A 61,293-nucleotide genomic window follows, 5' to 3' on the forward strand; every position below is an offset into this window, starting at 1 on the left:
TAATCACATTAGCTATGCCATCAGGGGCTCGTTCACCTGTACACCTACCAATGTGATATATGCCATCATGTGCCAGCAATGCCCCTCTGCCATGTACATTGGCCAAACCAGACAGTCTCTATGCAAAAGAATAAATGGACACAAATCTGACATCAGGAATCATAACATTCAAAAACCAGTAGAAGAACACATGGGGGCGGGGGGCAGGGATAGCTCAGTGGTTTGAGCATTGGCCTGCTAAACCCAGGATTGTGAGTTCAATCCTTGAGGGGGCCATTTAGGGATCTGGGGCAAAAATTGGGGATTGGTCCTGCTTTGAGCAGGGGGTTGGACTAGATACCTCCTGAGGTCCCTTCCAACCCTGATATTCTATGATTCAACCTCTCTGGTCACTCAGTAACAGACTTAAAGGTGGCAATTCTGCAACAGAAAAGCTTCAAAAACAAACTCCAGTGAGAAACTGCTGAGCTTGAATTAATATGCAAACTAGATACCATTAACTCAGGCTTGAATAGAGACTGGGAGTGGCTGGGTTATTACACGTATTTAATCTATTTCCCTAAGTTAAGTATCCTCACACCTTCTTGTCAACTGTCTAAATGGGCCATCTTGATTATCACTGCAAAAGTTGTTTTTTCCCCTGCTGATAATAGCTCATCTTAATTAATTAGCCTCTTACAGTTGGTATGGCTACTTCCACCTTTTCATGTTCTATGTATGTATATATATATATATATCTTCTTACTATATGTTCCATTCTATGCATCCGATGAAGTGGGCTGTAGCCCAGGAAAGCTTATGCTCAAATAAATTTGTTAGTCTCTAAGGTGCCACAAGTACTCCTGTTCTTTATTCTCTTACTGTGTTAGCATACCCTATCTCCATTGTATCTCAGTTTCTCCATTGTAAAATGTGGATTGTAATATTTGCTTACCACACAGGGTGAGTTGGGAGGCTCCATAAAGTTCTTTGAGATTCTTGGATGGAAGGTGCTTGAGAAAGCAAATATTTTCACTATAATACCTTTCAAAGCACTTTAACAAAGCTTAATAAACAAAAGGATCACTCTCAGATTAACAATAGGTATTTTAAAAAATTCTTACCCATGCTATCAATTATATGTTCAATTAATTAATTGGAAAAAATTTGGAAAATCTTTTTTAGTTTTTACTCTTTATACTGTTTTTGGTGTTTGTTTTGTTTTTCATTTCATTCAAGTCCTGCAGACACTTATGTATGTGGGACAGCTTTAAAGAAATTATTTCCTTTTCATTGCCTGAAAAACATTTCTCTTACTTTTCAGTTTTATAAATGCTTGTTTCTACAAAAATCAAACTTTGGGACCTAATTTCAGCTGTCTGTGTTATTTATGAGCCTCAAAACATCCCTATGAAGGAGGTAAGTCTTATTATCCCCCATTTTATCTACGGGGGAAACCGAGGCACAGAGAAGCTACACAGTTTGCCCAAGGTTACACAGTGAATCAGTGTCAGAGGTCAGAGCAGAATCGTGTCTCCCCATTTGCCTGCTTTGTGTGTACTTACTGTGCTAGTTTAGCAAGCCTTTTGCACAACACCTTAAAGAAATTGCTTAAAGAAGGTATAACAAGGTCACTGCTTCTAAAATGTCTCTCTGCCTCAGGCCTAAAGCTGCACCTTCAAGGGATGAGCTGAAGAGGGAATATATTCGTTGTCACTTTACAATTGATCTGAAGGGAAACCTCCAGTGCAGCACACAAGAGATACTAGTTATTTCCTCTAATGACAATGAAGACTCAGCTACTAACACACTTTCTTCCAGTGTCTTAAATACAGTAGGAAAAGACTAGCTCACAATCAGACAGGAAGCTGCCAACACGTCAGTCTGAAGATGAAGATTAAAGCACCGGAAATGCAGCTCAGTGTCTGGCTGCAGGAGGAAACAGGAGCCTCTCTCATTTGCTGCAAGGTATGTCCTAGGGCTTTTAAAAAGTGGTTATAACCACAGCAACAGCTCACCAAAGAGGAACCTCGGCTGGGAAGTAAAATGGCAGCTCCTGCAGCGATGGCCCAAGGCTTCTGCAGGCCTCGAGTCTGGAATGTTCACACACAGAATTGGATGCCTGATGTGCACATGCAAAAGGATGCACGTGAAGTCTGTGTGTGTGTGTGTGTGTGTGTAAACGGCCAGTCGGCCTCCACCAGTTTCTGCTCACATGACCTTGTTTAGTGAATAGTTCGGGTAGGGGGACCTCCTTTGCTGGATGGAAATAAGGGAAATAGCATGAAAAATAAGCCACAGCCCTTCTTTTAAAGGACATGTTAGGGAAACACCATTCCCCTTAGCCTATCATATATTTTTCTCTCAAGTGGACATTTCTACTGCCCTCATGTATACAATGCAACTATCATAAGCGTCGATTTAATGTTTAAAATGGTCAAGGGATAGGCCTTAAAATAAGAGATGGTTGGTTGCCCTACGTTCGGGCACAGGCCTGTTGGCTGGAGCAGAAGCAAGGTAAAAGCCACAGAGCTGAGGATCAGAATCTCTAGCCCCAAACAGCCCGGAGGCCTGTGTAGCCAGGCCCTGCCTGCTCTGTTTAGCTAGCTTAGGGACATTTCTAGCCTCAATTCCCATAGGCTCTGAGTACCCCACCAGCTTAATGCATTTATCCTCAGAACTCCCTGGGAGGCAGGACAGGGCCGTTACCCCATTGTACAGGTGGGGAGGACGAGGCACAGAGAGATGAAGGTCAGATCTGCCTCTTTAGGCCCCACTGACATTCTCAAAACCACCTCTCAGCTGCCACCTAGCCCCACGGGTGCCTAAATCCCCTAGGTGCCTGGTGGGTCTTTCTTAAGCCACTGAAGCCCTGACACCACCCCACAGCCAATGGGCAGCTTGGCGCCCTCACTCAAGCCCCCACTCCAGAGGCCCCAAAGCAGGATTCTTCAGTTAAGGGGGGTGGGGGGGAATGCAGGTATCGCCAGCAGGGCCTGATCCTGTCAGCAGCGCTTGAATTGTGGGGGAGAAGTAGGGGGACCCTGAATGTCAAGTGGCTTTAATTTAAACCCCAGTGAGAAGTAAGGGGGCCATCAGGCAGAAAGGAGCTAGCCCCTAACAGTAGTAAGCCCCCCTCCCCCCACAATGCTCCCGCAGTTCAAGCGGTGCTTGTGGGTGTGCTCCGAGCACCCTAACCGCGGATACCCGTCAGACCCCATGGCAGGGGGGCTGGATCTAGCCCACCCCTAAGCGTGGGAACAGCTCAGCACCCCACAAGGGACAGCCGGGGCACAGGTTTGGGCTGCTAGGGCATGGCTAGGAGAGGGTTTGTGGCCCAGGATCCAGGGCAGGAGGAGGCCCATCGGCAGGTGCGCCAGGTCAGCCGCTTGGCATTGAAACCCTCTCCTTGGCATTGTATGCCAGGCTAACGTAGGCAGCTCCCTGCTCAGTTTGCCAGCTCCTGGAAACCCTTCCTTAGGTGCCTGGCTCCCGCAGGCCTCGTTTGGGGAGCCAGGGCCCTAGCATGGGGCTAGGGGATACGTTTGTCATCGCAGCACGCACGCACTCTGCCAGGAGAGCAGGGGACTGGACTCGGTGGCCTCTCAAGGTCCCTTCCAGTTCCATGATTCTGTGGTATGGGCCCAAGGCAGAGGTTCTCAAACTGTGCTCTGCGGACCGCGGGTGGTCTCAGATCGTTCCCTCTAAGGTGCACTCCTGGGCGGCCACGCACGAGAGAATGAAGGGCCACCCACCTAATCAGTGGAGCCGTGCAGGCGTGGCTCCACTGATTGCCTGCCTGGACCCTGGAGAAGACGCACATGTAAGGGGAGGTGGTGCCGTGGGGGAAATGGGGGGAGGTGGGAGGGGGCAGTGAGGTGAGAAGAGGGGGTGGGGGGAATTTGGGACGTGCGGGGCTGCGTTAGCCAGAGAAAGAGGCGACTTTCCCCAGCTCCAGGGCAGACAGTCTTGCTTTGACGACGTCAAGAGACAGAGAATCCCCCCCTTCCCTTGGTGGTTTGGTCCAACAATTAAACACCCTCACTAGTCAAAATGTGTGCCGTATTTCTAACTTCAGCTTCTCTGGCTTCAGTGTCCAGCCTTTCTCGGCTAGATTAGAGCCCTGTAGTACCTGGCACTCTCTCCCCAGGAATCACCTCTCAATCTTCTTCTTGGGGCGCTCACAGATAGAGCTCCTTGCGTCTCTCGCCGCGCGGGCTCTTCTCCAGCTCTCAGAGCCTGTTTGTGGCTCTTTTCTGCACTGTCCAATTTTAATATCTTTTAAAAAACGTGGACACCAAAACTGCATGCAGGGTTCCAGGGCCCATCTCAGCGATGTCGTATACGGAGGCAAATCACCCCCCTTATCTTACCCACTGTTCCCCTTTCTGCAGCCCAGGATGGCATTAGCCCGGGTGACCCCAGCGTTGCACTGGGAACTCATGTTCACTTGTTTCTCCGCTACGACCCCTCCATCTTTTCAGCGTCCCTCTGCTTCAGGGTGCAGGCCCCCATTCTGCAGTCCTTGCATTTGGCTGCCTTAAAACGTGTTTTCTGTGAATGGGCCCAGCTTAGTAAGTAGTCCAGATCGCTGTGGATCACGGCTCTGCCCTCGGCATTATTTACCACTTCTAATACCCTGCCGGGCAGGGCGCATGGGCCACGCCACCCAGCAAGGGCGTCCCTGTGGCTTGCTGCAGCACCCACAGTGCAGAGAGATGGCGCGTGATCATTCAGGAAAGCAGCCTCGCCGCAGGGACAGCGCGTGGCGCTGGGTATTTGTTCCCCTCTCTGCATGCCCACAGGAGACACCTGCAGCTTGGGAAGATCCAGGGGAGCCGAAGCCCCTCTCGGCCATGTTATCCTTCTGGCTACACTGCAGCGTGGCTAAGCTCAGCACTTCCAAGCACTGGAGCTGGCATTCATGTCCGTCAGAGCCATGGCGCTCCCTGAGAAGCAGACTTTCTAGTGCAACTTGCTGAGCCTAACCTGCCTCCCCACTCCCAACCTTCTACTGCTAAGCAAGCAGGGCTGCAGCCCTCCGTGCAGCATTGACTTGTCCAGGGCCCCTTTCCCTACAGACCTTTGGGAAACGAGGGATTGTGAATCTGTGCAGAAGCTGCACTGAAATCCTGGCCGGTCCCCATCAGGGCCAGGTGCTGCACAGGTGTTCCCAGGCCGCTGCAACTGCCTACCCCTCCTGCATTCGCACAGGCTCCATCCTGCCTCACGGGGCCTGGGCTGGGACACTGAGCGCTCAGCTCCCTCCTGGGCCTGAGCAAGGTGGCCTGGCACCAGGGCCCTGGGGCACAAGGCAGAGGAGGAGCTACCTAAAGTGCACACACAGAGACAGAGCAAGAAGCTCATGTGCAAATACATACACACCGAGCAAGAGGTTCACATGCAAACACACACACACAGATAATATCTCAGACACACTCGGCATGAGATTCATGAGCGAGCGAGCACGCACACACACGCACACGCACACAGTTACAGGCTCATGTACTGAGTATATTTATGGCAACCCATATTAATAATTACATCCACAAGAACTACGTTAAAGGAATGTTGCGGTTGCGAAGTTAAGCACTCATACGGTAGGAAATGCCAGAATTAAGGCTGCCTGTGGAACCTTAACTTGGCCCCCTTCTGCAGGTGCATTATGGGACAGGCTTTACTTACGTGATCCCATGGGCCAGCGGCAGGGTTTAGCACTTTAGAGCCACAGCAGAGACCTCGGCCACTTGAGCTAACAGAGTGACCTACAGCACAAGGGGGAGGGGATGGGACGGCGGGGGTGGGGGGCGTATAAAAATAAAGTCTTTGTCAGGAATGTGCAGTTGTTTGTATTTCAGGAGCGCCTCCAGCCACGATCTGGGCTCCTTGTGTTGAGTGCTGCACAGTCCCACAGCCAGAGAGGCTGAACCTGCCCACATCGCCGAAGCACCGGAGTGCACCACCGGCATGCAACGGACTTGCCGGTCAGGATTTGCGGAAGCGCTGCCTGGGGGGAGCTGAGCTCTTTTGAAAGCCAGGCCCATAAGCGCCGAGCCCAGGCCCGCCATTACACGTGCACCTGTACATCGGAGAGCCAGCCAGGTGCAGGGTTGCCAACTCTCCAGATTTTGTTGCAGGTGTCATGACAGTTGGTCTTTTACTTAAAGCCTCAGTGCCTGGAGAGGCTCCCCGTTCTTTGTGGAAAAGGACGCTTCTAGCTCTCACTGTCCTGGAGACAGTGTGACCCCAAAGTGTGACCCCCAAAGGCTCCAAAGATGGAAGGCGAAGGAACAGGGCCCACCTGACTCTTGGAACCCCATGACGGGGGAGGGGCTGGCACCTGATTGTCGAATGTTTGGGGTTGGCCTGGGTATGACACACTGAGTCGAGGGAGGGCAAGAGTTCACCCCAAGGCTGAGGGAACAAACCCCTGCGGCGAGCGAGCAGTAGCAGCCCCTATGGCAGAGCTGCCTCTGTGCCCAGCCCCACACGTGTCACTCGGAGCGGCTGGAAGGGCCCTGTTCTGCCACCCGGCATATGAGCCATGCCCGCGGTGACCTGTGGCATGATGCTGCAAGGGAGAGCAGGGCACCTTTGGGGAATGCCCAAGGCAAGTCTTCGTTTCCCCCCCAGCTCTCCCCGGCCCAACAGTGGTGGATTCCCAGCCACAGACATTGGCCTCGGGGACGGGACGCAGCAGAGGGCTCTGGCCATGCTGGCAGGTCGGGATGGAGTCACAGGTGGGGTTCATGGGAGGTCACCTAGGGTGGGGCTGGGAGGAATTGGGCACAGACCCAGGGCCCATGGCGACATGGTGCCCTGGGGTTCACCTGCCAACTGCCCTCACGGACCTTCCTCTGCGTGACGGGGCAGGGCCCCGAAGGACACGTGTCGGACTCAGTCATGCGACGCCCAAGACAAAACCAGCAGGAAAGCCCTGAGGTGCCACAGCAGAGCCGGGGGCCCAGGCCTGGAAAAGTAAGGCCTGCTGTGGGTCAGGCCGAGCTGGGTGACCAGGGGGTTGTGGGTCGGGATTGAGGGGCTTGGGGGGATCCCAGTGGCAGAATAGCAGAGTTGATGGTCGGGGGGAGCCCAGGGCTTGGATAGCCGGAAGGCTGCGGGTCGGAGCATGGATGGAGCTGGTGGGGGGTGGAGATTGCCCACACTGTACCTGTTGCTGGCCAGCACTGTTGCGCCCTCTCTGAATTAAGAGCTGTTCCCTGTTCGTAGCTCCTGTTACCCAGAACAGCCCCCCAGCTCAGGGGCCCTGGCCGGGGAGCGGAAGAGGTCAGTCCTTGCATCCAGGCTTTGCCTGGGGCTATACAAAGTGTCTGTGTATTCAATAGGTCACCTTGTTTGCACTCCAGGAGAGCAGGCTCTGTCTGTCTGAGCCAAGGCGCTGCTGGCAGGGCTGTCTGCATGTGATGTCACGCCGGTGCCATGAAAAGGAGCCGTAATCGCGACTGGGCCAGAGGCCGAGCTGTGGGCACAGAGGCCCCGTGTTCTCTCCGGGAACAAAAGAACTGACAGCTCGCTACAGTCTGGCAGCCTTGACGGGAGATACGGGGACAATTCACAGCAGAGCTTGAATGGGAAGGAGAAATCAGGGCAGGCTTTGTAGGCGGCATCCCTGCAGCACAGAGGGAGGGAGAGGGAGGCAACCCTGGTGCACAGACCAAGGTTCTGCTGCGGCAGGGGGCTCAGGGGTACAGGGGCTAGAGACACTGGAGTCAGTGCGTGCTGCGGGTGCTCAGTGCTTCTGAAAAGCAGCCGCGGAGTCTCAAGCTGGTCCCAAAACACAGTGGCCACTTTTGAAAGTTTGCCTGTAAGTGATTTTACCCAGGGGGCTCCAGCAGTGCTGGCAGAGAACCCAGAAGTCCTGACTCCCAGGTCCCTGCTCGAATTGCTATAGTCCACATTCCCCCAAGGGCCAGGCCTAGAACGCTAGACCCTTTCCCTAGCTCTTGTGGCTCCCAGGATTAGCCAACGTGTTTTGTGTCGCTCCATGTGCAATATTTTGATGCAAATTACTTAATGAGCTAATCTGCATATTTGTAAAGACTGTAGATATAACCATAAGCCTCAGCAGGAGGGACTGTGTTGCTGATAAAAGGCCTTGGTCTATATGGTCCCTGGGGAAAGGCTCCCCTGCCAGGAATGGCTGTGGCTTCCCCCTCAGAGCCAGGTGGGGGCCACAAGGAACCCAGGACTACAGTAGCGGGGAGAAATGACCAAGTGCGGGGCTAGAGAGTGATGCCAGGGAGCCAGCTGTGGCACCAAGCAGTGGACCCCAGACCGTCCCCCCAGGGTGGTTATTCACCCAGCCTCTGCTCAGCCCCTCTGAGCTGGCCTCTGTGCCATGACCCTGTCTGGGATTACATGATCACACAGTAGGTGTCAGAGAGCACCTAGGGCAGGCAGAGACACCCCGCGAGGTATCTTGGAGTCAGGAGTATAAAGTTATCTGTGAATCCAGTGCAGGTAGGAAGCAAAGTACAAGTGAGCAAGAGCAGGGGTGGGAAAAGATCAGAGGAAAGTTCTGTGAAACCAGCAGGGGAAGGAGGCGCAAACAAACCCAGGCCCCTCAGCAGAAAGAAGAACTATAAATGTCTAGATATAAATGCAAGACACATTCCGCAGGGAAACTCCCTCTTCTCAAAGTCCCCCCTCCTTGGTTGAGCCTGTGCCCAGGGACCATTTCGCTCCAAGGCTGTTTGCTACAGGGCCGAAGTGGGAAGTCCGTTTCCCCATCACCCAGCCAAGCAGCTCACAGGCAGCCCCAGGGGTGAGAGATGGGTGACAAATTTTAGCGTGAACATTTTTCCATCTAGAAATGCTGGTTTGCTATCGAAACATTTCTCGGGAAAGTGTTAACGTCAATTTTTTTCAATGGGAAAAGTGGGAAATGGAAAAAATCTTGGTGTTTTGATTCATTTCATTTTAACTTTGATATTGCATCGGAACATGAATTTTAATATTCTATTTAATAGAATCTACATCTTCCATCTATTATAGCAATAGTTCCTCTACGATCAAAGTCCAAATACAATGAAGCTGTTGAAATGAAATGAATCCATGGGCCCCATTAGACACTTGTTGGAATTTTCGTTTCACGGGAATGTTCCATTTTCTGTTCCAAATTGAAACAAACAAACAAAAATTCCCACTGTCGCCTTCCCCGTGCAGTGGAAACGCTGGGGCCTGCGATGGCTGGTTGTTTGGCAGTTGGACCCATTCAGCAATCCCAGGCCATGTGCTGTGGGGCCACGTGCTGAGCCTGTCTCGGGCCCTGACGCGCCAACGGCCACCTCAGAACTCCTCTGCCTGAATGCATGAGGGGTCCAGAGCAACCGCCATTCGCCACCAGCACCCCCACATCTGTCACAGCAGCACAGCCAGGGAGCAAAGAGGCAGCAACACCCAACAACGTGGAAACAGGGAACTTCAGCAGCCCACAGATAAACTAGTCGGAGTAGCACAATGGGACAATGGCCAGAGACGCTGTTTCTTGACACTCGACTCAATTGCTTCTTAGTGCAGCTAGTTCCAGCGAACACAAGAGGGAAGCTGCTCCTCACTTCCTCCTACCTAACGCTGAGGAGTTAACTCAAGAAGGAACAGGAGCTGAGCCACTCAGAGTCTGTCTACACTGCAATTGAAACCCTGTGGCTGGCCCGTGCCCGCTGACTCGGACTAAAGGCCTTGGGCTAATGGCTGTTTAACTGCAGTGCAGCCGTTCAGGCTCAGGCTGGCAAGGAGGGTCCTAGAGCCTGGGCTCCAGCCGGCGTCCAAATGGCTACACCACAATTAAATGGACCAGTAGCCCCCAGTCAGCTGGCCCAGGCCAGCCACGGGTGTCTAATCGCAGCGTGGACATTGCCTGTATAATGGTGACCACGGTATAACTACATTCCACATTCTAGCGAGAGGTGAAGTACCGAAAATGGACAGTGATGGGGAAAGGGCGATTCCAGTACAGCAGGGAGCTAGTCAGAAAGGCCACAAAGCAAAAGAAAAGGAAATAAATACCTGAGACGTGGCATGAATGGTCCCTAAGGAAGCAGAGCAGAGTTCCAGGAGGCTGGCAAACCTCAGGGCACAAAGGGAACCGGGAAGGCAAGGAGGGAGCCAGTCTGGCTAACTAGCAAGGTGGGGAGCCGTCACAATGTGAAGGAGGTCTTGTGGCACCTTAGCAACTAGCCAATTTATTTGAGCATAAGCTTTCGTGAGGAATGCAGCCGATGAAGTGAGCTGTAGCTCACGAAAGCTTGTGCTCAAATAAATGTGTTAGTCTCTAAGGTGCCACGAGTCCTCCTGTTCTTTTTGCGGATACAGACTAACACGGCTGCTACTCTGAAACCTTCACAATGTGAAACTGTAACCCCAGGGAAGGAGACGAACGAGCAGAAATGACAGCAGGTGACATGCAAGAGGGAAATTGGGAGAGCCCAGGTGGATTTCAAAGCGCTAAAGTACAGTACCACAGTTAGTAATTCTGCAACCCAATTTCATATTTAAGGTCCTTTAGGATTCTTACGTGAATGCCAGCTGGTCCTGGTGACTTATGACTGTTTAGTTTATCAATTTGTTCCAAAACCTCCTCTAATGACACCTCAACCTGGAGCAGGTCCTCGGATTGGTCACCTAAAAAGAATGGCTCAGGTTTGGGAATCTCCCTCACCTCCTCTGCAGTGAAAACCAACACAAAGAGTTCATTCAGTTTCTCCACAATGGCCTTGTCGTCCCTGAGTGCTTCTGTAGCATCTCCATCGTCCGGTGGCCCCATGGATTGTTTGGCCGGCTTCCTGCTTCTGATGTGCTTACAGTTTGTTCGGCTGTTCATTTTTGTGTCTTTTCTTAGTCACCTTAACATTCTTTTTTGGCCTCCTTATCCTTTCACACTTGACTTGCCGAAGTTTTTGCTCCTTTCTATTTTCATCAGGTGGATTTGACTTCCAGGTTTTAAAGGGTGCCAGTTTGCCTCTAACTGCCTCTTTCACTCTGCTGTTCAGCCACGGTGGCATTTTTTTGGTCCTCCTACTCCTTTTTTTTTTTTTTGGGGGGGGGGGGGATATACATTTACTTTCAGCCTCTATTATGGTGTTTTAAAATAGTTTCCATGCAGCTTCCAGGCATTTCACTCTTGTGACTGTTCCTTTACATTTCCACTTAACTAGCTTCCTCATGTTTGTGTAGTTCCCCTTTTTGAAGTTAAATGCTACGGTGGTGGGTTCCTTTGGCATTTCCCCCCATATAACGATGTTGAATTTAATTTCATTCTGGTCACTATTACCAAGCGGTCCAGCTCTATTCCCCTCTTGGACCAGATCCTGCGCTCCACTCAAGACTAAATCTAGAATTGCCTCTCCTCTTGTGGGTTCCAGGACTAGCTGCTCCAAGACGCAGACATTAATGGGGTCTGGAGATTTTCTCTCTGTATCCTATCCTGAGGTGACATGTACCCAGTCAACATGGGGATGGTTGAAATCCCCCATTATTATTGGGTTTTCTGTTTTTGTAGCCTCTGTAATCTCCCTGAGCATTTAAGAGTCACCATCACCATCCTGGTCCGGTGGCGGAGAGGATATTCCTACTGCTGTACTCTTATTATTCAGGCAGGAATTTCTGTCCAGAGAGATTCTATGGCACAGTTTGATTCATTTATGATTTTTGCTATATTTGACTCTAGGCTTTCACACGGAGTGCCACTCGCCCAGCAGCCCAAGCTACTCTGTCATTCCTGTAGATTTTGTATCCTGGTGTTACCGTGTCCCATTGGTTACCATTGTTCCACCAAGTGTCTGTGAGGCCTATTCTAGCAATACCCTCATTTGATATCAGGCAACAAGGTCACCCGTCTTAGTATTTAGACTTCTAGCATTTGGATACAAGCACGTATAAAACCTGTCACTGTTTAGCTGCCTGTCTTCAGACTGTGTAATTGAACAAGGCTCTTTTTCGTTTCTCTTCAGCTCCTATCTGTACGTTATCAGCTTCTGTTGTCTTCTCTTCACTAGGATGTAGATTTGCTCTTTCACAACCCTCCCCTAAGGGATGTCTCCGTCCAAACCACGTGCTCCTCCACAGCTGTCCGCTTTCCCCCAGCCCTTAGTGCAAAACCTGCTCTACGACCTTTTTAATTTTACAGGCCAGGAACCGGGGTTCTGTTTTGGTTTGGTGGAGCCCACCATTCCTGGACAGGCTCCCCCTTTCCCAAAGGTACCCCAGTTCCTAATAATCCCAAATCCCTCCTTCCAACTCCATCGTCCCATCCCCAGCTCTGCCGGTCTAGCTGGCCCTGCGTGTGGAACTGGGAGCATTTCAGGGAATGCCATCATGGAGGTCCTGGACTTTAATTTCTTACCTAGCAGCCTAGATTTGGCCTCCAAGACCTCTCTCCTGTCCTTCCCTATGTCACTGGTACCTACATGTACCATGACCACCGGCTCCTCCTCCGCACTGCACGTAGGTCTGTCTAGGTGTCCCAAGAAGTCTGCAACCTTCACACCCAGCAGGCAACTCACCATGAGGTTCTCTGGGCATTGCAAACCCAGCAATCGATATTTCTAATAGTTGAATCCCCCATGACTGTGACCTGTCTCTTCCTAATAACTGGGGTCTCCTCCCCCGGAGGATATCCTCAGTGCGAGAGGACACCATGATGTCATCTGGAAGGAGGGTCCCAACTATGGGATCTTTTCCCTCCACTCCAGCTGATGTTCTTCTTCCCCAAGGCTTTCATCCTCCTCAATAGCACAGAGGCTCCTCTCTGCTGTGTTCCAGAAAGTCTTGTCTATGGACCTGTCTGCCTCCCTGAGCTCCTCCAGCTCAGCCACTCTGGTCTCCAGAGCCCGGACTCGGTCTCTGAGGGCCAGGCGCTGCTTGCACCGAATGCACCCATATGTCACCGGCCACACGGTGCATGCTGCTTTCTGTGCAATAAACTGGGAAGCCCCCAGTTCGGCTGCTGGACTCTGCCTGTGGGGAGGGGGGGTCGTTTGCTTGTTCTTTGGGGGGTTTGTGTGGGGAAGGGTTGTTAGAGCATGTGTGTTAGGCGGTGGGTATAGTAGGCTAGAAGAGGCTAAGCCTCCCCCGGTGCAGCTGCCACATCCCGCCCCCCGCCCCCGGACGCCTGGGCCGTGATGGTCCTGCCTGCGCTCTGCCTCTTCCCATCCCTGCTCTGCCCTTCCCCGAGGCCCCCGCCACCCAACGCTGCCCAGTGAGACCCTCCTCGCTCCTCTCTTCCCCTCCCCCAGGAGCCCCCCCGCTTGCCGCTCACCGTGTCCCCGTGAGCGGTGGGGGCCTCGCAGGGATGGGGGTGGAGGAGAGGAGAGATGCGGTGAGTGGCGGCAGGGGGGCCAGTTGGGGAGGGACCCAAGTGGGGGCGGGGCCTGGGGTGGAGCGGGGGGGGGGACCGAGGGCGGAAGAGGCAGGACAGGGAATTAGCCTCCCCCAGGGGAAGCTTCACCCCCTGCCCATGTGTGTTGGGTGTCTCTGGCTCTCACACTTCCTCTGGAAACCTCCTCGCAAAACTCCCCGGGTCGCGTCGCAGCCGCTCGAAGCCCCTGCTCTCCCCGGGTTAGCCCTGGCCCCCTTGCCCCCCCAGGGAGTAGGGATCGAAGGTGGCAGGCTGGAGCCTTGTTGGCAATCCCTCGGCCGTGCCTAGCAGGCCGCACACAGTCCTACACTTACTGCATCCGCCGAGGAAAGAGCCTGGGCCCGTGGCGGACCGTGCAATGGAGACGCCGGCTTGGTTAAAACAGCACCCGACGTAGGGCGGCCTGAGGAATGGGATGGTGGCTAACGCAGAGCAGAGGTGGGCAAACCACGGCCCACGGGACCGTCCTGCCCGGCCCTTGAGCCCCCGGCCCCGCAGCCTCAGCGCGGCGGGAGGGGGCTGCACGGCGGGGGCAGGGGGCAGGGAGGGAGGCTCCCCTGCAGCCTCCGGGGAGCAGGCGGGCGGCGTGGGCGGCGGGAGCGCGGCGACGGCCGGAGAGAAGCGGTGCTTTGGAGGAGAAACAGCTGCGTCTCTCCGGCTGCGCGGCCGCCCCTGCCCCTCCCGAGTCCTCCGCCCGTGGTCGCAGGGCTGCGTTCTGAAAGGGGCTTTGGGTGGGGGGGGTCCCAGGGGGCCTGTCAGGGGGCGGGGGTGTGGATAGGGGGCGGGGCAGTCAGGGAGCGGGGGGTTGGATGGGGGTAGGGTCCCGGGGGGGGCGTTTAGGGGCAGGGGACCCCAGGAGGGGGCGGTCAGGGGACAAGGAGTAGGGGGGCTTGGATGGGTCGGGAGTTCTGAGGGGGTCAGTCAGGGGCGGGAAGTGGGAGGGGGCAGATAGGGTTAGGGGTTGGGGAGGCACAGCCTTCCCTACCCGGCCCTCCATACAGTTTCGCAACCCCGATATGGGCCTCGGGCCAAAAAGTTTGCCCACCCCGACATAGAGTCTAGCCTAAAGCCCTTGCACATATCACTGGTGCAGCCTCACCTGGATACTGTGTGCAGTACTGGGCACTCCATTGCCAAAGCCTATTGCAGAATTAGTGGGGTTCAGAGAAGGCTGCTGAGAATGATTAGGGGCCTGGAAAACCTTTTGTAGGAGGAGAGAAAGAATATTACAGAGAAAGGCGCTCGGGAGCCTCTGTTCTCCCTCTCCCATCATAGTACATGAACAAGGGGACATATTCAAAAGTGATTCAAGGAAATATTTTTCACACTACATGTAATTAGCCTGTGGAACTCACTGCCACAAGAAGTCATTGAGGCCAAGAACTTAACAAGACTCAAATAGGGGTGGGCCATGTACATGGATACAAGACTATCCAGAGTTAATGTACCAAAAAGGGTTTTGGAAGGGAAAAAGCCTCATGCTTCAGACTTTAAATCAACAGAATGAGACCTATTGTGGAGGGCAGATTAACCCCTGGCTGCTAACTGTGGGATTCTTGCACCTTCCTCTGAAGTGTCCGCTGTTGGTGACTGTCAGAGACGGGCACGGAGGTAGATGGGCCACAGGGCTGAAATCTTATGTTCTTAGGGCAGGATTTAGAACCCAGGGCCACAGCACAGACCTCATCCATTGGAGCTAAAGGAGCAATAACTAGTCATTTCCAGTGCTTCACCACCCTCCTAGTGAAAAAGTTTTTCCTAATATCCAACCTAAACCTCCCCCACTGCAACTTGTGACCATTACTCCTTGTTCTGTCAACAATGTCTTGTTCACACCTTTCCCCTGCCAAAGAATAGCTGCTTAAGCCGGTGATAGCCCATTTACAGTGGCTGCCAGTGTGTCTTTGTCTCTGCAACTGTTCGGAGCCTGCTTTTCTAACTTGGAATATGTTAAAGCAAAGTTATACAGTAAAATCTCATAACTTTGCTTATAATGTTGGTACCCACAATTTACCAGGACAAGAATGTTCAGCAGGTTATGAGTTTTCAAATGACGCCTCACAAGACATACTTTGTATAAAAGTTGTCATAATTCCGTACAAGTGGTGAACATAATGGTATAGAAAAGGAGTACTTGTGGCACCTGTCTTTTTGCGAATACAGACTAACACGGCTGCTACTCTGAACCCTGTCATACTGGTATAGACTGTCACACCTGCTTTGAACTGTGCATAGCAGTTTGATGAGAAATTAATAGGTCCAGGAAGAAGAAGAAGGGTTCAAAACTGCTCCCTCTTTGGACCCCTCCTAGAAGAAATCTCAAATGCCCATGGACCTGCCCTTCAGCCACAATGCTGCCCCCTCATGGGCTGACCCCTGGAATATCAGTTAGACACAGGAGTGTTTGTCTCTTGGGCATCTCCCTGTGTGGCGGGAGGGATAGTGCAGTGGTTTGAGCATTGGCCTGCTAAACCCAGGGTTGTGAGTTCAATCCTTAAGGGGGCTATTTGGGGTTCAGGGCAAAAATTGGGGATTGGTCCTGCTTTGAGCGGGGGTTGGACTAGATGACCTGCTGAGGTTCTTTCTAACCCTGATATTCTATGATCACCGCATACTTGTATACTCCTCCACTGCACTCATTTATGCACTGCACACACCCCATTATGCACCCCCAGTGCACACAACTACACCCCCCACTGCACTCTACACATCGCCCACTTCACATACCTACACCCCGCCACAATACACCCTGGACTCACGCACGCACTCATCTACACACACCCCACTGCATACACCTACACCCCACCACTATATACCCTGCAATCATCTATACCTCCCCCACTGCACACATCTACACCCTCTACACTGCACATACCACCCTGCACACTCCTATATCCCCCACTGCACTGATCTACACACCTACACCCCCGCACTGTACACCCTCACGTCATCCACCACACTTCCCACATTGTGTTCATCTGCATGCCAGCCACTGCACAACCTGACACGCCCACTATGCTCTCCACTGCACTCATCTGCACACTGCACCCCCCCACTATAACCCCTCACTGCACACTCCTACATCTCCCACTATATATCCCACTGCACATACCCACACCCCCACTATACCCCCCACACTTTGCTCATCTACCCACCACCCATGACACCCCCCGGTTATACCCCTTCTGCACTCATCTATACACTGCCTACTGCACACACCCCACTCCCCCCCCCTCAGAATACCCCCCCTCACTGCACACTCCTACACCCCCCCACTGAAATCACCCACACACCCCACTATGCCCTTCACAATGCGCTCATCTACATGTTGCCCACGGCACACAACACCTGCATACCTCTAGCTACACACACACACCTCATTGCACATCCTCCCCACTGCACATCTACCTTACCCCAGCCCCCCCCCCCGACGGCACACATAGAATCATAGAATATCAGGGTTGGAAGAGACCTCAGGGGGTCATCTAGTCCAACCCCTTGCTCAAAGCAGAACCAATCCCCAATTAAATCATCCCTGCCAGGGCTTTGTCAAGCCTGACCTTAAAAACCTCTAAGGATGGAGATTCCACCACCTCCCTAGGTAATGCATTCCAGTGCTTCACCACCCTCCTAATGAAATAGTGTTTCCTAATATCCCACCTAGACCTCCCCCACTTTGCTAAAGTCAAGATATATCACATCCACTGCTTTCCCCGTATCCACAGAGCCAGTTATCTCATCATAGAAGGCAATCAGGTTGGTTAGGCATGTCTTGCCCTTGGTGAATCCATGTTGACTGTTCCTGATCATCTGATCACCTTCCTCTCCTCCAAATGCTTCAGAATTGATTCCTTGAGGACCTGCTCCATGATTTTTCCAGGGACTGAGGTGAGGCTGACGGGCCTGTAGTTCCCTGGATCCTCCTTCTTCCCTTTTTTAAAGATGGGCACTACATTAGCTTTTTTCCAGTGGTCCGGGACTTCCCCCGATCGCCATGAGTTTTCAAAAATAATGGCCAATGGCTCTGCAATCACATCCGCCAACTCCTTTAGCACTCTCGGATGCAGCGCATCCCGCCCCATGGACTTGTGCTCGTCCAGCTTTTCTAAATAGTCCCGAACCACTTCTTTCTCCACGGAGGGCTGGTCCCCTCCTCGCCATGCTGTGCTGCCCAGTGCAGCAGTCTCGGAGCAGACCTTGTTCGTGAAGATAGAGGCAAAAAAAGCATTGAGTACATTAGCTTTTTCCACATCCTCTGTCACTAGGTTGCCTCCCTCATTCAGTCAGGGGCCCACACTTTCCTTGACTTTCTTCTTGTTGCTAACATACCTGTAGAAACCCTTCTTGTTACCCTTCACATCCCTTGCTAATTGCAACTCCAATTGTGTGTTGGCCTTCCTGATTACAACCCTGCATGCCTGAGCAATATTTTTATACTCCTCCCTAGTCATTTGTCCAATCTTCCACTTCTTGTAAGCTTCCTTTTTGAGTTTAAGCTCACTCAAGATTTCTCTGTTAAGCCAAGCTGGTCGCCTGCCATATTTGTTATTCTTTCTGCACATCAGGATGGTTTGTTCCTGCGCCCTCAATAAGGCTTCTTTAAAATACAGCCAGCTCTCCTGGACTCCTTTCCCCCTCATGTTATTCTCTCAGGGGTTCCTGCCCATCAGTTTCCTGAGGGAGTCAAAATCTGCTTTTCTGAAGTCCAGGGTCCGTATTCTGCTGCTCTCCTTTCTTCCCTGTGTCAGGATCTTGAACTCGACCATCTCATGGCACTGCCTCCCAGGTTGCCACCCACTTCTGCTTCTCCTCATCCCACACCCACATCCTCCCCACCACACATACCTACACCACTGCACACCTACATACCTCCATCTGCATAAACACCCCACAGCACCTGCCTCACACACACACACTCACTGCATCCACCCAAGCACCCCACTGCATCCATCTCACTGCAGACACTCATGCTGCATGCCCCCCCACTGCACATCCCCACCCACACACCTGCATACACTTATCCACACTGCCCCAACACATTCCACTGCACACACCTACGTACTCCTATCTGCACACACCCCCATTGCACCTACCCCACTGCACACACATGCACACACCTAGCCACCCCCCACTGCACGCACAACTACTGTGCACACTTCACAGTGTACATACACACACACAGTACGTGAACATGGTACAGGCAGAGATGCACACACGCATGCCAAAGTTCGTCACACACGCTGTACACGTCGGTACACCCTCCCCCCCACACAAACCACTCACACCGCACTATGCGTGTGCACACAAGCCAAGCAGAGAGAGACACACACAGACTGCACAGATACACACACGTCACACTGAGACGCTCCTTGCCATACACACTGAGGTTCCAGAGACACACAAACACGCACACATGCTGTTCACACCTCTCCCTGCCCCCATGCATAACCACACCTGCTGGAGCAAGAGTTTCCGAGGGAGCCATTTGCCACTGAAAAATGCTGATTTGGCAGAATCGAAACTTTCTGTGGGAACCTGTCGATTCGGTCGGAATTCTTGAGGGGGGGCAGACAAGCAGGCGGGCTGGACCGGCCCCCCACAGCCTCCTCAGCCCGCCAGGGAAGGCTGTTAGGCGCCAGGACTCACACAGTGTCTCGGCTCCTTGGCTGTGGTCTGGCGAGCTGCCAAGGAGCCGGGGTAGGTGGGACCGGAAATGTTTCACAGATTCCATTTTGGTTCTTCTGAAACAGAATTTATTTTGGCAATTGCCCCCCACGCCCCATGGAAGACTTTTTTTCAGAAATGCAACATTTTCTCTGGGCAGGAAATGCCGGTTCTTGTGCATCTCCAACCCCTCCACACACATGCGCACACACACACACACAGGGGCACGTGCCCCTCATGGACACACACAGCCAGATCTTGTTCCCACTCCTGCTGGCCAATGCTTTTAATAGCAACATCTGGGAGGCAAATCTCAGCCCTCACTGTAGGCCTACAAGGACTGACCGCTCCAAGTGTACCCAGGCCTGACTGCTAGCAGGTCCAGCGTGGTTTGCAGCCAAACGGTCAAAGAAGTCTGAGGCCCCAGTGAGCCCTGCCCCACAGCCCCTTTGCAGTGCTCTCTTGGCACCCAGGGGCCGTGACGCTGGCTCAGCTTGGCAGATCTGATTCCCCACATGCCCACTTGCCAGGCCCAGCTTAGAGGACATAGCTGGAGTGCCTCTGTCATAGAATCATAGAATCATAGAATATCAGGGTTGGAAGGGACCCCAGAAGGTCATCTAGTCCAACCCCCTGCTCGAAGCAGGACCAATTCCCAGTTAAATCATCCCAGCCAGGGCTTTGTCAAGCCTGACCTTAAAAACCTCTAAGGAAGGAGATTCTACCACCTCCCTAGGTAACGCATTCCAGTGTTTCACCACCCTCTTAGTGAAAAAGTTTTTCCTAATATCCAATCTAAACCTCCCCCATTGCAACTTGAGACCATTACTCCTCGTTCTGTCATCTGCTATCATTGAGAACAGTCTAGAGCCATCCTCTTTGGAACCCCCTTTCAGGTAGTTGAAAGCAGCTATCAAATCCCCCCTCATTCTTCTCTTCCACAGACTAAACAATCCCAGTTCCCTCAGCCTCTCCTCATAAGTCATGTGTTCCAGTCCCCTAATCATTTTTGTTGCCCTCAACTGGATGCTTTCCAATTTTTCCACATACTTCTTGTAGCGTGGGGCCCAAAACTGGACACAGTACTCCAGATGAGGCCTCACCAGTGTCGAATAGAGGGGAACGATCACGTCCCTCGATCTGCTCGCTATGCCCCTACTTATACATCCCAAAATGCCATTGGCCTTCTTGGCAACAAGGGCACACTGTTGACTCATATCCAGCTTCTCGTCCACTGTCACCCCTAGGTCCTTTTCTGCAGAACTGCTGCCTAGCCATTCGGTCCCTAGTCTGTAGCGGTGCATTGGATTCTTCCATCCTAAGTGCAGGACCCTGCACTTATCCTTATTGAACCTCATCAGATTTCTTTTGGCCCAATCCTCCAATTTGTCTAGGTCCTTCTGTATCCTATCCCTCCCCTCCAGCGTATCTACCACTCCTCCCAGTTTAGTATCATCCGCAAATTTGCTGAGAGTGCAATCCACACCATCCTCCAGATCTTCCTGTGGAGCCCCCCCTTTGAAGCCATAAGCAGCCAGGTGTAGGTTAGAGCTACCCTGAGGTTGCTCTATTTTATGCCAGTGGTGGAATTGGCTCCCAGAAACCCCCAGAATCAGGGATCCACAAAGGCAGCAGAAAGCCACTTTTGTTCCTCCCTCACTTGTGGTGAGTGACCCCCCCTCACTGCTTGCTGGGGGAGGGTTACCAGCTGGCTGGTGTTTGACCAGTCTGGCTGATGTTTTTATGGCTTTGCCAGTTGTCAGTTATCAGAAAAATAATGTAATCTGCTGAGTTTTTTTTACATGGATCTAAAAACTTGCTTTATTATCACACAACACGGGGCTAGCGAATGGTAAAAGTGTCTGTGGCCAGCTAAAGATGCTGCAGTGTTCCTGCTGCTGCAGTTTAAGTAAGAAAATGATGTTATCAATCGTATCTACGTGTGGTCTCTCTCTAGCTACTAGAAGAGGCTGTTGAAGGGGGGGGTGCAGCATTGCCTTGTGGTTGGGGAGCTGGATTTGTGGCGGGCTTGCTTTGTTGCCGGGGGAGGAGGGGTTTGCATTTCAAAGGTGGGTGTTTACAATGCCAGCACGCAAGGATCAGGCTGCGGGGGGTTTATCTGAGCTGGGCCCTGTCCGTGGCAGCGGATGGTGTCACTGTGATTGAGCCCATGGAGTTGCCCAGGGCTTCTCTCAGCGCCTCCCGGGTCGTTCCTGGACAAAGCAAGGGCCTGTGGGGACAGCAATTGCCAAAGTCTAGCGGCCTGCTTGCTGGGCGAATCAGCCAATCCCAGCTTCCTCTGCAGCCTATTCGGTGATGCCCTGGTGGGCAGAGTCTCCATGGAGCCAATCAGAACTCCAGCTCTCCCACGCCACCATGGAACCAATCAGACCTGCGGCTCTCCCACCCCCAAGCTTTGCTCCCGCCATGTTAATTACTCTCAGTGCATCACATCTGGTGCTGAGTCTTGTTGTGGTTTTTTCCCCCCAGTTTCCATCTGGCCTGTCAAGGCCTGTTCCTGCCCTTGCTCAGGCCACGGCTACACTGACACGTTTGCTGGTTCAGTCAGGTCACTTAGGGCTGTGATAATTTTATAGGGAGAGCAGCTGGGATAGCTCAGTGGTTTGAGCATTGGCCTGCTAAACCTGCGGGTGTGAGTTCAATCCTTGAGGAAACCATTTAGGGATCTAGGCAAAAATTGGGGATTGGTCCTGCTTTGAGTAGGGGGTTGGACTAGATCCCTCCTGAGGTCCTTTCCAACCCTCATATTCTATTATATTTTTATATTGGCAAAAGCCTTAGTGTAGAGGCAATTTCACGGCAGCAAAAAAGTGCTTTTGCTGGCACAATAACTACTCCTACTACCACCCCCAGGCTCCAGTTTAGCTCACCTGGGAAATAAGCTAGACCAGCAAAAGCACTCTTCTTCCAGCATGAGCTGCAGCTGCACTAAGAGGGTTTGCGTGTGGAGCTCTGCTGGCAAAGCTTGTCCAGTGTAGACTAGACCGCAGCACATGAAGCTCCCACTGACGCCCACGTTGGGGGCTTGCAGGAGCGGACTCCAAGGGGCAGATTTGCATGAGCTCCGGCCCCATAACTGGGGCAGATTCCAATGTGCACCTGGCAGGCTGAACGCTCCTGAAAATCTGGCCTTAAAGGACTCCTAGACACAATGGAGCTCAGGCCCCGGGAACAAGCCTCTTTCTGCCACCTGGCTACATTGTGTCTGGGTCCTGTTCTGCACTGGATTCGGGGATTGGGAAAGTGTTCCTGGGTTTTCCGCAACCAACTTTAATGGGCGTCACTCAGCCAAGCGCCTGGAGCACTGCCTGGAAGGATTGGGGGCGGGTGTGGGGGGAGTTACTGTTTTTCATGGTACCAGGCAGCCTGTGTCTCCAGCATGTTTGCCATGCGGACGCGGAAGTCTGCTGCTCCAACAGCACCGACATCTGCTGGCATGGCCTGGACACGGGCACTATGTGGGAATTGTGCCTGCCAGCCTCCTCGCTCTCTACCATCAACTGGTGGTTAGATTCAGGCCCTAAAATCAAGGCATTTTATACAGTCTCCCGCCACCCCCCTTATCCTCCAGAATCTCAGATTTCATCACAAAACCAGCGCTGTGTTTCCAGTTCTTCCCGGTGTAAACCCAGAGCAGCACTGGCTGGCTGAGCCTGTGGCAAGCCCGGCTGAAATATCAGCTCTGCGAGATGTCTTCTCAACAGGATGTTCACTCTAAACATGATGATTACGGCGGTGTAATGGGCAGCACTATTAATTGGTTCATTGTTAGCAAAAAGATTCCAATAATGTCCTTGGAGTCTGTTTGGGACCTCGCTTGTATCTGCCGGCCAGTGGTGCACTAAGCAATGTGAGGAACATCGGTCACCTGTTTGGTCTCTGCTCTTCCCAAGGAGAGAGGTGTGTTTGGGATTTGTTTATACTACAGACATCACCCCCACATGCTGCTCTGTCAGAAAAGGAAGGCCCAAGACATATGGCCTGCAGAAGGAGCAGACGGTAGAGAGATTTGATGATCTGGAGGATGGTGTGGATTGCACTCTCAGCAAATTTGCAGATGATACTAAACTGGGAGGAGTGGTAGATACGCTGGAGGGGAGGGATAGGATACAGAAGGACCTAGACAAATTGGAGGATTGGGCCAAAAGAAATCTGATGAGGTTCAATAAGGATAAGTGCAGGGTCCTGCACTTAGGATGGAAGAATCCAATGCACCGCTACAGACTAGGGACCGAATGGCTAGGCAGCAGTTCTGCGGAAAAGGACCTAGGGGTGACAGTGGACGAGAAGCTGGATATGAGTCAACAGTGTGCCCTTGTTGCCAAGAAGGCCAATGGCATTTTGGGATGTATAAGTAGGGGCATAGCGAGCAGATCGAGGGACGTGATCGTTCCCCTCTATTCGACACTGGTGAGGCCTCATCTGGAGTACTGTGTCCAGTTTTGGGCCCCCCACTACAAGAAGGATGTGGATAAATTGGAGAGAGTCCAGCGAAGGGCAACAAAAATGATTAGGGGTCTAGAGCACATGACTTATGAGGAGAGGCTGAGGGAGCTGGGATTGTTTAGTTTGCAGAAGAGAAGAATGAGGGGGGATTTGATAGCTGCTTTCAACTACCTGAAAGGGGGTTCCAAAGAGGATGGCTCTAGACTGTTCTCAATGGTAGCAGATGACAGAACGAGGAGTAATGGTCTCAAGTTGCAATGGGGGAGGTTTAGATTGGATATTAGGAAAAACTTTTTCACTAAGAGGGTGGTGAAACACTGGAATGCGTTACCTAGGGAGGTGGTAGAATCTCCTTCCTTAGAGGTTTTTAAGGTCAGGCTTGACAAAGCCCTGGCTGGGATGATTTAACTGGGAATTGGTCCTGCTTCGAGCAGGGGGTTGGACTAGATGACCTTCTGGGGTCCCTTCCAACCCTGATATTCTATGATTCTATGATTCTATGATTTGGGATGGGCCTTGCTTCTGGGGCGTGGGGGCGTCAATCCACAGTACTAGGCCACTTTACAAACATGAGTGAAGCTAGCTGGAGGATGGGCATCGCCCCACGTTACAGCTGGGGCTGGACAGACCAAGGACTCTGGAGGAAACCTTTCCTTAGAGGCCGTGGGGCTGACTCTGACTTGCTGTCAGTGAGGAGTCTCAGTTTGACTCCTGAGGCACCAGCGTCTCACCACAGCCACCAGCGAGGGCTGCCAACTTTCTGATTGCAGAAAACCGAACACCCTTCCCCAAGGCTCCACCTCTTCCCTGAGGCCCCGCCCCTCCCTCCCCCTCCTTCCCTCGGCTCTCCCCCACCCTCGCTCACTTGCTCCTTTTTACCGGGCAGGGGGTTGGGGTGTGTGCGGGGGGGTGAGGGGTGCAGGCTCTGGGGTAGGGCCAGGGATGAGGGGTTTGGGGTGCAGGAGAGGGCTCTGGGCAGAGGGGTTCGGAGTGTGGGAAGGGGTGCAGGCTCTGGGACGGAGTGCAGGAGGGGGCTCCGAGCTGGGGCAGGGGTGCAGGAGGGGGTACCTCAGGCAGCTCCTGGCAGCGGCCGGCATGTCCCTGTGGCCCCCCAGGTGCAGGTGACCCCTAGGTGCATGGTTCCTGGCCCGTGGGAGCTGCGGAGCCAGCACTCAAGGCAGGGGCAACGTGTGGAGCCTTCCTGCCCACCCCTGCGCCTAGGGGCTGCAGGGACCCGGCAGCTGCTTCCGGAAGCTGCGTGGAGTCAGAGCAGGCAGGGAGCCTGCCTTAGCCCCGCTGGGCTGCTGACCGGACTTTCAATGGCTCGAAAACCGGACACCTGGCAACCCTAGCCACCAGCACCCTGTGCAGTAACTGGCCCTGGAACGGGGAGGAGTCCAGGGCACAACCTGTCTCGTGCTGTGATCCCACGCCAGAGGGCAGGGCAGGCCGTGAGCTGCCGCCCATACCAGCCCCACCGGCCCTGGCCCAGACTCACGAGATCAGAAGGCACCGCGCGCTCCAGGGCAGCGTCTGGCCTGCACGGGGCTGGGAAATGGTACCAATGGGGCCAGCAGGCTCACTTCTCTGCCCCACTGCCTGCCCCCCAGCCTGGGCTCACGCAGGGAGCTGGCAATGCAAATGCAAGCGGCTCTCCCGGGGAGATCCTGCCCACTGGGCCGGCAGGGGGCAAGTGGTTCTGCTGAGGTTTTGGAACAAGGTAGGGACTAGCCCCCAGTCCTGGGCCTCACCACCTCCTGCAGGCAGCAGCCCTAAACCTGCGGCCAGCCTGGGTCGCTGAGCCCCTGGCACGCCTGGCAGCCTCTGGGCCTGGCCCCAGCGCTAAGCCGCACCGGAGTGGCGGGCAGGCTCCAGGGGGGACCGGCCCAGAGGAAGCGCTTGCTGCTCCCTGGCCTAGCTGAGTCTCGCCGGGGCCGTAGGCCGGGAGCAGGACTCAGCAATGGAGAGGCCTGGCCGGAGCGGGAGGGGGGCGGCCCCCTGACTGACAGAGCCCTGGCACCCGCCCCAGCCAGCAGCTGCGGGAGGCTGGCCAAGGCAGAGCCAGGGCCTGTGCCCAGGGCAGGGAGCAGCACTAGGGAACCCCCACAGCCGTTTGTCTCCCCCGCCCGCCCCCCGCTGCCGCCTGGCTCAAGCCGCGGGGGGGGGGGGGGGCGGGAAGCAGCTGCTGCAGGGTTCCGTTGTTAATGGACACGGCCCAGAAGCGAGTGGGGTGCTGGGAAATGCTCCCCCCAGCAAGGAGTGGGGTGGAAAGAGGAAGCTCATTTACTTCTTGGCGCTGGCAAGCAGACGTGCGGCTGGCTGGCCCACAGATCCGAACGGCGCAGGGTCCGCCACATTTTCCAGCTGGGGAAACTGAGGCGGGCGACTGACTCGCTTGTGGCCTTATAAGGATTCGACATCACAGCTGGGATCTGACACCAGGGGCTGCTCGGAGTACTGGAGTCCCCACAGCAGGTGTTTCCCCACTGTCCCACCCTGTGACCCCCCCTCCCCCCAAATCCTCTGCCGCACTTCACAGCGAGAGGCTGGGGCTGGCAGGATGGGTGAGGGGCTGCAGCTTGCAGGTGCCCAGACGCCCTGCAGTGGCAGTCCAGAGCCAAGGGGGCAGGGCAGGGGGGCTCCCCATTGTCCAGGCAGATGCTGGTGACCCCTAGCGGGTCTCTCATGCTAGAGCGGGTCAGCCCAGGTTCGGATGGGGCGAGATGGCCGGTGGGTGGGTGGGGACAGCTCTAACCTGGGGGAGGTTGAGGGTTTGGGTCTTCCCCACGGGACCCCATGCAGACGCTGGGCTCCCTACCCTCCCAGCGGGGCTCTGTCCCTCAGTGGAAACGGGGGCTCAAAGGCCCAAGCACCAGGCGCAGGTGGTGGCTTGCAGGGAGCCAGCCTGGCTGGTGCTGCCCCTGGCACTGTGGGGCCGAGGAGGGGACAGCAAGGGCATTGCCACCCACTCCCACACCCACTCCCCAGACTGGCCAGGGGCCAGTCCGCAGCACTGCCAGCCATGACAGCCGTTTCCCTCCTCCCCCCGCCATGCTACCCCCTCATCTGCTCCAGCCCTGGCCTGGGGGGGAGCTCAGTCTCCATGCCCCTTCCAGCCCTGAGCCTCTGCTGAGGCTGCCAGCTCTGGGCAGCTGTAGAACAGTTCGCCTGGAGGAACTGGGACCGAGACCCCCCCCAACAGTGCTGGGAACTTTCCCAAGCTGGGTCAGGGCCAGCAGCCCAGCCCCAGCCCTGGCCAGCCCCCTGGCAGGGAAAGGCCCCCAGGGCCTGGGGGTCAGGCTCCAGGGAGGGGCCGGGCCAAGCTGCCCTGCTGGCTGGCTCCCAGGAGGAGCCTGACTGAGGGCAGGGAGCTGGGCAAGGCGCATGGTAAATGGCTCCCCACTAAAGAGGAGGAGGCCGAGGGGCCCTGCCTGGCCCTGGGGGCACAGAGAGCGACCTGCACCGAATGTGCGGGGGAGAGGAGGGGGACCACCCTTTACGTGTCTTTATCCTCACAACACGGCCTGGGGGGGAAGGAGGGCAGTGCCGTTACCCCACTGTACAGGGGAGGGAGGCACAGAGAGACCAAGGCCCAGCTGCTCACAGGCACTGAGAGGCCGTGCTCCCCCTGAACTCAACGGGAGTTAGGCACCTAAATACCTGTGAGGATCTGGGCCTAGGTGATGAACCAGGTCACATGGGGAGTCTGTGGCAGTGCAGTGACTCGAACCCAGATCTCCTAGGCTAGCCCCCGAAGCTCTGCCCCACCCGCTCGCTCTATGGTGAATGGCCTCTCGGCTGGGGACCGGTTTCCCTCGCAGGCTGGCTGTCGTGCTTCAGCTCGCTGCACCATCCGCCCTACGACTAACGAGATGAACAGACAGCGGAAAAGCTGTTCTTCTTTAATGGGGGTGTTCCATTTGCTGCCACTGTCGTGCTGCAGATCACCTGAGCGGGCGTGAGTGGGGAGAGACAGAGGAGCCTGCTGGCAGGCCTCCCACGAGAGTCCCCCGGTCCTCCCACAAGTGAAATGGTGTCTCAGAGGAGAACATGCTGGGCCAGACCCAGGCTGGGGTCCCCCCGACCGAGCTGATGGCTCCAAGCTTGCTGTGGAAGTGCTGAATCCGATCTCTCCTTGCCACACTTCTGGACTGGTTTGTCCTTCAGAGGAGCTGTCCCTGGCACCTGGGGGACAGCCCGCTGCTCCCCCAGAGAGTGCTGACTGGCTTGTTCTCCTTTTCCAGCTCCTGGGAGTAGCATCACTTTAGTCACCCATTGCAGAGCTGCGGGTCTGCTGGGTGCTGAGTCCCAATGGCTGAGCTGCAAGCTCCAGCCTGGCGGCGTGTTCCTGCCGCGACCGGGGTTTCTGCTCAGCGCTGCACATTCAGACAGAGAACGATCACCTCTTCCTGCGCTGGAAACGCCGCAGCAGCCACTGGACGACGAAGGGCCAGGCGAGGAGGAACAGCAGGGTGCGAGCTGAGACCTCCAGCGGCCAGCGGGATGGCTTCTGCAGAGAGGAGACAAGCACAGGGAGGTGGGGAGGGGTTAGCGACCCTGAGGCTTCCTGGGTGCTCCGCAATGGATAACTAAAGTGATGCTACTCCCAGGAGCTGGGGAAGGAGAACAAGCCAGCCAGCACTCTCTGGGTGTTCACAGACGCTGGGCCCAGCACAGGTGTGACACAGAGCGCAGGGGCTCGGAGCGGGGCCCCTGCTGCTGCTGCACTTTGTTTCTCGGCTTTATTAGCATCTCTAGCTCAGTGACCCTCGGACCCCTCCCCAAGAGACAGCGTCACCATCTCCCTTTGGGAGAGCCTGAGAACCAGCAGTAGGGCCCCAGTTTTCGGTGTATTGTCACCGTAGTTACTAGCGAGCGTCTCAGATGACGGTATCCTCACGACTCCCTCCGGAGAGAGGAGTATGGGGGGGGAGGATCACCCCATCTCACAGAGGCTGTGATGAAGCAGGACTGTTCTTAATGTTTCTTCTGAATAGTGTGTGGGTGCCTCAGTTTCCCCTAGGCAGTTCTCAAGTCCCTAGGGGGTGGGATAAGGCTGTATGATCGTTGCAGAGCCCTAGAGGGCAGGTGTGTGCAGGGGTCTGGACACAGAGAATGGCCGACACCCTGGGCCCTTCCCCCCGATGGCCTGGGCCCTTCCCCCCTGCAAGGTGAGAGCTAAAGGGTTGGAGAACAAAAGAATCCGGTGACCTCCTGGCCCAGGAAAGGGACAAAGCCCAGAGGAGTGGGGGGCTGGGGAGAGTTTCAGTTTGGGGCTGGCTGGGACATGGAGTGAAGGGCAGACGTGGTTGTCTGGCTCACTGCCCCCCAAAATGGACCCAGCTGAGGGGTCCTGTTCTCTACACCTACAAGCTCTGTGTTAGACCGTGTTCCTGTCGTCTAATAAACCTCTGTTTTACTGGCTGGCTGAGAGTCACGTCTGACTGCGAAGTTGGGGTGCAGGACCCTCTGGCTTCCCCAAGACCCCGCCTGTGCGGACTTGCTGGGGGAAGCGCACGGAGGGGCAGAGGATGCTGAATGCTCCGAGGTCAGACCCAGGAAGGTGGAAGCTGTGTGAGCTGTGTGTCCTGCAGACAGGCTGCTCACAGAAAGGAGACTTCCCCAGAATCCTGCCTGGCTTTGTGGGGAGCAGGTCAGAGCATCGCCCAGGGACCCCATGACAACTCGTGGCAGCGGTGGGATGTACTGCACCCCATGGATGGCACTTCCTGCAGTAAGTGACTAGGGAGCAGTAAAACGAAGGGGGATTGACAGGGACCAGGCGTGCTGAAGATTCAGAGAGACGGTTTCAGGGGGCAGTTAACCCCTGGGAGTGTGTGACCAGAGAGAAGGACTTTTGCAGTAACAGGGTTCCCCTGGGGATTGCAGCGAGCGGTCCCAGGGGCCAGGGAGTCTGCAGCTCGACCCTGGCAAAGAGGTGGTGACCTCGAGAAGGGCTGGCACACTAGGGGTTCTCCCTGGAAACCGTGGGGAGCTGAGAGCACACAGGCCTCTGAGTCCACAACAAGTCGGGGAGAGTGGAGTCACGGCCTGTCACCGTCTCCTGAAGAAGGACATTGTAACCCTGTGCAGAAAGAGAGGGTTGCGCATTGGAAAGTTCACCGAAGCACAGTTAATCGTGCAGCTGGAGGAGGATGACCGCTCTAAGGAACAGATTCCTGACCCCAAATGGGGCTATAGCAGGATCTGGGAGCAGCTGGAGTGGTAGCCAGGCATCCCCAAGACTCCAGTCCCTGACGAGACGAGGGTCTTCACGATTGGGTTCCCCATCCGGGGATCGGAGATGGACGGGATTGGAGCTGAGTCCGAGAGAACAAGAGGACTGTGAGAGACAGTGAGAGCCTGAGAAAGCTGCAGAAGCATGAACTGGCGGTGGTGGGGCGGAGAGGCATAGGGTACCTCCCAGGGGTGAGTGGGGATAGACCCCGGGGGGCCAGTTCCGCAGGGAACCCCGAGACTAAATTCTACCCCAGGTTAAGGGGGGGGGGGATGTGGATGCCCACCTCACTGCCTTTGAGCAGGGTGGCGATTTGAACCAGGGAGACCCTGCGGAAAAGCCCCGGTGTCTAGCTCCAATGCTGGGTCCCAAGGCCATAGGCTCCATCAGCCAGATGGATGGGGAGGTGGACAGGCTCCCACTCCTGACCCCAACCTATATGTCTGTGTGGAGTTTCCTGGGGCCAGGCCCCTCAGACCCCCAGTGGGAGCGGAAGGTGATGGTCAATGGGGAGACATTCCTGGGGTGACGAGATCCTGGGACAGAGAGAACTGGTGTCAGGCCCTGGGTGGTGCAGCCTCAGAGGCTGAGGGGCTGTGTGAGCTGGGTGAGGGTCCCAGGGATGAAGCCCCTCGCCCTGCCTATGGCCCAGATCCCTGTGCAGATCCAGGAGAGGTCGGGCTGGCTGGCCGTTGGGGTCCTCCAGGACACCAGCTGTGAGACCCTGTTGTGGGGTGACTGTGTCTCTTTGGGACAGGATCCAGGCCCTGCTCCGGTAACTGCCAAGGGTTTGAATTTGAATCCAGGGAACCAATCGGCAGAGAGGGAAATGGTCAGTGAAAATGCAGATGACCTGGCTGGCAGGGGGGAGGAGCGGCTAGGCTCACGCTACCTGCCTGCCTGTAACCAGAGCCCTGGGGCTGGGTGAGACAGAGAGATGCTCCCTGCCCCCTTGCACACCGGAGAGGGGGGCTCAGGGGGTTCAGGCTGGCTCTGATGCAGTGAGGAAAGCAGCGAGCTCGCTGCCTACCCCCACTGCGACAGCAAGGGCAGCGCTGAGCACAGTGGGAGCTGAGACCCCAGCTGAGTGGGGGGAGACACAGGCAGGGCAGGGGATCTGTTGGGAGTGGCAAGGTGCTTGGTAAGGAAAGTCTGGATGAGCCTAGGCAGCCTTGTGAGCTGATGGCTGTGTCTAGTCAGCGGGGTGGGAAGGCGAGGAGAGTGGAAGATGAGTGTCCCTGGACCTTACCTGTTAGCTGGGTGGAGAAGTGGGACAGTGAAGGAAACATGCCTGTGTCTGTCAGGGGTATTGACTTGCCTGTAGAGGGAGCTACCCCGGTCTCCAAGCAGTTGTCTGTGACCAGCCTTGTGTGCTGGGACCAGGGGAAAGAGATCCCAAACTGTGTGTCTGGGAAAGGAGAAAGTGTGTCCGGCTCTTCTTTGTCTGTGGAGCAGACAGAAGGGGCCTTTCAGCCTGTGATGGTTGAGGGTAGTGCAGTTGTCTCAGAGCTGGTTCTGGATTCAGCTAAAGCCCAGGAAGGGAATGGCCCTAAGTTTGTGTCTGCTCGGGAGAATGGCCCTGTAACTAGGTCGCATCCAGTTAGTGTCTATGTAAAATCCCAGAGACCAGACAATTCTGGTGCTTGTATTTTGCCTCTTGCTAGTGTGTTGTTGGGAAAGGGTGTCGCAACTCTGTCTAATCAGGGTGAGATCCCAGCCAGGGCACAAGGAGAGCATGAAGGTGTGTGATTATGTTACTGACTGAGGGTGTGGAAACCTGTAGCAAGAAGGAAAAGATTCCTGAACTTGGGTGTGGCAAAGGGAAGGAGAATGCTTCTGACCTTTTATCTAGGAAGTCTGTCAGTTTGCCTGAAAGGGGATTGTGTAGGAATCCGCTGGATGGGCCAGAGGTAATTCTGGATGTAAGGGAGACCCAGAAAGAGTCTGTTGTTGCTCAGGAAAGTGTTCCTCTCGAGCAAGCCCTAGGTAAAGAGGGTAAGAGCAGAATTTCTGTGAGGGGTGAATGGTTGCATAGAAAAGCCCTAGGGCAAGGAATCCTCATGGAGTCTTTGCATGCAGTTTACTGCCACTGAAGGGTGTGAAAGTGATTTAATCAAGAAAGTTTCAGGTCCTAACAGCCAGAAATTTTCTGTTGTGAATGGATCCACTGACTGTCCTGTTGAAAGATCCAGTGTGGATAGCTTTGAGAAGGTCTCAGATGGAGTGAAAGCTGTTAAGAAAGTTGAACAGTCCTATAACCAAGTGGCTGTGTTTGGCCAGCTTGTTGGGGAGAAGACCCAATCCCAGTTTGACCCCCTGGGGTTTTGGAGGTGGCCAAAGGGCATGGGCCGCATAAACCTTCCCACATGCGGCCTGTGAGTGCTATCGACCACCCCCGACCTAAGGGAGGGCGTGACACTGGAAGGGCCTGGTGTAACTGCCACCAAGGAATGGGAGAGATGCTGGGGCATCCATGGGAACGTTGCTGGCTTCGAACTTCCCCAGGTCACTGGCTAAAGTGACCCCACTCAGTTCAATCTCGAAGGGGGGAGAGATGTGACGAAGTGGGACTGTTCTTACTGTTTCTTCTGAATAGTGTGGGGATGCCTCAGTTTCCCCTAGGCAGTTCTCAAGTCTCTAGGGGGTGGGATAAGGGTGTATGATCGTTGCAGAGCCCTAGAGGGCAGATGTGTGCAGGGGTCTGGACACAGAGAATGGCCGACACCCTGTTTCCTGGTCACTGATGGCCTGGGCCCTTCCCCCCTGCAAGGTGAGAGCTAAAGGGTTGGAGAACAAAAGTATCCAGTGACCTCCTGGCCCGGGAAAGGGACAAAGCCCAGAGGAAGGGGGGGGCTGGGGAGAGTTTCAGTTTGGGGCTGGCTGGGACAAGGAGTGAAGGGCAGACGTGGTTGTCTGGCTCACTGCCCCCCAAAATGGACCCAGCTGAGGGGTCCTGTTCTCTACACCTACAAGCTCTGTATTAAACCATGTTCCTGTCGTCTAATAAACCTCTGTTTTACTGGCTGGCTGAGAGTCACGTCTGACTGCGAAGTTGGGGTGCAGGACCCTCTGGCTTCCCCAAGACCCCACCTGAGCGGACTCGCTGGGGGAAGCGCATGGAGGGGCAGAGGAGGCTGAATGCTCCGAGGTCAGACCCAGGAAAGTAGAAGCATTGTGAGCTGTGTGTCCTGCAGACAGGCTGCTCATAGAAAGGAGACTTCCCCAGAGTCCTGCCTGGCTTCATGGGGAGCAGGTCAGAGCATCGCCCAGGGACCCCATGACAGAGGCAAACCATGGCAGAGACACCAAGGGGAGTACTGAAGGCCCCTTGCTCGCCCAGGGCTGTCACTCACTAGGAGGAAGGGGCCCAGCCAGGGCTCGGACCCCAACAGAGACTCACCCCAGACCACACGTGGAGCCTGTGGCCAAGCGGGGAAGAGATGCCTGGTTTCCCGGGTCCCAGCATGCTGCTTTCACTGCCCAGCTGGGGACCTGCCTTTAGATACCTGGGCCTGGTTTGCTGAAGTGGCCAGTGCCCCGGGCAACAGCTGAATGCAGGAGCAACCCCACTAGCCCCCGGGTCTGGGATAAGCGCAGAGCGTAGCTGGGCTGAACCTGCGGTGGCTTTGGGTGGATGACGATCTGGCTCCTAGACTCTGCTCTGCTCTGCCAGCTGCTGGGGCTGGTCGACTCACCACTCCAGGCTGCACAAGCCCAGTAGGCAGCTGCAGATGGAGGCTAAGCCTAGGTGTCTCTCCCCACTTCTTCCTCCTGGAGTCCTTGTCCTTCTGCCCGCCCAAGGACAGCACCTCCCAGGCCCTCTGCCCCCACCAGCCCCTTCCTCCCCCGAGCCCGCTGGGGCAGCTCCCCAGGACCCTGCTGTCATCCATCCGTGGCTCGGGTGGCCCAGCCGCGCTGCACGTGTGCCTGGGAGACGAGGGAACTGCTGGGAAACCGGGCCCTGCAGCGCGCTTGTCTTTGAGCACAGCCCTACCTGCGTATTGAGCGCGGCCAGCCGGTGGCGAGGGCCGGACCCAGACGCGTGCCCCTGAAAGACAGAAAGAGGCTCAGCTCAGCGCCACGTGGGCTGGCACGAGGGGCTGGGAAGCTGGGCAGTGAGGGGAGCCCAGCCACACCCATTTCCTGCTATGTAGAAACAGCACTGCCACTTTCACTGCACGCGCCCCCCATGGGCATAGGGGATCCAGCCCCGCAGCCTCGGGCAACGTCCCCTTGCTCTATGCCCTGGGGCTCACACACCAGCACAAGAGGGCCTGAGGCGCCTTTCCTGACTCCACGCCCCGCGGGAAGGGACTTGCTGGGGTCACCCAGCGAGTCAGCGTCAGAGCGGAGTCTCTGTGCCGCGGCTGCCCCACCGCTCACCCCCGGCTCTGCGGGAGCTAACCCCCCCCAGGCTCCAGCTGGTGGCGTGCGCAAGGCACAGCCCCTCTGGCAGCCCAGCCCCGAGCCTCCCAGCCACTGACCAGAGCAGAGCCCGTCTCCACCGGGGGCCTGGCCCCAGGAGCTCACCTTGCCGCTGTGAGGCCCTGTGGTCTGATAGCGACCATCTCCCCCACACCCCGATTGTAACCAAGGGTGTGTGTGTGCATGGGGGTGTCCGGCCTGGAAAGCGCCCCCTTGCGGGCCTGCCTGTGGCATCGGCATGGTGAGGGGCACGTACCTGCATGGTGCTCAGCGTTTCCAGGTGGCTCAGCCTCTTCAAGACGCTCCGCATGTTGTCCTGCAGGGCACGGACGGTGCCAAGCAGCTGCACATCCAGCTCTGGCCAGAGCCCTGCGCTCGCTGCTTCCCCCTGGTCAGCATCAGGACAGCCCCTGGCTCCCGGGGCAGCTTGCAGCTCTGTGGGGCAGGAAGGACAGAGAAGGATGCCAGAGGGACAGACCAGGGAGGACGAGGCTTCGTCCTACACGGTTGCCCCAGAGTTTGTAATCTAGGGATGCTGCAGGCCCAGGCCAGGAGGGTGCAGCTCGGTGATGCAAGGCTGGAGCTAACCCTGTCAAGTACAAGCCTCTTCCCCCAGGGGATTCTGGGGCGGCTGGGCAGTGACCTTCAGCTGGAAGGACGTGCTCTGCTGGAGCCGACCCAGATGGGTGACGGGGGCACAGCTCTGTCCAATCCCCACCATCACTTCTCCAAAGCACGCATGGTTTTGCTACCAGACTGGCGAGACTCCCGGGCCCGGGGAGGCAGACGCTCCCCCGGGCCGGAGAAGCGCCAGGAAGGGCTGGGTAAGTACCACCGCAGCGCCAACTCCAGCAGGGGGCAGCACATAGCAGGATCCATCCGAGGCATTAGTGAGCGCAGCTGGACCCTGGCTCTGAGCGAAGTGTGCTCGGGACCCAGGTGCCTTGACTGATGAGCACTGGCATCCGGTCACTGGTGCTGGATGGCCTGCTGCCCGCTCAACCTGGGAACTGCCCTGCAGAGCTCACCCTGTCAGCACACGCTGGGGCTGGTGGGTCACGGTGGCCCAAGCCTGTGGCCATCAGCCCAAGTCTACAGAGAGGCATCCTGGTGGTCTGTGTGTGACACAAACGGGTGGGTGTCCAGGCTGTGAAGTCAGCTGGATAGTGTGTGTGTGGGGGGGGCGGGGAGGTCTCAGTCCAAGGGGCCAGGCGTCCATACCACAGCCATCACCAAACAGCCCCTGGTGGCACAGTCTGGCTGGGGAACAAGCTCACCCCAGGGCTGGTCCCTGTGGGCGGGGGTGGCAGGCTGGCAGGTGGCTGCATGGGAGGAGATGGCCCTGACCTCTGTGGGGAAACACAAGCCATCAGGCCCCTGGGCTGTCAGGCCACTGGAGAGCTGGAAGGTGCCAGCCAGCCTGAGGTCAGCTCATGCTGTGACCAGGCCACCCTTCCCAAGCTGGGACACAGCCCAGCAATGCAGGCTCAGCACGGGTTAGCGAGCCAAGTGTGGACCCAGAGCCCCAGGGCTCACGTCTTCAGAAGGGCTCAGCTCCCCTTCAGGCGCCGAAACAAACTTGCCAGGGCTTCAGCAGAGCCTGAAGACAACAGAGCATTTCCTCCCTGCCCCCGCCCCCCCGCCCCAGAGAGCAATGGGAGCGGGTCGATGGGAGCGGGTCGGTGCTATGCACTGGGGAAGGAGTGGCTGTCTGCGAACAGGCTGGCAATGCTCATCCGGAATCAGCGTCACTTCTCTTGCTGCACTGACCCCAAGCTAAGCTGCTGCCCAGGCCCCTCACCCTGCTCCCAGTCAGGACCAGCGTCTCAGGGCTAGGGGAGAAGCGCAGAGATCTGGCTTGGCAGCCTGGCCGATGCCGGAACCCACCGCCCTGCAATCCGCAAGGAGAGGCAGCTGCACTGAGCCAGCCGCCCCCGTCTGACCGAGCGCCGGCACGGAGCCCCCAGCGCCAGGACCCTCTGGGCCCCAGGGTGTGCTGTGGGTGGGAGTGGGGAGGAGAGCGATGGAGCGCTCGAAATGGTGAGTGCATCCAATGGACACGGCTACCCTGAGTCACAGCGTGGCTGCTATGAGGCACAGAGAGATCATGTGGCTAGCCCGAGGTCACTCGGTGAGTCTGAACCCAGGAGTCCTGACTCCCAGCCCTGTAGTCTGCTCCTCAGGTTGCACTGTATCCCTCCGTGCTGCAGGCCCCCCAGGCCCAGAGCACTGTCAAGGAAACACTTTCACAGGAGCCTTGCTCCGGGGTTCATGATGCCCTCTTCACGCCAGGGTGGGATGCAGAGGGCTTTGCAAAGAGCACAGGCCAGCACCCCTGGTTCCGGCTGGCAGCTAACACAGACTGGGGCCGCACCTCACAGCAGCGCTCGGGAGCAGAGAGCTTGGACCAGCTCCTTCCGTGGAGGCACCAACCTGGGGAAGGAGCAGGCCAAGCCCAGGGGCTGCTCTGCACCCACTCAGCCCCAGGGTGGCCTTATCCCGAGAGCTGTTACAAATTAACCTGCCAAGCAGCCTGGGATGGGGCCGAAGGAACATGAACGGAGGAGATAAGCGTGGATGGATTCTGCTTCGAGTGGGTGACATGCCAGGGCCCGCCCTTCCATGTCTGGGACACAGCCCTGGCGGGGACAATCACCCTCTCTTGAGGTGAGTGGGGCAGACGCACGACACAAAGCACAGACGGGATCGTGCGTGGCCTGGCCGTGGGGCGTCGCTTTCCTCCTCAGCTCGGTGCTGGGCTGCTTTACCCAGCCCTCGCTGGAGGGTGGCTCCGGGGTGGCCATGGGGCACATGAGCAGCAAGGGTATGCAGCCATGGGAGCAGCGCCCAAGGGAGGCAGAGGATTCTCCCCGTCAGGATTGGATGGCTCTTCCTAGCAGATGCTCTGGCTCCACACGAGTGAGCAGGCTGGATGGAGAACCCCTGGGGAGCCTCAGGCCTGTGCTATGGGGCAGGTTGCACTGGATGAGCCCAACAGTCCCTTCTGTGTCCAGGACATTCCCAGACTCCCTCCAGCCCCCAGAGGCCCAGCGGCAGTGAGTGTTCCCCTGAGGAAGGGCAGGGAGCTGCCCACCTGGCAAGAGGACGGATTTGTCCACATGTCCATGGCCAACATCAATCGATTCCCACCGCTGACCCTGACCCAGCTCACAGAGGTGCTCCATTCATGTCCAAGAATGCTGGGCGGGCGCACCAATGTCGACATGGCATTGCCTACGTGCAGATGGCCTGTGGCCACTTGTGCTGCTCCGAACCATGCCCCATTGCAGACGCCTCCTGCGGGGCTGGGCGGCCCGAAGACAAAGGCAGCAGCTTCCCGCACTCGATGTGCTTGGAAGAGACCTGTCAAGATGCTCCTCAGGAACGGTTCCTCAGCTAGGAGGGCCCAGTCTGCGTCCTGGGTGCAGCTCAGACACACAGCCGGCCACCTGCCCTACAGGCCTCCTGAGAGCACTTGCACCAGGGCTCCCTTTGCACTTGCTGCCCCGCTGCCTGGGGGGTGCAAACCCCGAACTGTGTGTGCAGAGGGACGAGGCATCAGACCCGCCCAGCTGGCGTTTCCTGTCATGCGACAGAGTCCTCCTGAAACGTGACCCACGGAGCACAGTGGGAGTCATGCTCGTGGGCTGAGTCTATTCAGGGCCTGCCTGAGGGGCAGCCACAAACCAAATGCCTTGGGAAGCGGCGGTTGGGCACAGCCAGGGCACAGGTGCCAGCCCCGGCTCTCAGGGAAGGAGGGGGGATACTCAGCGCCCCATGGGATCGGGCCATTAAAGAGCCTGAACTGGGCCAGCACGTGCCTGAGCCCTGGCCTGGCGGAACCTCCCAGGGGAGGTGGGGGGGGATTCGCTCTCCATGGCCCATTCAGTCCCCGGTAGCTCTGCCCACAGGGCGTTAGCGTGTGCAACTCACCCCGTCCCTCAGACCCGCCAACTCCTTCACCAGCCGACACGGAGCAGCCAGGCAGGGCTGGGCGGGATTTGACCTGGCGACCTGGGGGGAGGCTCCCTAGCTCCTCACCAACTGCCTGGCTCAGCTGTTCCCAGGGGGGCTGGGACAATGTGTACAGTGGGGGGGGCTGAGAGTCACTGAACCAAACTGTAAACCCTGCATATGGTGGAAACCATGTCAGGCCGGGGGGTGCGGCAGCCCCCAGCCCCAGCACCTCTGGCTGTTCCCCTCCTGCAGACCCTGGCAGAGTCACCCGGCAGGCGCTCAGCCCAAGGGCTCCTTGGCCCCAGCATTTGCTTCCCTGACTCAGCGTCCTTCCCTTCCCTGCTGCGTATCAGCACAGCGAGAGCTCAGCCCCCCGCCTGCCACTGCGGCAAGGAGCTGAAGGACCAGCAAACCCAGAGGCAGGCCTGCACACCCCGCCCCAGCTCCACCCAGGTCCGAGGCCCCTGGCTCTGCTCCACCCCACCCCACCTAGCACCACGGCTCTGCTCTACCCCACCCCCACCCAAGGGCCGGTGCCACACCCACCTCTCTCTGTGCCGAGGGGCCTGGGGCCATCGCTGCTCCGCCCGGCTAGTCCGCCGCCTTCGCCAGGCTCTCCCTCCCTGCAGGTTTCCGGGGACTCACGCCCGACATCGGCATGTAGGCTGGCTGCATGAGGACTGCTGAGGGAAAGGCTCTGCCCAGCCACGCGCTGACCAGCCTGCGGGAGGGGAAAGGGCAGCAAGAGTTGCAGTGAGACCCCCAAGTGCCAGGGGTGAGTGGGTGCAGGGGTTGAGACACTGCGGGGAGAGGCCAGATGTCCAGTGGTTAGAGCAGGGAACCAGGAGTCAGGGCTCCAGGGATCCATGCCCAGCTCTGCCACTGACCCACTGCATGACCTGGGTTGAGCTCCTCCCCCACATCACACACATCCACCTGCAAAGAACCATTTACCTTTCTACCAAGGGCTTTGATTAAACCTGGCAGGAGGCAGGTACCATCACAGACAAGAGATGTAACTTAGCCACAACATCTCAGGCTGCAGCAAAGGTAGGAACAGACCCAGGGGTCCCAAACCAGGCTTCCACCCACTAAAGCCAGAACTTTCACCTAGCATTTTCTCACACACCCCCCCCCTCCCCCCAAGCAACCCACAGCAGCACCTGCGAAGTGGGATACGCTGGGCTGTGCCTGACAGTCTGTGAGCTCGGTGCGAGCTCTCTGCCCCAGCTCTGGGATAACCCCTGAATTATCCTGCTGCCCGTAGACTGGGCTGGAGGCAACCAGGAAAAGCATGAGCAAACACAGCATGGGGTGCAGTGGGTCCCTTGGCCAATCCGCAGCACAGAGAACCACCCATGAACACCTGGGGTGAGAGACACTGAGTTTTGATTTGCATAATTCCCACAGCCATGCCTCCTCCTACGAAACCAGACCAAGCTCCACGCACAGAGCCATTCCCTGCCCCTCTCCATGGAGCCATGAGTAGCAGCTCTGGGGGGTCCGAGAGCGATACCGACGAAGGAGCTTCCACTAGTTGCTGGGGGTGGGAGCGCATGGACTGGGGCTCTCCTCCCACTGCCCCCAAGCACGGTGCAGGGCCCCGCGGGGTCCTTCTCTCCCTGGTCCCACACGGGACGGGAGCAGGTGGCTCATGCTCTGCAGCAAGCGAGGCCCCCGCCCGGTGCACACGTAGGAAGCCGCGAGGGAGGGCAGCTGCGATCAGGGCTCTGCTGAGACTCACGTGTGGGATGGCCGGAGAACAGGCGCCCAGACGGCAGCAAGGGATACTGGGGTCACCAGGCAGGGGCCGGGGCCCGAAGGGAACTCAGAGCTCTGCTGAGCAGAGGCAGTGTAGGACAGGGCGCTGCAGATCCGGGCCTGGCACAGCAGCCGGTGGGAGTGAAAGCGGGGCACCGTGCTGAGTGTGCAGGGGAATGGCTGTGCGAAGGAGGGACGATCTCTTGGCGCAGGACCATGAAAGTATCTGGACCCGGGCCTCACATTGGCTCGCTCTGTGAGCGGCGTTACCTGGCCAGGCTCTATCTGCTCCAGGGTGTCACTGCAGACTTCGCTTTCCGAGTCACTGGTCACTTGGCTGCTCTCCAGGGCTTCGTCAGCGCGGCCCAGCCCGCCACCTGGAATGGGAGACACACGGCTCAGCGGGGGGGGGGGGGTGGGAACGACGACGACACGGGACACACGTGGCTCAGGGGGGATGGGGGCAGCTCAGCGGGGGTGGGGGAGCACACACGGCTCGGGGGGGACGCGGGCAGCTTGGCGGGGTGGAGGGACACAGCTAGGTGGGAATGGGGGAACACGCAGCTCGGGGGTGGGGGGATGCAGGCAGCTTGGCGGGGGTGGGGGTACACACCCAGCTCAGGGCGGGAAATGGGTGGCTCAGCAGGGGGAGACATGGGGGTGGCTGGGTGGGGGGATGCGTATGGCTCAGCAGGGAGGCATGGGTGGCTCAGCGTGGTGGGGGGGCACTCTCTGGCCAGGCACCAGGAGAGCAGGGGGCTCATCACAGCAGTACAGGATGTTGAGTGGAAGGATTTTCAATCTAATCCGTGTCCTTTGTGCCCCAGAGCCACAGGCTGGGGCAGTCACTAGAAGGCCAAAGATCCGTGTGCAGGAAGCAAAGCCCACCAAGTGCAGCTGGGGGGTTTGATCCTTCCCTGAGTGCCGCTCATCGGGGATTTCGCCACACCTAGCTCACACAAAGCCTCAGAGCTCACCTCATCGCACATCACTCACTGTACAGATGGGAAAATGGGAGGAGAAGGGACGTGCCCAAGGCCATGGAGTCAGTAGCAGAGCCAGGAGTCCAGGCTCTCAATCATGGCCCTGCTGTGCCTGCTACATAACACTCTCCCAGGACACAGCGCAGGGCCCTGGCCACCTGACACTGAGGAGCACAAATGACAAGACTGCCATGGCCCCCGACAGACAGCAGCACCTCAGCAGGATGTGAAGCTTCCTGGATGGGAGACAGCGCCACTGAATGGGATTTGCAGCCAAGAGAAGCCCCACATCCCGGGACTTTCAAGCGCTGCCCACGGTGTTTATCCGGCGCCACACACGGCCCACGTGCCCCACCACGGAATAACAACATGCCGACCTCATGCCCACTTCCACCCCACCCTGGGGAACAGGCCCTGCCCTTGTGCCAGCCACCGCCCGACCCCCTGCCCATTTCCACCCTGCCTGGGGTGCAGGCCCTGCCCTTGTGCCAGCCACCGCCCGACCCCCTGCCCATTTCCACCCTGTCTGGGGAACAGGCCCTGCCCCCTGTGCCAGCCACCGCCTGACCTCATGCCCACTTCCACCCCACCCTGGGGAACAGGCCCTGCCCTTGTGCCAGCCACCGCCCGACCCCCTGCCCACTTCCACCCCGCCTGGGGTGCAGGCCCTGCCCCCTGTGCCAGACAGGACACTGGGTTTGTTCTCCTCACAGTAAGGCCAGGCCTTGGAGAGCCCCTCTGGCACGCCGGAGCCAGCACTGAGCGCCTGCCCCTCTCGGTTCTGCTCCCCAGACACAGGGTCCCCCAGGAAGTTCCCCGACAGTCCTGCTGCTTGGCCATCCCGGCTAAGGACGGAGTCCCTCTCCCGTTTGCCTGCACGGAAAGGGAGCAATCGGACTGGCCCCTTAGCACTCAGCAGACAGGTTGAGGGCTGAGATACAAAGCCCACAGCATCACTGCTTCCAAGCCCCACTCCAGAGCTGCCCCCCCCCACATCCCCTCTAGGAGCCCGGCCAACCCCAGGGAGGGGCTTCTTCTGGCGCCCAGCCCAGATGGAAAGAGACGTGGAAACACTTCCACTCCCCCCCCCCTTCCCCTTTACCCACCACGGGCTCTTCGCTGGCTGCCCACGGGCACGCTTCCCTGACTGGGCCCACCTGCGAGAGCAGCATCGCTGCGCCCAGACGCCCTCGCTGAGCCAGGAGAGCAGCCACCAGCACCCGTAGGACAAGCATGGAGACCACACCCGGACCCCTGAGCCCCTCCTCAAGGGCCCGCAGAGCTGCAATCAGCCAGTGAAGACAACAGGCCCCAGGGCCCACAGCCAGCACCGGGCCCTTTGCTGGCTGTCCATAGGTTCCAAGGCCAGAAGGGACCACTGGGATCACCCCATCTGCCCTCCTGCATGGCACAGGCTGGAGAATGCCCCTGGGATAATCCCTGCTGGAACCAGAGCGTCGCTGCCAGGAACACAGTCAGATTTCAGGGCTGCCAGTGACGGCGAATCTGCCGTGGCCCTGGGTGAGTTGCTCCGCTGGTCAGTTACCCTCACTGCTAAAAACCTGGTTTCTGTTCTGACTTTACTTAACTTCAGCGTCTGTCTCCTGGATCTTGTTAGGCCTTTGTCTGCCCTCAATTACCAAATATTTGTGCCCCTGTAAGTATTTACAGGCCATCATCAAACCGTCTCTCTGTTAAGCTGACTAGACAGAGCTCCGTGAGTCCATCACTGGGCGGGCTGGTGCGTGACAGGGCCACGCGTGGGTGTGTGGGGAGGAGGCGAGTGTCTTTCCTCTGGGGTCTCAGACATGGGGCAAATCCCAGCCTGGCACAGGTGATTCCAGCTCTATGTGAGTGACAGACAGGAGGCCTTGGCATGAGGGAGTCTGCGGCACTGGGCAAGGTGACCCCACAGGATGGGCTCTGGGCAGGAGCTGAGCAAACACTGGCTGGCTGCCCTGCTGTGGCCTAGACCCCCCACTTCCAGCTGTGTGAGCCATGAGGGGCAGCGCCAGCGAGAGCAGCTTGAGCCAGGATGGCAGCTCCCCTGCCAGGAGCAGCGTGCAGCAGGCCCAACCCAGCAGCCACCCTGTTTAGGCTGCCTGTAGCCCTGGAGGAGCCTGGCTGCTTGGCCGTGAGGGCCTTGGCCCCAACTGCCTTGGCCAGCGCTTCGATCCTTCCTTGGTTAACGGCTGTGGTGGGATGCAGCATGCGCGGGGTTAATAATGCGGGCCACAGGGTCTGCGGAAGTGGCTCACAGAGATTGCTAGTGGCACCAAGCATCCAATGTGCTCATACAGGGAGTGCGGGCCCCGTTCCTCCAAGGGGTGCAGAACCCCCAGGGCTTATGGGGGCTCCCCTAGGGCAGGAAGGGTCTGTGCTGCATCCCCACCAGTGTTACGGCAAATGGAGTGACAGACCAGGCCGCCGTGTGCAGAGCAGCGAACTCCCCCTGCATGGCTATTCTCACCCCCCAGAGGAGCCGTGCTCTGCCCAGGAGGTCACATTGCTGTGCCAGGGGCTAGGAACTGAACACAGCAAATGCCCCTGGCGACGGGTAATAACTGCCCTGCCCTCAGAGTGCCACAGAGGACTGCGATGTGCTCTCCCATCGCTGTGCCCGCTCCTGCAGGGCTCACGGGAGGGAAGCTTGTCTGTGCCTCCCATCTGCTGGCACAGGGGTGGGGGCTGGCAGCACATAGCTGCTTCCCCGACTGGAAGCTGCATTCTGCTGTCCATAGGGACGTCCGTTCACAAAGTTCCTCTCTTCAATCCCTAACCCTAACAGGAGGGCCGCTGTCGGCTGAAGAGCCGCCTGGGCAGACACACGCTGGTCTACTTCAGCTCCACAGCTCAGGTGATTGACAGGGAGCGAGTCTACAAAGCCAGCTCCCCTCACGCTGCATGGCTGAGGGTTTCAAACCTGGTTAGTGTTGGGGGTGGGGGAGGAAGGCCAGCTGGAGACACCAGGGAAAGGTCTGATTTCAGCCAGCAGGAATCAGGCCTGTTTAACATGCCTTGAGTAGAGCACCTCACCCTGAAACATCCTTGAGTCGGCAGCTGCTTTACGGCCGCGTTCGACTCCTTGCGTGGCTCCGTTTGGCCAATGGAAATCACGGGCGGCAGTTTCGCCTTGTTTGTCGCCAGTTCCACAGATTCCAAGGCCAGACTGTGATCCTTCACTCTGACCTCCCACAGAGCACAGGCCAGAGCGCTGCCCCAGAACAATTCCCAGAGCGAGCTTTGGAAAATCAGCCAACCTTGATTTAAAGAGTGCCACTGAGGGGCCCGGGGTAAGTTGTATCAATGCTTCATTGCCCCTCGCTGTTAACAATTCACACCTAATTTCCAAATCTGAATTTGTCTGGCTTCCACTTCCAGCCACGGGATCATGTTACACCTGTCTCTGCTAGATTGCAGAGCCCATTATTAATTTGCTCCCGATGTAGGTACTAGACTGTGATCAAGTCACCCTGTAACCTTCTCTTTGTTAAGATCAAGGAGCTTAATCTAGTTGATCACTCTTGGGTAGGTTTTCTAATCCTTTAATCACTGTTGTGGCTCTTCTCTGAACCCTCCTCAATTTGACTCTACAGATGCTCCCCGGGTTACGCAAGACCCGACTTACGCAAATCCGCACTTTCGGAAAAAGTTCCGTAAGCTAGAAATAGGAGGGATTTTTTTTTTTTTTTGTGTAACGGTCAGGTATACGTTTCCAACTTATGCAAAATTCGAGTTACCCAAGGCGTTCTGGAACGGAACGATTGTGTAAATTGGGGAGCGTCTGTAACAGGGTTCAAAAAAGAACTAGATAAATGCATGGAACATCAGAATGGCCATACTGGGTCAGACCAAAGGTCCATCTAGCCCATTATCCTGTCTGCTGACAGTGGCCAGTGCCAGGTGCTCCAGAGGGAATGAACAGAACAGGGAATCATCAAGTGATCCATCCCCTGTTGCTCATTCCCAGCGTCTGGCAAACAGAGGCTAGCGACACCATCCCTGCCCAGCCTGGCTAATAGCCATTGATGGGCCTGTCCTCCATGAATGTATCTAGTACCTGTAGAACACTGGCAAAGAGTGCGTTGTGTGAAGAAACCTGAACCTTTTCCAGTCCCAATCTATCTTTTTTGAGATGGGGCGATCACATCTGCACACAGTATTCAAGATGTGGGCGTACCACGGATTTATATAGAGGCAATATGGTATTTTCTGTGTTATTATCGATCCCTTTCTTAATGATTCCCAACATTCAACCTGTGGAACTCCTTGCCAGGGGATGTTGTGAAGGCCAAGACTATAACAGGGTTCACAAAAGAACTGGATAATTTCACGGAGAAAAGGTCCATCAATAGGTCCTATTAGCCAGGATGGGCAGGGATGGTGTCCCTAGCCTGTTTGTCAGAAGCTGGGAATGGGTGACAGGGGATGGATCAGTTGATGAGGGGTAGCTCAGTGGTTTGAGCATTGGCCTGCTAAACCCAGGGTTGTGAGTTCAATCCTTGAGGGGGCCATTTAGGGATCTGGGGCAAAAATTGGGGATTGGTCCTGCTTTGAGCAGGGGGTTGGACTAGATACCTCCTGAGGGCCCTTCCAATCCTGATATTCTATGATTCCCTGTTCTGTTCATTCCCTCTGGAGCACCTGGCACTGGCCACTGTCAGCAGACAGGATACTGGGCTAGATGGACCTTTGGTCTGACCCAGTCTGGCCATTCTGATGTTCTTACAGCAGTTCTGTAGAATGCAAACAGGAAATCCTACCAGTCATGGCAACCCTACCAAACAGCAGCATTTTGAACTGAGCTCATCCATTTTAAACCTACAGCTGCAACAGGACAAACTTTCAGATTAGTTTTTTCAAACCTTCACCCTGGTGTAAATCAATGACTAAAAACAAACCAAGTGATTTAAATCAGGAGTTAAGTGGCTGCCTCCTCTCACTCTGTATCAAGCCTGAGTTTGTTACAAAGTTGTCCCATTCCTAGTCAGAGGCCACGTGTGCAGGTTTACAGGGGCAGGTTCACGAATGGAGATGCCCTGAGGAGGGCAATGGCTGGTAGCTTAGGCTCTGCGTTTACGTTCTGGAGACAACAGAGCACATTTCTATCACCCACAGGTTCCAAAGAGGATCCAGCACAGACGTGAGGACGAGACTAGCGAGTTCCCCTAGATACAGGCCCTCCTGCTGCAGGGTCTAAGCCAGTCACTCAGTGCCACAGGTGCCGACTCCGTGGGTGCTCCAGGGCTGGGGCACCCATGGGGAAAAAATGGTGGATGCTGAGCACCCACCGGCAGCTCCCTATCAGCTCCCTCCCACCTCCCCAGTGCCTCCCGCCCGCCGGCGGGCCCCACGGATCAGTGCCTCTCCCTCCCTCCCCGTGCTTCCCGCCCGCCGGCGGGCCCCACAGACCAGCACCTCCCCTCCCTCCCTGTGCCTCCCGCCTGCCAGCAGGCCCCATGGATCAGCGCCTCCCCTCCCTCCCCATGCCTCCCGCCTGCTGCAATCAGCTGTCTGGTGGTGCGCAGGAGGCTCTGGGGGGGGAGGGGGGAGCGAGGATGCAGTGCGTTCGCAGGAGGGGGCAGAACTGGGTGAAAAGAGGTGGGGCGGGGGCAGGAAGAGGTGGGGCAGGGGTGGGGCCTTGGGGGCAGGACCTGGGTCGAGCATCCCCCTGGCACTTTGGAAAGTCGGCTCCCGTGCTCAGTGCCCCGGGCAGGGGAAGAGGATTCCATCATGCCCCACCAGGGGCGTTCTTGCCCAGGCCAGAGGCAGTGCAGTCACCCAGCAAGGCCCAAGCTCGGCCCGTCCCTTCGTCAGCGGGAAGCCCGCACTGCCATGCCACGCCCGGCTCGCAGCTCCAAGGCCGGCTCCGGATTCTTGTTTTCGGCGCTGCTCCGTGGGGAGCGGAGCCCTCACGGCTCAGCGCTGGCCAAACCAACGCTTACCAGGCTTCCAGGGCAGGGCCACTACTCCCAAGCGCCAAGGACAGATCTCTGCTTGGCGACCTGTGCCGCCAGCAGCCCCGGTCAGAGCCCCCGCGCGCGTGGCAGGGCAGGAGGGGGCCCTCAGGCCACAGCCGCGGGTGACAGCTCGAGCGAGCCTGGTGTGAACGCTCCCGGCGAGGAAGCGAGCGGATGGTTTAAAGGTCAGAGGGGACGTCTCCATTAACACGGGGCTCCCAGACGGAGCCCCACAACCCCAGCTAGGCTGAAGCTCCCCGGGGTGCAGGCTGCCAGACACGCCGCACAGCCGCTGGGGGGCGGGGCAGGGGAAGGAGGGCGGAGCCTATAGTCAGCCCACCATTGCATCCCTGCAGCCCAGCCACGCCCTCCTCCCGCTCTGCCGCGGGGGGCTGAGGCTCTCACATACAATCACTCGAGTCAGGAGCACGGAGAGAAAAAACTGGGCACAAGTTCTAGTCAGGAGCGAGCCCCCCAGGTGCCTGTAGTCTCATTCCCCACTCCCTCCCTCTTCACAGCACGCGGTGGGGTGGCGAGGGCTCGGCTTGCGCTGCACAAACCCACATCAGGCAATGCCAGCTTGCTGGATGCAGCTGGGCCGAGGCCGCACTGTCCTCGAGGACACGCCATCTGGGAGTCCAGGTTGACAGGAAGAGGAAGGCTAGGACTCAGGAACCCAGGTTTAATTCCCTGCTCCGTCACAGACTCCCTATGTGACCCTGGGCAAGTCACTTAGCCTTTCTGTGCCTCGGTTCCCCACTTGTGCAATGGGGATTGTGAGGCACTCAGATACTACAGTGATGAGGGCCAGATCAGTACCTGCGATGGATGGCCAGGGAGCTGGAAGGATGAGCTCTTTCCCTCATGGGCTAGGGCATGCGGGAACCAGCAGAAGGAGGTATCATTTTACAGATGGGGAAACTGAGGCACAGAGAGGTGAAGCAGCTTGTCCAAGACCTTGCAGCAAGGAAGTGGCAGAGCCGAGACTAGAACCCAGGAGTCCTGACTCCCAGGCTGCTGCTCTGCCCATTTCACCCCAGCCCAGCCCAGCCCAGCCACCCTCCCAACGCCCCAGGCTTACCAGCCTTCTTCTTGAAGAAGGACTCTGGGGGCCGGGGCATATCGTGTATCACCTCGTAGAGAGGTTCGAAGAACCCAAACACGTCCTCAGACACCTCGCCTGCTGGGATCGTGTCAATGACCTGGAGAGAACCCCAACAGCTCTTTTGTAGCCAAGTCAGAAGATGGAGGATCCTGCGCTGAGGCAATGGTCACTAAAGCCCTGGGCTTGAGTGCGGTGTCTGGGAGAGGGAGGGACCGACAGTGCTGCCTACGGCAAGTTGGCTGTGGCAAGCGGGCTCCGAAAGCTTCCCCCCACAGCGCTGCCAGGGCACCTCTGGTCTTCCCAGCCTGGGGTCCTTCCCCAGCTTTGCCAGCGCCCTTCCCGCCCCACCTTCCAACGACTCTGAATCCAGGCCCTCCTCAGCCAGAGCCCGTCAGCTGTGCCAGCATGTGCCACGTGGCCCTCACTCCACCAGGGACGATGCCGAGGGTGTCCCAAGGCACACGGGGAGCGAGTGGAGCAGCCCCAGGAGCTGCACATAGCAGGGAAACAAGGAGCTCTGTACCTTCTGGGCTACCTTCTTCATCTCCGAGATATACGCGGCCATGGCCTCCTCTTTGGACATCTTCCCCAGCCTGCTCCACGCATCCCTGCCAACCAGAAGGTCTCATGAGGGGGGAAGGCATAGCTCAGTGGTTTGAGCATTGGCCTGCTAAACCCAGGGTTGTGAGTTCAATCCTTGAGGGGGCCGTTTGGGATCTGGGGCAAATACTGGGGATTGGTCCAGCTTTGAGCAGGGGGTTGGACTAGATGACCTCCTGAGGTCCCTTCCAACCCTGAGATTCTGTGACTGATGCCCCACGAACAAGGCTGTACTGCAGCCTACAACCTCCATGCCAAGCAGTTACTGTTTCAGCCTTACCACTTACACCGGCCGATGGGATCCCAGAATCCAGGCCGGGCGATCTTGCAGCTGCCCACTGTCGCCTGCTTGTAGTAGCTGTAGAACCGTAGCATCACCTCGTAGGGGGGGCGGTAGGACCCTAGAACACACACAAACCATCAGGGCAGGAACAGAGGGGCTCCGGCCGCTTCCCCACCATGAAAAAAGAAAAGGAGGACTCGTGGCACCTTAGAGACTAACGTGGCCATTCAGGGGCTGTTACCCGCATCCTTACGCTGTGACCCAGTAGGTGGGTCTCTGCCCACGAGACCAGCACTGAGCCCATGCCCCAGCACGGCGCTAGCAGACCCCAAACTGCTGGAGCTCTGCCCTTCAGAGGAGGCATAGCGCTGAGGTGACCATCTGGTCATTGACGGGCCCGTGAGTCAGGGCCTTAACCATGATCCGGGCCCAATTCCCACTCAATTACATTCTGCCTCCCGGAAATACCCTCTGCAGTTTTAGCTGGAAAGTTCAGAGGATGCGTAGTGTTGCTGTGCACTGTTAAATAGCAGCTGCATTCCACCCCAGAGGTAGCTGTGTTTCAGTGGCGGGTGAAACCGTGTTTGAGTTTTGGGGCAGGAAGCCCCATATACCATAAGATGCTATTAATACAAAGAGAGAAACAATGAGGGCAGATGCCAGGTACCCGAGGCTGCACAAAGCCGGTCGGTCATGATGTCTTTCTCATCTCCTTTCTCCTCTTAAGTGCAAGCTGAAATTTCACATGGCCTAAAGCATCAGGGTCAAGATTTTCCAGCATGGGGGTGGGGTGGCCTTAAGACAAGTACATAAATAAATGTCTGGTCTTCACAGTTGCTAAGCACATGCAGGTCCTTACTGAAGTCTATGGGAAGCGCAAGTGCTCTGCACCTCTGGAGATCAGGCCCACAGGAACTGCCAGAACAGAACAGATTAAAGGCCTATCCACTCCGGTATCCTGCCTCCAGGAGCAGCCAATGCAGGATACTCCAGGAAAAGAAGTCCCTCTGCTCCATGCATGCACCTAATTGTACAATACCCTACAAAGGAGAGATTCCTTCCTGACTGCCCACTAGTGATGAGTGTGTGGCCTGAAGCATGAGGATTAACAACCTTTTGTTCTTATCCTCCCTGGTGTAAGGATAAGATGTGGAATTTTGATTGGCCAGGACGGGACACCAAAGCACGGATACAATCAGAAACCTGACTGAAGTGGCATCTTGTCAACGTCACACAGTTTAACTGATAAAACCCATTTTCCCCACCCTTTTACTAGAGCCAGTGCTGCAGAACCAGCCTATCTGGGAATTAAGCTGTGCTCTGCCAAGCACTAGCTAGTGTCCACCCCAGCACTGCAGGGTCTGAGCACAGAAATGCTACAAACTGAGCTTGCGTGTGTGTTTACAGCAAGTGGGAGGTGCTGGCTGAGAGTCCTGGGGACTGACACACCCCGGGCAGCAGCAGCGCCGGGCCCTTCACTCAGCCTGCTCTGGGGAGCCAGCTCTCTGCAGGAGCAGAGAGTTCAGTGGCCTTCCAGTTGTCGGCCTCTCTACTGAGACTGCCAACGAAAGGACCAGTCCATGCCCATCGTGAGGGTGTTGTGTGATGTGACACATGGTGAAAGATGAGACAGTCCATTAGTTCCCATCTAGTCTGTCTCCTGGGGGCCGGTACAGGCCTGTCCACACTGGTCACTTAGTCAGGCTTTGTCCAGTTTCAAGAGACCAAGCTTCAGCCTCGCCAACCTGGAGACCCATCCCAACATCCAGCCGACAAAGCCCACGCTAGGCCATCTGCGGAGCGTGCTGGACTCACCGTTCTTAGGCAGGCCCTGAATGACTCTGACAGCGGCCTGGAATTGCTTCTCGTAGTCCGGCTCTGGGGGCTCCATCCCCATCCACTCACAGGACCTGAGAGAGAAGCACGACCCCCCATGTTAGCTCGGGGAGGCCTGTCAGAGGCACTCCCAACTGGGCAGAGCCTTTGGGCGGGATAGGGGCCTTCCCCAAGGCTCTGGGGCATGTGGGGTTCAGGCATGTGGGCCAGGACTTGGTACTGGTCTGTGAGTTTGCACTGGGCTCACAGCCCTGCCAGGCAGGAACCTCTCGATTCACCAATGCCCCCTGCCGTCCCTCAGACCCATCCGGCAGTGACCCTCTGGGGCGACAGGGCAGCTGGGTCTCCTCCGCCCGCAGAAGCCGGTCTGTGCCAGGCACACCAGGCTTGGGAGGCGCTGGCCCGGGGCAGGAGCTGCCAGGTGGATCCACAGCCCTGCCCCGAGCGCCCAGCTCCTACCCCGAGCGCTCCCGCACTAGACCTGACCCAGGGCCCAAGCACCTCTCCCCGCAGTGCCCTGCTCTAGGGCGCCCTCCCGAGCGTCCCCGGCACAGACCCTGCTGCCCCCTGCCCAGATCCTCCCCATAGTGCATGGCCCCCAGCCCGGATCCCGCACAGCTTAGCCCAGCTCTGGACCCTCTTAGCTTGGACCCCGGAACCCTCCAGCCCCGTGTCCCCCCAGCCCAGACCCCGGATCCGCCCTGCCCATTGTCCCCAGCCCATATCCCCACAGCCCAGGCCCCCCCCAGCCCAGCCCAGCCCAGCCCGAGCCCCCCCGCCCGGATGGCCACAGCCCGGGCCCCCCTTAGCTCGGACCCCGGATCCCCCCCAGCCCAGACCCTCTTAGCTCGGACCCCGGATCCCCCCCAGCCCGGTGTTCCCAGTCCGGCCCCTTAGCTCGGACCCGGATCCCCCACAGCCCCGTGTACCCCCAGCCCAGACCCCAGATCCCCCCGTCCGGTGTCCCCAGCCCGGATCCCCCCAGCCCGGACCCCCTTAGCTCGGATCCTGGAACCCCCCAGCCCAGTGTCCGCCCCCAGCCCAGACCCCGGTTCCCCCCAGCCCGGCGCCCCCCGCAGCTGGGACTCCGGATCCCCCCAGCCGGATCCCCCCAACCCAGCCCAGGCCCCCCCGCCCGGATCCCCCCAGCCCGATGTCCGCCCCCAGCCCAGACCCCGGGCCCCCCCGCCCGGGCCCCCCCAGCCCGGCCCCTTAGCTCGGACCCGGCTCCCCCTCCGCCCCGAACAGCTGATCCACCCAGAGACTGGGGGTGACCGTTCCAACCAATAGCGACATGTCTTTCATTCCCTCGTCACACTTCGCCCAATTAGCATCAAGCTTTAAAAACGATGCAAATAAGCGCCTCCCCGCCGCCGCGGGCTGAACGCCGGCTCCAGTGTCGAAGTCGGGCCAAGTCAAGCCTCCGGCCTGATGTAACAGCGCCCCCTGCAGGGGAAGGGATGGCCTGCGGGCCGCTAACCTTGGGCAGTAGTGCCCCCTGCAGGAGCGCGTCAGACGTCCGCAGTTCGTGGCTGTTTTCTTGGGTGAAGCTGGGAAGCGAGCTCTGGGCTGATTTATTATACGGGGTGGAGAGGAGAGATTCCAGTGTGGCAGGGGCCTATGCAAAACAATGCCCCTGTGGCTGGTGTGTGGCTTGTGTTTGCGTGGCCCCATGATTTACGAGGAGAGGCTGCGGGAACTGGGGTTATTTAATCTGCAGAAGAGAAGAGTGAGGGGGGATTTGGTAGCAGCCTTCAATTACCGGAAGGGGATGGAGCTCGGCTGTTCTCAGTGGTGGCAGATGACAGAACGAGGAGTAATGGTCTCATGTAGCAGTGGGGGAGGTCTAGGTTGGATATTAGGAAACACTATTTCACTAGGAGGGTGGTGAAGCACTGGAATGGGTTACCTAGGGAGATGGTGGAATCTCCATCCTTAGAGGTTTTTAAGGCCCAGCTTGACAAAGCCCTGGCTGGGAGGATTTAGTTGGGGATTGGTCCTGCTTTGAGCAGGGTGTTGGACTCGATGACCTCCTGAGGTCCCTGCCAACCCTGATAGTCTATATTAGTACACTAATGTCTGGTGCCTAAGCAGCAGCACAGGGCAGAGGTAAGGATGCACTATACAGCCAGTGTGGACAAGGCCAAAGGAGGGATTGCAGAGTGTGGGAGGTGATCCTGTCACTTCACAGACAAAGGACAGGTCCCTGGTACAGGAAGTTTACAATCTGGATCAGATTGAACACAGTGAACGGCTGCGGCAGCGTGACGGAGCAAGCCGTGGGAGAATGGAGTCACAACAGTGAGTGACCATGGGCTGTGCTGTGGTCTCAGGGGGTTACGTTCTGAGGCTGTAATTTGAGGTTCTGGCTCTTTGACAGCGTCTCAAAGGTGAAGCGCTGACTGGGGAAGGAATCTTGGACCTGAGAAAATGTGTGTGGGAAGGGGAGCTCTCTCCACCTGGCTGCTATTTACTAGCATGGACTGAACCAAAAGAGTAGCATCTCCCTGTGTGGGGGGAGGGATAGCTCAGTGGTTTGAGCACTAGCCTGCTAAACCCAAGGTTGTGAGTTCAATCCTTGAGGGGGCCATTTAGGGCATTTTAGGCAAAAATTGGGGATTGGTCCTGCTTTGAGCAGGGGGTTGGACTAGATGACCTCCTGAGGGCCCTTCCAACCTTGATATTCTATGAGTCCGGGCACTGTCTCCTGCATATTGGCTCCTGTGGGTCAGAGACAGACTGAGCAGCTGGTCTGAAATGCCCTTAGGGAGATAGCCCCTATCCCAAGGAGGCCTCCTGTGACCAAGGCCTTAGCCGCATCATCAGAGTGAGAATCCAAGAATTCACACCTGGGAAGAACTTTCACTTCCTCTGCCTGCACCAGGGCATGGTTTGCTTTTCCACAGCACCTGCTAAAACAGCATCTAAGTGCATTGTCAGGTCAAATACCAGCCCGTCGCAATGCACCATTACCAAACGGTGCCACCATGTCGCCCCTCCAAAAGGCACAGCAGTCCTAGAACTATCAGGATGGGTGGCAGCACACCCTGCATGGGTCTCTTGGGGTGCTGCCCAGGGTCTTCCCCTGCTGCAGCCCAGGGTCGTCTGGGGGTGCTGGCTTTGAGATGAGATGTAACATGCAGATCCCAGGGCCTGTTGTGAAGAAGGGGGCAGTGACCCAGGCTTCCGGGCCAATTGTCAGAGCATATTAAATGGTCTTGCAGTTAAAGCACAGGGCTGGGCACCAGGCCGGACCCTCCATCGCCCTGCGCCTTATGCAGTCATTCACACCAGTGCACAGTGCAGGCAAACTGTCCCCATGCCTGACTCTGGTGGTGTTTGATAACCACTTTACACTGGCGTAAATGATGACAAAAAGTGCAGGGCAGCAATGGATTGGGCTCCTGGGTTCCATTCCCGGTTCTGTCAGAGACCAGGTGGGTGGCTGAGGGCGAGTCCCTTCCACTCGTTGTGCCTCACTTGCCCCTTCTGCGGAATGGGGAGTGATACTGATGTGCCCCAAGCAGTGTCCCGAGGGCTAATGCCCTGGGGGAGAGTGTGGCAGGTTATCCCCACTCTGGGATGCCACCTGATGTACTGGGGTACCACTGAGCCCGCCTGTTCCACCTGCCTGGCTCCCTTACGCTGTCCTGCTGAGCCAGACCCTCAAGCCTCCTCCAGGACACACAGGCAGGGACACACCCAGCTGCAGAAAGACACCAGCTCTGAAGTCCATACAGCTGGGGAAATCCCAGCACTCAAGTGCACACCCCTCTGGGTGCAAACCCCAAACTGTATTGTCTTGCGCTGCACAGAGACCTGTACAGTGCACACTAATGAACTTCGCCTGTGACACTACACCCCATATTCTTCATAGAGATCTTGTTATGATATGAATATGGCATAACTAAGATGTGTTATGCAAGATTGGTCTTGTGAGATATAATTGGAAAGGTTTCAGAGGGGTAGTCGTGTTAGTCTGTATCAGCAAAAACAACGAGGAGTCCTTGTGGCACCTTAGAGACTAACAAATTTGTTTGGGCATAAGCTTTTGTGGGCTAGAACCCAAGGTGATGTTATTGACTTGAACTGGGACCATATAGAACATGGTTGCAACCAAGGTCCTGTAGTGGCACCAAATCTTGTATAAAGGGGGTCAAGTAAGGTGTCTAAGACAAGGTTATGGTTTTCTGGTTATGATTATGCTGTCTATATGCGTGTATCCTTGTTGTATTTAAAGTTATAAGTATTGGCTCTATACTGTCTGTAGTTCAAACTTGTGCTATGCTTCTGGGTGACACCCCAGACAAGTTGGTTTCAGCACTGCCTAATCTGCTTGATGGCCCATTAAGGACCATCAGCTACACAACCGACCCATTGGGAGAAGGCAGACACGCCTTGCGACTCAGCCAGGTGTGCAGGGACCTGCCTATGGACAGAACTCTGAGGTGTTTCCAGGCCATGTGATGAACAGCTTGTCTTTGGAACAAAGAAAGAAAGACCACATGGCAAGAGACTATAAAGAGCTGCGGCAGCTCCTCCATCTCGTCCTCAATCCTGTTTCGTGCCTCTGGAGGGACTTTGCTACCCTGAAGCTTTGAACCAAGGACTGAATGACCCATCCCAGCTGTGGATTTACTCCAGAGACTTGATTTGAACCTGCAGTTTATTCTACCGCTGCTGCAAGCCTGAACCAAGAACTTTGCCATTACTGTGTGTCATTGTTTCCATTTAACCAATTCTAGCTCTCATCTCTATCTTTTTCTTTTTATGACTAAACCTTTAGATTTTAGATTCTAAAGGATTGGCCACAGCGTGATTTGTGTGTAAGATCTAACTTGTATATTGACCTGGGTCTGGGGCTTGGTCCTTTGGGATTGAGGGAACCTTTTTTCTTTTACTGGGGTATTGCTTTTCATAACCATTCGTCCCCATAATGAGTGGCCCTGGTGGTGATACTGGGAAACTGGAAAAAGAACAGGAGGACTTGTGGCACCTTAGAGACTAACCAATTTATTTGAGCATAAGCTTTCGTGTGCATCCGATGAAGTGAGCTGTAGCTCACGAAAGCTTATGCTCAAATAAATTGGTTAGTCTCTAAGGTGCCACAAATACTCCTGTTCTTTTTGCGGATACAGACTAACACGGCTGCTACTCTGAAACCTGGGAAACTGGAGAGTCTAAGGGAATTGCTTGTGTGACTTGTGGTTAGCCAGTGGGGTGAGACCAAAGTCTTCTCTGTTTGGCTGGTTTGGTTTGCCTTGGTGTGCATAGAAACCCCAGCCTTGGGCTGTAACTGCCCTGCTTTGAGCAGTTTATCCTGAATTGGCACTCTCCGTTGGGTCCCACCAGAACGAGCCTCGTTACACCCGACCCCCAGTTTGAGAACCCCTGGCGTAGTGAGTGTTTATCTATAGTCTCCAGCACTGTTCCTCTCATGCAATGAGCAAAGCTCTGTCAGATTTCAATCCACTTTCTTAATTCTTATTAGTAGTTGTTATTTTTATGACAGTAGTGTCCAGGCGCCCTATCATGCACCGAGACCGCCTTGGGCTAGGCCCTGTACAATCGCAGAACACAAAGACAGGCCCTGCCCCAGGAAGTGTGCAGTCTAAATCTTGTGTGTCCATGATTGAATATTTTGGCTTCAGGGAGACGCAGTTGTGGCAAAGGGCCAGATCTCCAGAGATCCTGCTGCTGAGCACTGGAAGAGCTGGCTTGAATCGGGCCCTCCATTTTGGCTCTGTAAATCCAAGCCTGCAGAGCGGGAACGAGGGTTACGTCCATTACCTACAGTAGAGCAGTGTGTGCCCAGGCCCCAGCATCCCTAGCCTGAAACGTAGAGGATGGAAGCCCCAGGGTGGGAAGGTTTGAAAGGCCTGAGTAGGAGCGCTGGGTCTCTGCTCTCCACCAGCACAGGAGTATGTGGAGACCCCAAGGACACAGCCAGGTTTGCTAACTACATGCAGACACACAAGGCCTGGCTACAGAGGTCATTGCTGCTCCTTAGGATCTGTTGGCTTCTGCAAGAGAAGATTATTTAAAGTGATGCTACCCTATTTCGATACGCTACACCATCCTTCCCCTCAAGGGACATTGTAAGGGGGTATGTGTCCCTTTAAGAGTAGAGGGGGCCAGAAGACCCAGTTCCGGGAAGCTAGAGCTCCAGCTAGAAGGGCGAGGAGCGGTGCCCCTGGGGAGAACAGATGCTGGCAGGAGCAGAGCTCCATAAGGGCAGCCCAAGGAGCCAGAGAGGAGTGAGTGCGAGCACTGCCTGGGGCTGCAATGGTGAATGGCACTTTTGAGCCAGGGCCACGTGGAACAGTCTGTGGTCGTTAAACCTGCCCCAAGAGGAGTGTCAAAGCTCCCCGAGCCAGTGGCTCATTGCGCTGACACAGGTTCATAGCCAGCGGTGCACCAGGGCCAGCATCATAGCCAACTGCCTTTGACTGCCCTAACCCCACGCATGCCCTAGCCCCATTTTGCGGCTGGGTGAACTGGGGGTGGCCTCGCCATGTAGGATCAAGTGAGACTCAAAGCCACAGGTTTTGGGGGATGCACCTAAACCACTAAGCCACCAAAACCTCATCAGCTGGAAGGTAAGACTATTCATAAGAGAGACTGTGTAGAGCTCATTAGGGGCCCTCAAGAGGGTGGGTGCTGCAAGGAGACCTCTGGCCGGGAGGGGTGCTCAGGCAGTGCTACAGACATAAAAACCAATTAGGAACATATCACTATCAGAATGGCTCCAATGAAATACATAGGTGCTCCAGGTTCAGTCTGAGAGGCGGGGGACTTGTGGGCGTTACTACAGAATCCGGAGCAGTGTCTCCACAGCATCTCCCTGCTCCGTTGTGGCAAATGACTTGTAGCAGAAGCAGGGCCTTGAGGCTCACGCTGCTATCACCAATGACTGCCTGGGGCTGTGTTGTCACCTGGGTATTTTCCACAGTTTGGAACATCCTGCTGAACGTCTGCTCAAAAGCTGGGGTAAGCCATGGAGTCTTCTCCATGGTCTTGGTGCTGCGCCCACACAGGACCTGTCTGTGATGTGTCCGTGTTTCCGTGAATTATCTCAATCACTTCCTACCGAGATCTTTTCTCCCATGTGAAAACTGCACAGCTGGGTCAGACCATGTGTGGCCTGGTTTTTAGATCAGGCTTTAACAGCTCCAAGTAAGACCTTCAGTTATGTCCCACAAACAGCATTGCTGGTGTCCGATTTGTAGTCGCACAGGCTACGTACCTAGGGGCCAATAGGAAATTCACAATCTTGTGCTGTGAGCTGCTTTCACCTGGGGTCACGAATCACTTGCTTGAACATCTGATGAAATCTTTCCACTGATCCATTTGGTGCAGGATGGGAAGGAGCCGATAGGACATCTGAACACTCCCACCGGCTGTGCCGGAAACTCCAGGCCAGCTAGAATGAGCATCTGTCCCATACGTGGTCCGGCTCCAATAGTCTATGTGAATTTGCTGCCCTGGGGCCGCTGGCCACTCGGAAGGATGCAGAGGAGCACGCTCAGGTATGTGCTGCGATCGCTTTGCCATTCCCTCTGTTTGACAAGTTTCAGAGGGGCAGCCGTGTTAGTCTGTATCAGCAAAAACAACGAGGAGTCCTTGTGGCACCTTAGAGACTAACAAATAACTGATAATAGCCCACTGTAATTGATTTGTCTCGTTAGAGTGGTAAGGCAACCCCCATCTTTTCATGTTCATGTTTTCATGCTCTCTGTATCTATCTATCTTCCTACTGTATTCTCCACTCCATGCATCTGATGAAGTGGGTTTTAGCCCACGAAAGGTTATGCCAAAATAATTTGTTAGTCTCTAAGGTGCCACAAGGACCCCTCTATTTGAATGTCAGTCCCTGGTCCCTGCACAACTCCTGGCCAGGACCTTCATGTTCCCAGTTCCCAAATGGCCTTCATGTAATTCTTGGGGTGTCTGTATGTAGCAGGACCCGAGCTTTCGGGACCAGTCACTCTGGGGCCATACATTAGGCACCTCTCACAGGGTCCATTCACTTCCTCCTGGCCACTGTGGGGAATCAGCTCTTTCGAGGTCTGAGGCCCCCTTCTGCTGATTTCTGCATGGCCTCCTTCCCCTCACTTGCGCTCTCTCTGCACCTCAGGGTGCTCCCTCTTCGGGTCTCCTCCCTCCAGCCAGGTCGCTGTGCATTTCCCCCTTCTGGGGTACCAAAGTCTTTCCTTACCAGCAGCCTTAGGCAGTCTTCCCATTCACTGCCCCATGGTGCCACTTCACCAGTGGCTCAAGGGTGCCAATTAGGGGGGGCAGGGGAGGGCAGGAGCCCCCCCCCGAGTTTCATACAGGGGGTGCAAGCTCCCAGGTGGAGCCCTTAACTACAGCCCAGCATCAGTGTGAAATGTAAGGGCTTGGCTCCACTTGCGAGTTACAGCGCATTAAAGGAGCCCCGGGCGCACTAGCTCACTCCCCGTCCACACTGGCAAGGCACGTAGAGCGCTCTGTCTCCACAGCTACAGCGCTGCTCGTACGCCACCTCGGTGAGTGGAATAGCGTTTTGTGCTCCCCCGCTGGAGCGCCACGGCGCCAGTGTGGACGCCCTGGTCCTATAGTGCGCTCTGATCGGCCTCCAGAAGTGTCCCACAATGCCTGTGCTAGCCACTCTGGTCATCACTTTGAACTCTACTGCCCTGGCCTCAGGTGACCACCCGTCAGACCCGCCCTTTAAATTCTCTGGGAATTTTGAAAATCCCCTTCCTGTTTGCTCAGCCAGGCGTGGAGTGCTCTCTGCGCATCTGTCCAGGTGACCGTGCCTCCACGGGCCAGGCGAGCCCCAGTATGGAGCCACGGCGAGGTGCTGGACCTCATCAGTGTTTGGGGGGAGGAAGCTGTCCAGTCCCAGCTGCGCTCCAGCCGTAGGAATTACGATAACTTTGAGCAGATGTCAAGGGCCATGCTGGAAAGGGGCCATGACCGGGACACTCTGCAGTGCAGGGTTAAAGTGAAGGAGCTGCGGAATCCCTACCGCAAAGCCCGCGAGGCAAACAGCCGCTCCGGTGCTGCCCCGCGACCTGCCGTTTCTACAAAGAGCTGGACGCGATACTTGAGGCCGACCCCACTTCCACTCCGGGGACCACCCTGGACTCTTCAGAGCCCAGTTCAACAAGGCAGGAGGAGGAGGAGGAGCAGCAAAGCGGGAGCGAGGGTGCTGAGGCGGAGGAAGACACCCCGGCATCCCTAGATGCACGCAGCCAGGAGCTGTTCTCAAGCCCGGAGGAGGGTAGCCAGTCGCGGCGGCCGGTGCTTGGGGAAGGACAAACACCAGAGGAGGTTCCTGGTAAGCGGCTTTTATTTTGGGAAGGAAGTTATTCGGTGTGGGCTCTTGGGGCGAGGAGGGTTCGGGCTGCATGCATGCCTAGATGCGGAATAGGGCGTTGACGTGCTCTCTCACATCGCGGTAATCGGCCTCAGTGATCTCCTCAAAGGTCTCAGCCAGCACTTGGGCAATGTGCTTGTGCAGATTTCTCGGGAGAGCCACCGTGTTCCTGTCCCAGTCAGGCTAACTTGTCCACGCCACCGTGCCGGGGGGAGCGGGGGGACCATTGCTGCACACAGGCAAGCTGCAGATGGGCCCGGGCGGAAGCCGCATTGCAGTAGAAGACCCTCCCTTGCTTCCCAGGTCACCCTCAGCAGCGAGATCTCTTCCAGGACAGACTCCTGTGGAAAATGTGGGGACCGTGTTCAGTGTAGGGGCTCTCCCCAAGGCACAGAAACCCAGAGGGCAGTACAGCCGTGAAACAGTCCGTCACACTTGCCCCTGTGCTTACTCACCATTTGGGGGCTCCCGTGGGTTGTGTGCGCTCGCTTTGGGATGGGCAAATTATGCTATTGTGTAGACTGTGCTTGCCCTTAAGTACGGGGGAATCATTGCTCTGTCTGGTGTGAACAATGCTGCCTCTGTCAAGTGTTGCCTTTTGCCTTTACAGACGCAACCTTGAGATCTCAGCCCTCCGTGTTATCACCAGCCGAAAGACTCCAAAGAATCAGAAAGAGGCCACGTAGAAGCAAGGAAGACATGTTGCTTGAAGTAATGCAGCATTCAAGTCATGAAAATTGAAAAGTCCCGGAGTCGCGGGACAGTGAAAGGAGGATCCGCCAGCAGAATGCGGCACGCCGGCACAAAAGCGCGGTGCTCCGGCAGCAAAGCACGGATCGGCGGATAAGCATAATGGAGCACCAAGCGGACTCGATCCAGGCGCTCGTAGCCATGCAGGCGGAGCACCGACTCCCCTCACTCCCGCCGCCCTTGTCCCAAAACTCTTTCCCTTGTGCCCCCATGTCACCTCCAACCCACTTTCCCCAACATCTCGGTTCTTACCGCCACCAGCTGCCTCCAACACCTGTAGCTTCACCACCCAGCCCTGCAAACTGCCCACTGCACTCAACCCCCGTCACCAGGCGGTAGAGCCAGCCCGAAGTGCAGCACTCGTTGCACGGCGCTCCAGGCAGGAAGGCTGAGTATGAGAACAGGACATACACAAATCTGTGATTGAACCGTTCCCCACCCCACCCCCTTGCCCTTTCTGTTTCCCAAGCGGTTGTGTTTCTTTTCAATAAATGGATTTTTTGGCTTTGAAAACATTCTTTATTATTGCATAAGGTAAAAGAT

At 56.6% G+C, this 61,293-nt stretch overlaps 1 protein-coding gene across 1 annotated transcript; it reads right to left on the reverse strand.

Moving 5' to 3' along the window:
- Positions 1-27,794: 27,794 nt before the first annotated feature.
- ACBD4 (acyl-CoA binding domain containing 4) lies at positions 27,795-51,906 on the reverse strand. The gene is made up of 10 exons (XM_074940539.1): positions 51,860-51,906; positions 50,616-50,710; positions 48,798-48,918; positions 48,441-48,525; positions 47,894-48,014; positions 40,140-40,246; positions 38,655-38,829; positions 34,408-34,586; positions 33,721-33,774; positions 27,795-27,998 (listed from the first exon to the last, which is right to left on the reverse strand). Exons 2-10 carry the CDS (start codon positions 50,695-50,697, stop codon positions 27,888-27,890), a joined length of 1,035 nt encoding a protein of 344 aa, XP_074796640.1. The 5' UTR covers positions 50,698-50,710; positions 51,860-51,906; the 3' UTR covers positions 27,795-27,887.
- Positions 51,907-61,293: the final 9,387 nt, after the last annotated feature.

Source organism: Natator depressus, chromosome 27 (genome assembly GCF_965152275.1).
Source record: "Natator depressus isolate rNatDep1 chromosome 27, rNatDep2.hap1, whole genome shotgun sequence".
NCBI lineage: Eukaryota > Metazoa > Chordata > Testudines > Cheloniidae > Natator > Natator depressus.

What these genes read in the sequence shown, in the direction of transcription:
- ACBD4 (XM_074940539.1), bottom strand. Translation starts at nt 50,697, where the DNA reads ATGGGGATGGAGCCCCCAGAGCCGGACTACGAGAAGCAATTCCAGGCC. An exon ending in TGAAGAAGGTAGCCCAGAAG is followed by an intron (nt 48,015 to 48,440) that starts GTACAGAGCTCC and finishes GGTTCTCTCCAG; the next exon opens with GTCATTGACACGATCCCAGC. An exon ending in AAACGCTGAGCACCATGCAG is followed by an intron (nt 33,775 to 34,407) that starts GTACGTGCCCCT and finishes TCTGTCTTTCAG; the next exon opens with GGGCACGCGTCTGGGTCCGG.